Here is a 72089-nt window from a genome sequence, read left to right as displayed (position 1 = left end):
TATTTTCACCTTCAGGTTTCTCTATGCAGTCTAATTCTTAATATTTGACCACTCCTAGAAGCCATGTGGCTCTAGGTTATCAAAATCATTCCAACCACCTATAATTGAAACAATGGAGAATTTACTAATATTTTTGATGTATTAACCAAAAACACTACTGTAAATAAAGATACCAAGCAGCTATCAGTTAAGACATGTTCCAATTTACCATGGTTTCAGCACACCACCAGTGCCTTACTTTCCACAGTCTTCTTTTTATCAATTTCATACAAATACAAATGATGAAGCAAATAAAAGAGTTTATTACTATTGCAGACACAACTTTCCTGATTTATTTTCAACCATATCTTACTTCTTTTTGCTTTATGTAAATCATAGAGTATGTTCTCCTGTGTGTGATATGATTTCTTCAGTATAACACCTATGATATTTTGTTGCGTGTGGGGGTTTCTTTGTTTTTTACTTTCTAAGTACTATTCTATGATGGGAATATACTACAATGTTTTTGTTTTTCTTTTTTCAGTTTTCCTGTTGATAGCCATGTTTCCAGTTTGGGGTTATTATTGATAAAATTGCCATGAATATTCTTGTAAAACTCTTTTGGACCTAACTTTGTTGGGTTTTTTTTTCTCTTTTTCTCTTGGTTAACACCCAAAAAATTGAATTGCTAGGTCAAAAAAAAAAAAGATATCTGTTTAACTTTATTTTTTAAAAACTGCCAAACATTTATCTCAAGTGATTATACATTTTTTATGCCTAGAATAGGGAAGGGGATTTCATTGTTCTTCCAACAACATTTGTGTTTCAAGTCTTTTTAACTTTAACCATTTTTTTTAAATTTTTTTTTAACGTTTATTTATTTTTGAGACAGAGAGAGACAGAGCATGAACGGGGGAAGGGCAGAGAGAGAGGGAGACACAGAATCGGAAGCAGGCTCCAGGCTCTGAGCCATCAGCCCAGAGCCCTACGTGGGGCTCCAACTCACGGACCGAGATCATGACCTGAGCTGAAGTTGGACACTCAACCAACTGAGCCACCCAGGCACCCCTTAACTTTAACCATTTTAATGAGTATATCAAGATATTATTTGTGGTTTTACTTTGTGTTTCCTGGATGACTAAAGATATTGCGCATTTATTTTTTTTAATTTTTTTTAATGTTCGTTTATTTTTGAGAGAGAGAGAGAGAGTGCGAGTGGGGGAGGGTCAGAGAAAGAGGGAGACACAGAATCTGAAGCAGGCTCTGGGCTTTGAGTTGTCAGCAGAGTTCCATGCAGGGCTCGAACCCATGAACCATGAGATCATGACCTGAAGTCCAGCGCTTAAACTAATGAGCCACCCAGGCACCCCAGAGCACTTATGAAAAGAGATTATTGGTATCTGTAGATCATCCTTTGTGAAATGTGAAGTCCTTAGCCCCATTTTTTAAAAGTGATTTTATTGTATTTTTAGAATTGAATTATGGGAGTTTGTTATATACTCCCAATCAAGTATTTGTGAGATATATATTTTGCAATTGTCCTATCCATCTGTGGCTTTTCTATTCATTTTCTTAATAGTATATTAAATAAGCAGAAGCATTTATATTTGATAAAATCTAATTCATCATTTTAATGATTATTTCTTTAATTCTAGGTCTCAAAGATACGCACATATGTTTTCTGAAAATTTTATAGTTTTAGCTTCTATGTTTTGGTCTTGAATAAATTTTAATTTTACATGAGGTAGGGTTCCCATATGGCTATTGAGTTGTTTCTACATCAATTGTTGATATTTTTTCCTAAATGAATTGATTTGAACCCTTCATTTAAAATCAATTAACAACATAAATGTCAGTCTGTATTTTTTTATTTTTAACGCTATGTTAAATGGGTTTTTAAAATTTTATTTTCCAAATTGTTGTTACAAGTACATAGAAAGAAATAGGTTTTTTCTATTAACCTTGCATTTTGAAAACTTACCTAAATTTTAGTACTGGTAGGTTTTTGGATATTTGGATTCCCTTGAGATTTTCTACATGAAAATTATGTCGTTTGGAAACAGAGAGTTTTCCTTTTTCCTTTTCTATGACTTTTTATCTTGCTTTATTGTATTAGTTAGGACCTCTAGTCCAATACACTATTGAATAGGAATGGTGAAAGCAGGCCTCCTTGCCTTGAGAAGATCTCTGAATGAAAGTATTTGATATTTCACTAAGTAAAATAACTAGTTTTTGTTTTGTTTTGCTTTACTCCTTACCAGATTGAGAAAGTTTTCTGACATTCCTCGATTATGTAGAGTGGTCATCATAATGGGCACTGAATTGTATTAAATGTCCTTACTGTATCTATTGAGATAATCATACTTTTTCCTCCCTTTTTTAGTTAATATAGTATGTTATACTGATTGGTTTCCAAATTATAAATCAGACTTGCATTTCCAAGATAAGTTTCCATTGGCCATTACAGGTTATTTAATCTAAGTTGCTAATATTCTACTACGGGCTTTTCCATCTACACTCAAAAGAGATATTTTTCTATAAAATATCTTTTTTTCCATGCATTTTCCAGTTTCGGTATCAGTGTTATTTTAGCTTTGTAAAACAAGTTAAGAAGTTTTCTTTTCTAATATATTTCTTTAAAAATATGTGTAATACTGCTGTTTTTTCTTCATGTGTTGGATAGAATTGTCCAGCAAAGACATATGTCATAGGTTTTTGACAAATAATTTCTTCAGTTCTTATTTTTTATCTTATATAAATTCTAATAAACTGTATTTTCCAAGAAATGGAAATATTTCATTGAGGTTGACCAAGTTTCTGTCTCTTAAGGTTGGTAGAATCTCTCATGTAACTCCTTCTTTCCATCACTGATATTGGCAATTTATCATGTTTCTCTTTCATTACTGGTCACTTTGTGAGGAGTTTTATTGATTTTTAATTTTTTCAAGGAACTAAATTTATTACTTTTCTTTATGTTTGCCTTCTTATGTTATTGATTTCTGCTCTTATTTTTATTGTATTTCCTTCTCCTTATTTAATTCAGGCTAATGTTTTCCTATTATCTTAGGTGAAAATTATATCATTGCTTGTTTAAGTGCTTCTTATTTCTAATAAAGCATTTAAAGCTATAAATTTTCCTCTTAGCACAAATTAGGCTATGCTCCATAATTTTTTTACATTTTCCCTATCAATCAATCAAATTATCTTTTATTTTCCTGTGATTTTTTAAAATTTAACCCATGCTATTAATGTGTATTGTTAATCTTAAGCATTTAGATGTTTTATATGCATCACTGTTTTAATGTATCCTATTGTTATTGGTTTCTAACTTAATTTGTCTTCAGAAAACATTCTATATACTGTCAATACTTTTACATTTACTAACACTTATTTTGTGGTCCTTTATATGGTCTATTTTTGTGAAGGTTTTGTGTGAACTTGAAAAGAACATATGTTCTGTTTTCTTTAAATGTAGTCATCTATAAACGGCAATCAGGTGAAGTTTTTGATAGGGCTATTTAGATTTTCTGTATCATTAATGTATATTTGATAGTTGCTCTGTTAATTATGTATGCTCTATCAGTTACTTATAGAATAACTGTTACTGTAGATTTGTCTGTTTCTCCCTTTTACTTCTGTAAATTTTGCTTCAGGTATTTTAAAATTATTAGGTACTTATATATTTATTATGATAGGCCTTTCTGATTGAATATCCCATTTATTATAGAATATCACTTTTATTTTTTTAATATTTTTATTAAAATTTTTTTTTAATGTTTATTTATTTTTGAGAGAGGGGGAGAGAATAAGTGGGGGAGGGGCAGAGAGAGAAGGAGACACAGAATCTAAAGAAGGCTCCAGGCTCTGAGCTGTCAGCACAAAGCAGGATGCAGGGCTCAAACCCACAAACCATGAGACCATGACTTAAGCCAAAGTCAGATGCTTAACTGACTGAGCCACCCAGGCTCCCCTGGAATATCACTTCTTAAAAGTACTCCTTATCTTTTTGGTATCTTCATTAAAAATAATAATTATTATTATCGCTACTTAAGTACTCCTTAAGTTTATTGTGTTTGATTTCAGCTATTCCAGCTTACTCATGGTTAGGTTACTTTTTGTATATTTCTTTTTCTATCCTTTTAATTTCAACCTTTATTATTATTATTATTATTATTATTGTTATTATTATTATTATTATTATTATTAAATGTGTGCCTTTTGCAGACAGCACATTGTTGAGTTTTCCTTTTAATCCAGTTTGTTAATCTCTCCTCTTTAATTTGATTTGCCAGCTTTTCTATCCAAGGGCTCAGCAACAATAAAACTCTGTGTAACATCACATCATAGTAAGGGATAAATCTAAAGAGGTATGGCAGTAGTCTCTATTGAGTGCCAATGGATCCACTGATTCTGTCATATGCCATATACCATGAAGCTTCCAGCTGGACAAAGAAAGATAATAGCCTTTGGAAGTCACATCTGAGGTTGCAGCTTTGAAATAATGGGACTCCATCCTTCAGGATGCAGGTTATTCCCCAGATCAATACTTACGATATAGTACTATATTCCCAGTAGGTAGAATACACAGGTCTTGGAACTAACAGGTGGGATCAGAATTGGTCCCACTTAGTACCATTCCCAATAATTTACTGATGAATATATTCTGACTGTCCCTGCAATTCTAGTTTCTTTGCATCTAAACATCTTGGTTTCAAGAGGGGAATACATCTCAATAAACTTTATGTACAACTATGACCCACTCACTTTGGACTTTTTGTACTAAAAGACGAAAGGTCAAGAAGAGAAGTTACCATCCTGCCCAGCACAGTTAACACTGAAGTCATAAGGAGGTAAGACTACTGTTAAACAATGTGGGAGAAAATAATACATTTGATGCCCATGTGATCAAGTACAGTTTATCTTGGTACTCTTCTGCCCAATTTTGATAGTAAATCAACAAATGAAGCAGCCATGATCTGAATAAGACATGATACACAGGAACTCGAAATCCCTCAGACATGAAGATCTGAGAGATATTACTATCAGAAATGCTAATTGAGGGATAGGGAAATCTAGAATGATAGTAATGAAGGAAGATTATGAATATCAGTTGTAGCCTGGAGTGTATCTACAGCAACAGGGGCTAGATTTCATCCCTCCAATTTTCCTCTAGGAAGGACTCTAAACACCCACAGGAAGTTACCAAACAGAATCGTTAAAAAGCTGTTTATAGATGGTGTGAACAACAACATAATAATTATTATCATTATTATTAATACTATTATCATTATTGGAAACAAGCAAGTCCAAGTGGTAGACTATTCAGATCTAAGACATTCACCCCCAGCTGCCAGGCATGTTGTCTGTTTATAGCTCCTTGGAACTGAGTCCCTCCCTGGAACTTGCACTTGTCCCCACACAGCTGCCTTGCCCAAAATTGCATCCTCAAAGGTAGTCTACATCCAGTGACCTGTTGGTGAAAGTGACCAAAGACCCAGATTCCCTGCTTCAATGTGAGACACCCCATCATTCCATGAGATCAGCTGAGTCTCTCTTGTAACTACACTGCAGATCAACCTTTTGCTCTGACCAGTGCTGCTTCCCTTACTCTTTTATAGGTGGCGTACCTGAGACCACTCCGCAATAACCCACTTGCACTCAAAATTCCTTCTTGGATTCTATTTCAGGAAATCAAGGCTATGAATATGCTTAATAACCTTTTCTCGGATGAAGAAAAGTATTTAACTATAAATGTGAAAAGGCTATCACTGCAAGTGGTTGAAGGAAGGGAAGAAGAATATCTAACTTCTCTCTCAGCCAATCATACTTCCCTTACTCCACTGAAGCTACTTTACCCAAGGTTACTCCTTGATAAATTACCTAAATATAAATCTCCACCCCAAGTTTGTTTCCTGGGAAGCCTTATCTAAGGCAAGTCTGAAATATACAATATTGCCATTTTACTCATTAGTGAACAGAGACTCAGAGATGTGAAGTAATTTGTTCAAGGATTACACAGCAATAAGTAACAGGGCCACTAATTCAAACTCAAGTCTGTTTGATTCCAAAGCCATATGCCTATGACAGTATCACACTGCCTTCCCTCTTTTCTCCAACCGAGCATTACCTTATTAATAAAAGAATATGCAGCCTTTTCTGTTTGTGTTAAAGTAAACCTTCTCAAGCTGACAGCTCTATCAGAACTTGTCACTTACAATTTAATGCCATGCAGTCTGGTTGGGGCTTGTCAGATTTACAGTAAAGCCCAAATGGACACTATGCCATTATGCATTTAATGTACTGCCCTCATGGAGCCAACCACCACATTAAATACTTAATGCCAGTCAAATTTATTTACAGGATCAACTCTTTCCCTTTCAGATATTGCCTCTTATCCTTTAGGCTGAAGCCTCTGGAGCTCTTTGGCAGTCACTTGGTACTTTGTCCACCTAGGGTAATCCACTGCCAATAGTGACATTTTCCAGTCCAGAGTGAGAACTATTTATGAAGAGAAACAGGTCCCAAGTAACTTCAGGTTGAGAGAAAAGAGATGAAATACAAAAAAGATATTGTTATAATGTGGAGCTTGTAGAAATAGATAAAAGAGCTCTTTCGTGCAGTCTCTTTTGTCCTACATCAAAATGCTAGTTATGTTGGCCAAAGTCTTTTGAAGACTGATTCCAAATCCATCAGCTTTGCTTCTTTTTCACATTTCAAAATACTATTGATATTAGAAGGGGAGGTATAGAAGTTTAGAGGATAATATCTGCCTTGCCAGCCCAGCAAAGTTCCTGGGGTCCCTCCAATAAAAAATGGCCAACATGTTTTCAGTAGGACTTCAATTATAACTTCCTCCCTCCACAGTCTGAGACTCAGAGGCATAGGTTTTCTTCTTGATACCCCACATGACTAATGCTACTGTGTTGTTAGGAACACATGTAAAGGAGACAAAGACAAGTGGGAACGTAGCCAAAGAGGAGCAGAAAGAGAGGTGAGAGTTCTGGAGCTCATGTCATGTCAGGAATGGCTGATGGTTATAAAGATGTATAGACTAAGAAGATGAGGAGAGAGTAACAGTGTACTGTCATGGGGAAGGGTGATTATCTGAGTCCTAGTCCTTGTCTTATGCAGTTCAAGCTCTTTTCACAGATCAGTCCCTGTCTAGAAGGTCTCTTCATGACTCCTGCTTCCAACTCTTGCTTAGTTAACAACGATTCATTCTTCAGATTTCATGTTAAATATCACTTCCTCAGAAAATACCTTGTCTACACCATCACCTCTATGGCTACTTAGCATCAGAACCGGTCGGTGTGCCCCTCTTATATGATTTCATAAAACCCCTCTTCACAGCACTTACTACAGGTTGAAAATTTACACCTGTTATGTTATTTTCCAATTACTGCTGATTTCACACTGTCTATTCAAAGTCCTATCACCATATAAACCAGTACTATTTTGTTTACTATTATATCCTTAGGGCTTAGGATGGGGCTTTGCATAACACAGGTACTCACCAAATACTTTTTTCAAAGAAAAAGCCCACATACATACATATGAATGAATGAATGAATTAATGACTTACAAAGAGATCTAAAAAAAAGTAAGTAGAGACAGTCATATGACATTTCAACAAAAGAAAAACTGAAATTTAATCAGTTATTCATCAGCAAATCTAGCTACATATGTGAGAAAAAGCTCTCTACCAATGGAAATATTCAAGACCAGAGACCAAGATATGTTTTTAAAGTTTATGTATGTATTAATTACATTTAGACCCAAATAATTGCCACTTAATATAATATTCTAGAGTTTTAAGATTCTATTAATGGTATCCTCTTTCCTTGTGCTTCTCCATAAGGGCATCCATTTGTATTCGATTTTGATCTACAACTTCAATGACCCCCTAACAAATCGCTCAGCTCTCATAGTTGTGGCAAAACAAACTTGCCAGATCCTATCAGGAATCAGTAGAAAAGGTGATTTGTTCATTGGAAGTCTACTCTTTCGGGATTCATTTATGAAACAGTAATTCCCAATGTCCGGTCAATCCTTGGTCTTCTGTGTATAGCAGATGGCTTTGTATATTGAATGTTTAAAACATAGTTTTTGGTGACTTTTCCCACACCCCTGAGAACGGTTCACATTGTTATTAAAGTAATAAATACCAATAGCAAATTCAACAGACAATGAACACTGATTTCTGGGGGGAACTCTGTTTCCAATCTAGTTTGCATAATACACACATAATGAACAAAAAGAAGTGGAAAACCAGGTGGAAAGACATTTTTAAGATAAACTAATCAATACAATATAAATGAAAATAAGGAAAATTTATAAGCATGGGGCAGATTTCAACTCGATATGAAAAAACGTTCCAAATTTTAAGTAATGAGCTTCCTGATGATGAAAGTGTTTACATGGTGGTTAATGGATACGATGAAATCATTTTTAAATATTTTTATATTTATGAGAGAGACAGAGAGAGACAGAGCGTGCACACAAGTCGGGGAGGGGTAGAAAGAGAAGGGGAGAGAGAGAAAATCCTAAGTAGGCTCCACTCCATCAGCTCAGAGATCAATACAGGGCTCGATCCCACAAACAATGAGATCATGACCTGAGCCAAAATCAAGAGTCTGACACTTCAGTGACTAAGCCACTCAGGCACCCCCATTGAAATGGTTTTGAGTTACAATGTCATTTAAAGTTCTTTCAATTCTGAAGTTTTCCAGGATTGTTTTAGTTTGAAGAAGAGATACATAAACAACTGGGAATTAAGATTGGACCAATATGGTACCAAAAAATCTATAAACTCATTCTATTCAGCAGATGACATAGGCATTCAGGGAAAGTGATGTGCTTGCTGATCTATTCTAGAAATACTATTTTTCCACTGAACAGATAAGAAAGTTGCTACTCAGACAAGACAAAAAAATTCCAAGTAGTTATGTAATAAAATATGTAATAGAATTCTAGGACTTTAATCCCGGTATTTCTGATTCCAAAATTGATGCACTTTATATAACATCTCATTAAATGATTATAGAAAAAGAAAAGGGAGAGAGTAGGAAAATGGGGGCAGAGTAGGAGAATCCTAGGCTTGCCCTGTCCCACAAATACAACTAGATAATTACCAAATCATCCTAAATACCCCAGAAATTAACCTGAAGTCAGGCAGAACACATTCTACAACTAAAGGTAGAGAAGAGACCATACTGAAGAGGACAGGAAATGGAGAGGTGGAGTTTGGGAGAGAAATGGATTGTGGCCACTGTGGTGGGTAGGGAACCATGGTTGTGAAGAAGGGTGAGAGAGAGACCAGCATACAGAGAAGGGTAAGAGGAAAAAGAATCCCCATAGCAATTGGCTTAGAAAGCTAGAGGGCCAAATTTTGTGAGTTCTTACAAACAGCAGAGCTTTAAGCCTGGAGTTTTAAAGGTCAACATGCTTGGCTATGGGAAAGTGCAAAGGGCATTTCATTGCTCTTAAAGAAAAAGCAGGGCCAATAGCCCAGGAACATACAGCATAAAAACAACAATCTGAAGAACTCCTGGAGCATATAGTGGGGAAGTTATTTTCTCATCTCAGAGTGCATCCCAGAGAGACATCAGTGAGTTGCTCCTACAGGAACAAAAAAACTGGCAGGCATCATTGCCCTCCCCTGCCCCTCAGCCTAAGCACAAGGCTACCTGCAAGAACCAGCACAGCACCAACACTCATTATCTAACTTTCTTATACCAAGCCCCACCTCCCATGGTCAAGTGGAACCACGCTTGCCACTCACACTTGACTCAGTCCCAGCATGGTGGGACCCCCTCCCCCAGGTGACTGTCCTAAAACCCTGCTCACACCACATCTCCAAATGCAGGAGTTTTGCAGAGCTTCAGTTTCAGCAGTGGTGGCAACAAGTCTCATTACACAAACAGATCAGAGCACACCTAGTTAAAAAGACACCACATTCAGGCCAGAGACCAAACACTGCCCAGAACAGGCAGAGAGCTTCTGCAGATGACTGGGCTAAAGGATAAAGCTTCCAGGACAAAACAGCGGAGCACACACACCATACACTGGTGACACTCCCAGAAGTGCCAGGCCCTAGGGATCAGAGGGCACTGCCCTTCAAGACACTACAGGACCTCTTCTTCAAAGGCCATTACACTCAAGAAGAGGAGACATAGCTGACTTTCCTAACACAGAGAAACAGGCACAGAGACTTAGACAAAGTGAGAAGACAGAGAAAGTTATCCCAAATGAAATAGAAGGACAATGCCATGGCCACAGATCTAAGCAAAACAGACAGAAGTAACATTCCTAATAAAGAATTTAAAGTAGTAACCATAAAGATATTCACTGGATTTGAGAAAGGAATGGAATACATGGGTAAGACCCTTAACACAGAGATAAATACCATAGCAGAGATAAAGGGCATAATAAACAAAATGAGAAACATGCTTGATGGAAAGAGCAAAGGAACAAAAAAATGATCTAGAAGATAGAGTAATGAAAAGTAATCAAGCGTAACAAAAGAGAGAAAGAAGAATTACACAAAATGAGAATATATTTACAGAACTCAGTGACTTCATCAAATGTGGTAACATTTGTATAGGAGGAGTCCTGGAAGAAGAGAGAGGAAAAGGGTCTTTTAAAAAAAGAAATAAATCATAACTGATGATGGAAGCCAAATTGGTAATATGTTCTTGTTAATAGGATATAGGACATTAATAACTCAGATGGGGAAGAGAGAGGAACTGATTCGAAAGCAGAGTCAAAGTCCTGAAAGAGGGAAATCTCAACAGGAAGGTAGGCTTCATATACTATGGGGCTTGTGAGGAGGAATGCTGTATGGATGCTCCTCCTTTTTGAAAATCGGGGAGTGAGGATTAACAGGCCCTGGCAGGCAGTGTCTAGGTCAGGGTACTGTCCTTAACAGCAATGTTGGAGATGACAGTTATCACTTCTAAGGGTGACTACAATTGAGTCATTATCTCAAATAGGGCAGGCAAACAGTAGCAACAACGACTCAAAGCCACATGAGAGGAAGTTGAAAGTAAACGGTATGGAGAAAGCCAGGCATGACCCTGGAGGTGAAGAAGAGTCGAGAAAGCCAGGCATGACCCTGGAGGTGAAGAAGAGTCAGCTTCTGAAGATTAGCTCCAGTTTCCATAGCTATAGATAAGCATATGTGGGGAAAGCAGTGGAGGGCTGCTAGGCAGAGAAGCTAAAGCAGAGGTAATCTGCATGGGGCAGGAAGTGACAGGAGGGGGATTCACGAGTGGTTTAGGAAAACCAACTTTCCTTGCCACTCTGACCTTGTACCTTGACACTCAGGTTATAAAAATTTGGGGGCAATATTATAATTGCATACCTTGCCATAAGAATGGCCTGAAGCTGTTGAGCAACTTAAACGGTAAACTTCACACTGATGAAGACCATTTCAAGACCAATATAAGCTGGATCTTCAAGGAGAGTTACCAATGATTCCAGATGGAGACTACTGGGAAAGGTAGCAGCTTTTTCCTGATGTGGCATAAGGACAGATTTATATGTATTTTATAATTTTATAATTATAATGGCTATTATCAGTATAAGTAAGACATATTGATTAAATTATAATACTAAGAAATATCGTTGTAGAGTTTTGTTGTTTGGTTTGGTTTGAGTTTTTATTATTATTATTATTATTATTATTTTGGTCGTTATTGTTGCTATGATTGTTTTTCAATAGAGTAACAGAAGAGAGAACAATGCTAGTTCATTCCAGCCTAGGAGAAAAGTATTTTCTTCAAATCTCAGTATACATACTGTACTGTTCATATTTGTTTGTCTATTTGGATTTATTTTTGTGAATCTGTATGTAAATTTTCTACTTGATTATGCTTTGATTCTCTTGAAGCTGGAATGGGCGTTGTGATGCCACATAGCATGCCAAAATCAGAAAAGAAACAAACAAACCCTGCTCAGAATCTGCAAGGAGGCATTATTAGTCACTAAAGATTGCTTGCTACATTTGTGCTCATTTGTATGGGCAAAGACTCTGCGTGTCCAGATAGAGATCCCAAACTACTGTCTCCAAATCAGTACTGGCTTGGCTTCACTACCAGAATGCAAATTATGTTATTTGCTGCCATTGTGTGTCAATTAAAGATAAAACGTGAATTCCTATTTCAATATGCTCCTACTGGCACAACATCTGGGCTTACCTAAAATTCGTGGAACAGTTTCCAAAGATGTTGCCTGTTTGGATGCAGGAGGTATGAAGCCTTGGCCTCTCAGCAAAGCTGAGGAACATCTCTGGCAGCAGTAGAATCATGGCTCCGAATGTGTATTTCCAATGTATTTTCTAAATGGCAACTTATCTTTACTTTCTCTCTGTTCTTCCTGTCAAATCTATGCCAGTGCTATTACTATCTCCTCAGTGACCAAGATCCATAGTTTAACACAGAATGCTTTTTCTCCCACTCTCTCCTCTAATCTCACTGATAGAGAGATTAATCTCCTCTAATCTAATAGCAGAACCTATGCTTTGTTGTGTCTGTTACCCAAGCTTATGTCACCATTCCCACAGTCCCTGCCTCAATTCTTACCCTCCATACCCATCAGCCCCAAATGTTTCAATAACCTCCTAACCTCTTCCTCTGCTTTCTCCTCCCTGTCATCATTTTCCCATGACATAGCTATGTTTACTTTTGTAAATCACCCTTTGATCATGGCAATCTCCTTCTCCCAAGTTAAAGAAGTGATGTCATGAGCAGGCGGTCTGTGACCCCACGTCTGTCCTTGCTGTCCACTCTGCTTGGGATGCATTTTTCCCTTGCCAACCTCATTCTTTCTAGTAGTTTGCTCCTCATTTTTCAAGACACAGCTCAATTGTCTCATCCCTTCTGACATATTGCCTAAACATTCAAACAGAATCATGTTACATGTGTGTCATTTATTTCATTTATACTAGATACCTCCATTATTTCATTTATCTCCTATTTTCACACTTTTAATGTATTTGTTTACTTATCGCTTTCAAGGTGACTTTTCTAAAATAGTTGGTGTTATTCAATTATAATCTCTAATCTTAAAATTTAGTACTTAAAAAGGTGTCCAGTAAATGTTTTTGTGATGAATGAATGGTGAATTAATCATTAGGTGTCTATTTAACTAAATATTTGGGAGGTAAAGAAAAACATTATTATAGCCTCTAAAATATTTAGCTGGATATAATAATTCTTACAACTGCTATTTGATATTACACTGATGTGGACATTATCTAGGCATATCTGTGGGGCAAGGTGAGTGTAAGGCCCTCCTACTCTGACACTTTCCCTGGAAGACTTCCTATTCAGTAATAGAAATAGCAAATTCTACCGAGCTGCCTTGTCTTATTCATACAGCTGCATCTGTGTGATAAAGAAAATAATGTGCAATTGGAATAATTCTTAAGCCTTTGTAGGTTTATGCAACCAAATAAATGGTATTACTGTCAATATATCCCTTAATGGAAAAAGAAAAATATAAAGAGACTTATAAAGTTCTCTCCTCCTTAAATGAGGGAATTTTATGGTGTTGTGACTCACCCTCTGACTTCACACAGTGATTTCACTTGGATAAATAGGGTAACTGCTATACAAACAAGCTCTTCACAATTCACAATACTACAGAGGAAGGTTGACCTAATAGCATGAGTTCATCAGCATTTATCAGACATCTGTTATGGAGACAATGGCTAGTCTATGAAGAAAAAAAAGTTTTGGTTTCAACACTTGAGATTACAGTCTATTAGGGTAGGTTAACCTGTAATTCAATACCTACTATATCAGAGAATGAGAATTCTAACAGAGAGATGAGCAACTTATTCAAAGAATACAAGAATGGTCAGATCAAGCCAATCTGATGGTTCTGGAATGAAGGCTTAGGACATAGGTATTAAGGAATAAAAAGAAGCTTGTCAAGCAGAACAGAAGTAATTGACATTTCAGAACAAACTTTTTGAAGTCAAAGACATGAATAAGCCCTAGCTGAGCTCCCATCTAAGAGTCCGTATCAACCACCAGACATGCTTGAGTCATCTAGGACATGCAGTCCAGTTCAGCTGACGGTTACACAACTAGTAAGCAGCAAAACTAGAATTTAAATACAGGTCTTGTGACTCTCTGCCCAGTGCCCTATCCTCCACTGCTACCTACCAAATGGAACTAGATGGTATCTGGCATAGAGTTTGAGACTAGTATAGCAAAGTAGTTAAGAGCTCATATTACGAGTTACCCAAGGTTGGAATAGAATCCCAGCACTGTCACTTACTTGTGTGAACACAGATAAGCTTACTACTATTCTAAACCTCAGTTTCTCCATTTATAAAACAGTTAATAATAGTCTCACAGGGCTATTGTGAAGGAAAAATGAGTTAATGAATACAGTATCTCTAACACATATTAAACAATAAATTATAGCTTTATTGAAAATACTTCTATCTTATGATTTTTAGCCTTTGTAATTCTGTCAACCTTGTCTCTAGTTCATTTTCTACCACTATGGTCTCAAAGAACATAAAAAAGGCCTTCACTTCTAAACAGATCCAGATGTTTACTTTGTTCCTTGGACACACCATCAGCAAATATCTCACAGCCAAATGCACAAACCTGACTAAAGTGAAATCTCTCAATGTTACACAACTGCAGGAGACTGAAAATTCATCCAGATAACCCAAAACCAATGTTCATTATAATCTTAATTAAATTCCATTGGGGTGTTTTATCTATCCACTTATCTGTCTTTGGAGTCTCCGGTAAGGTCAGAAACTTATCTGGCCATAAAAACTAAATAGATTTTGATGACTCTGTATCAGAAAACACTAATGCCATTTCCTTATCTCTGTGAAATAGTCTTTTCTCTATACACACTTCTAATGACTACAGGAAGCAACCTTGGTTTTATTGTCCTCAATTTACTTTTGAGTAATTTCTTTTTTTTTTCTGTCAGATTTTCTGCCAAATATTTAATTTTGTCCTCCAGGTAAGTACACAACTTTTACAAGCAGTCGGGAAAATCTTTTTATTTCTTCATCCTTTTGGATAATACATGAAAAGTTATTTGTTGTATTTGTAATGGCACCTCTACTTGTAATATTTAATATTACAAAGTAACATTAAACCTACTGAGAACTGGAAACCTACTGAGAACTAGGTAAAGGCTACCACAACATATCAAACACACAGATTTCCTAAACCTGAGGAAAAACCACAAAACAATGACCTTTCCATCCATGACTTTCTTTGGTTAGACGAGCTGCAAAGCATCATTATCCCTATCTGGAACCATGGTCATATAAGATCCACCTCATATTTTCCTAAACCAATACTCCCATCAAGAGGTCCTTGCCTCCCCTTTTCATATATCCAGTTCTTGCCCTTTTTCTGAGGCCCAGCTAGAGACCTATTATTGCTGAAATCCTTCTCTTCTTTTGAGCTCCAACAGCATTGCTTACATGCAGACTCACTGCCACCTGCTGCCTTTATTTTGCCAAATATCAAACTCCCCTTTAAGCAGGTTCCATGATATTATATGTGTAGAGGGAGATTGCTGCTTAGAATTGTTAGAATTTATCTACTTAAGAAGTAGGAGGCACTATGTCATGGTGGAAAGAATATGAACTTTGGCAGTGCCTAGAACTTAAGCTCAAAGCTACCGTTAAAAATGTGTCAATTTAAGAAACTTAATTAACCTCTTATACCTTTGATGATTCATCTAGAAAGTGCTATGAATAATGAGACTACTGAAAAGATTAATGCGATAAAGGGTATAATAAGTATGGCACTAAGTAATTGCTCAATAATATTTCTCTTCCTCTTGTCTTAATATTTTGTGAAGAAGGAGCATAACCAAGTGCATATTATTTACTTAAGTTTTTTATTTTCTGTGCAACAGCAAATGACTGTCACACATGTCACTATTAATTGTGTTCTTCAGGGTCCTGATATAGTATGTCATGAAGTAGGCCACTTGTTTACACACAGCACGATTCTAAGCTACTCTTGTAAAGAAACACTTATACATTCTGTCTCTTCCCCTTATATTTAGAAATTAATATTTTCTAAAATATTTCTAAAATATTTCTAAACAAGAAACCATTGAATTACAGACCAAGAATCAGAACGAACAACTCATAGCTCATAGATTTAAAAAAAAATTCAAATTGCCAGTAAACAGAAAAATAGGCCCAATCTCATTGATACCTTAAATATGTGAATTAAAATTTCATTTGAACAATATTTTTGCTTTGCATTTTGGCCAAGTTTTAAATAAAAATGTTGGCAAATAAAAGGAAAACTGGGAATTATTTTACACAATTGAGGAATGAGCATTCATATCACCATCCTGAAATGTGACCAACCAGTCTCTATCAAAATAAATTATATGCATACCCCATGAACAAGTAGCTCTACTTTTATATAGCTACAAGTACCAAAATATTCTACGAAAATACTTTCATAGATGTATAAAGAAATATATGTTTAATACTACACATCGCAACATTGTAATCAGAAACAATGTAAATGTCCATCAGTAGAGGAAGTGTTAAAAATAATGACAGTAAGTTTATACAGTAAAACACATCCAACAATGAAAAAAGAATGGGGCATATGTACACATGAACTTTATCATACATATATTGTTAACTGACAAAAGCAAACTGATGAACAACCTGTTAATATGGTATCATTTTACTAATCCAAGTATCTATTTTATAGATAGATAGATAGTAAATATCTGCAAACTTTTACCCTAAAACATTGACAATTTTAACCCATAGGAAGTAAGACTGGGGAAAATACAACTTTAACTTTTAACTTTTACAATTGGCTTTTTAAAGTATTTCTTGTGAATATGAATTTTTTTAACTTGAAATATTTTAAATAATCAATTATCCAATTGAACATTAAATAAAACAGGTAGGGGGTTAGAAAAGGAAGTAAACAGTATTTCTGAGTATGTGTAGAAATCTATAAGTATCTCAAAATAAAAATTTTAGTTTAACAAAGCCCAAATAATATGGTAGTTCTATTTTTAATTTTTTGAGGAACCTCTTCACTGTTTTCCATCATGACTAGACCATTTTGCTTTCCTAACATTATAAGAGAGTCCCAGTTTCCCCAAACCCTCACCAACACTGTTGTATACTTTGGGATTTTCTGTTTTTGTTTTTGTTTTTTTGATAATAGCCATCCTGACATGTATGAGGTTTTGATTTGCATTTCCCTGATGAACAGTGACATTGAGCATCTTTGCATATATCTGTTCACTATTTGTATGTCTCCTTTGGATAATGTATATTCAAGTCTTAACACATTTTTAAATGAGGTTATTAGTGTTTTTGTTTTCTTGTTTATTTTGTTTTCTTTGCTCATAAGATGTAATAGTTTTTTATTTAGATCTTTTGGAAATTAACCCCTGATCTGGTATGTGGATTCCAAGTATTTTCTCCCATTCCATAGGCTACCTTTTCACTCTGTTCTTTGTTGTGCAGAAGCTTCTTAGTTTGAAGTAATCAACTTGTCTAATTTTTTGCTTTTGTTGCCATATCCAATGAAATTATTGCCAAGACCAATGTCATGGGGATATAGGAGTAATGGGGAGTTGCTAAGCAAAGGACAGGAGGCCTCAGTTATGTAAGATGAGTAAGTTCTAGAGATCCACTGTATAACACTGTACTTATAATTAGCTATATTATGCATGTAAAGATTTGTTAAGAATATAAATCTTATGTTGTGTTCTTACCAATATTTTTTCAAGTCTGAAATCACATGTCACTTTGCTTTCCCTGAATGTCCCCAACTTATACAACATAACATATATTCTATCACAAATGAAACATTTCCTTGACAAAAATGAAAACCTATTACTTCGTGGTAAGTGGCTTTCTGGAAAATGAAAAAGTCAAATGAAATTTGTTACAAATGACTGTTCCATGGATACAGCACCTAAAAAAGGTAGGAAGATTTTACTGTCTCAAACTTACCACAGTCTGTATTTTCCAATTACAAAGTAATATATTTGAATCAAATTATATTCTTTTTTATAATTAGTGACTTGGACATCTTGGGTTCATGTAATTTTGATTACCTATGAAGAGCCTATTTCCCAGAATATCTTTCCACTTAACATTTCTTGGTAATACTAGAAATGTCACATCTTCTGTTAAATTATATAAACCACTATTAAGGCAAAGAACATGAAGAAAGAAGATCCAAGTTTGAAACTCACAATCAGTTAACAATACACACACACACACACACACACACACACACACACACACACACACACACACAATGTTTCCCAGGACCATGACATTTGTCTTGTTCCTCTCACCCAGGATAGTGTATGCAATGGGAGACCTTGAGGGCAACAATCCTACTTATTATCATCTACCCACCCATTCATTAAGTAGTCAGTGGTCTGTATTGCCTAATACTGCACTAAAGGTTGAAGAAATTATAATTTCAAAACAGAGTCAATGTGCTGCTGGAGTTTGTACCAGACTAGAGTTTGTGACTGAAAGGCTGCTCTCTTGATACATGTATCTGCTTGTCCTCAAGACCAGTTATGCCCTCTATACTCTCCCTTGTTCACAGATTCCAGGAGCCTGGAAACCTTCTCTTCCCAGACTCAGGTGCCAACAAGATTGCATTATTAAATTCTAACAAGGGAAGGCTAATGCAGAAGATTCATCTTTGTTAATTTCATCTATTGTTTGTTTTAGGTTTCACGTGTTTCTGTTCTTTATTATTTCCTTCTTGCTACCTATTTTGAGTTTACTTTGCCCTTTTTTTCTAGCTTCTTAAAGTTAAACTTTAAATCATTTATTACAGATATTTTTTACGTCAAAGAAGCATCTAAAACAATGGATTTCTCTCCAAATTTCTAATAAAAGCATTGAAGACCTAAAATGCCATCTAAAGCCTGATTAGCTACATACCATAGAACTTGATACATTGTATTTTCATTACTATTCAGTTCAAACTATTTGATAATTTCTCTTGTGATTTCTTCTTTAATTCACGATTTACAAAAGCATTAATCTGCCAATATTTGGGTGTTTTCTAACCATCTTGTTCTTATTTTTTTAATTTTTAATTTTAATTTTTTAATTGAAGTATAATTAACAAACAGTGTTATATTAGTTTCAGGTGTACAATACAGTGATTTAGAAATTCTATTTTTTAATTAATTTATTTAAATTCAAGTTAGTTAACATACAGTGCAGTATTGGTTTCAGGAGTAAGAACTCAATGATTCATCACTTACATATAACACCCAGTGTTCATCCCAACAAGTGCCCTCCTTAATGCTCATCACCCATTTAGCCAATCCCTCCACCCACCTCCCCTCTAGCAATTGTTTGTTCTCTGTATTTAAGAGTTTCTTACAGTTCACCTCCTTCTTTGTTTTTATCTTATTTTTCCTTCCCTTCCCATTTATCTGTTTTCTTTCTAAAATTCCACATATAAGTGAAATCATACAATATTTGTCCTTCTCTGCCTTTTTTTGCTTAGCATAACACACCCTAGTTCCAACCACATTGTTGCAAATGGCAATATTTCATTCTTTCATTCTTCCAAGTAGTATTCCATTGTATGTGTATATATATGTGTGTATGTATGTCATACATACATCTTCTTTAAAAACTATAGAAAGCTTATGAAAGAAATGGAAGAAGACACAAGGAAATGGAAAAATATTCCATGCTTATGGATTGGAAAAATATTATTACAATGTCTTTACTAAGCAATCTACACATTCAATGCAATCCATATCAAAATAACACCAGCATTCTTCACAGAACTAGAAGAAACAATCCTAAAATTTGTGTGGAACCAGAAAAAACCTGAATGGCCAAAGTAATGTTAGGGAAATAAACCAAAGCTGGAGTCATCACAATTCCAGACTTTAAGCTGTATTACAAACCTATAATAATCAAGACAGTGTGGTACTGGCACAAAAACAGATCTATGGAACAGAATAGAGAACCCAGAAATGGACCCACAGATATATGGCCAACTAATCTTCAACAAAGCAGGAAAGAATATCCAATGGAAAAAAGATAGTCTTTTCAGCAAATGGTTCTGGAAAAACTGGACAGTGACATGCAAAAGAATGAAACTGGACCACTATCTTACACCACACACAAAAATAAATGCAAAACGGGTGAAAGCCCTAAATGTGAGACAGGAAACCATCAAAATCCTACAGGCGAAAACAGGCAACAATCTCTGACCTCAGCTGCAGCAACTTATTAGACATGTCTCTGGAGGCAAGGGAAATAAAAGCAAAAATGAACTATTGGGACTTCATCAAGATAAAAAGCTGCACAGTGAAGGAAACAATCAACAAAATTAAAAGGTCACTGACAGGGGCGCCTGGGTGGCGCAGTCGGTTAAGCGGCCGACTTCAGCCAGGTCACGATCTCGCGTCTGTGAGTTCGAGCCCCGCGTCGGGCTCTGTGCTGACAGCTCGGAGCCTGGAGCCTGTTTCCAATTCTGTGTCTCCCTCTCTCTCTGCCCCTCCCCTGTTCATGCTCTGTGTCTCTCTGTCCCAAAAATAAATAAAAAAACATTGAAAAAATAAAAATAAAAAATAAAAAAAATAAATAAATAAAAGGTCACTGACAGAGTAGGAGAAGATATTTGTAAATTACATAATAGATAAAGGGTTAGTATCCAAAATCTATAAGGAACTTATGAAACTCAACACTCAAAAACCATCTTTTTTTGTTGATGGTAACATATATGTTTTCAATATTCTTAAATGTATCGAGACATTTTTGTGGCCTGTCATGGGTCCATTTTGCTGTATAGACAACTGATTATTTTGATACAATTATTCTATCAATTGCTGAAGATAGGATGTCAAAATCTCCAGCAAGGATTGTGAAACTGTTTATTTTTCCTTTTAGTTCTGTAAATTTTTGCCTCATGAATGCCAAAGTTGTTTTGTAAGGTACATACTTTTACAATTGTTATATCTTCCTGATAAGAATTTTCTCTTTTATCATTATATCTCCCTTGGCCTCTGGTACGATATGTTATTTCAAGAGCCTATTATATGAGATAACATAGCCACTTCAGCCTTCTTAAGCTTATTATTTTCAAAGTATACCTTTTTTCTTTTAATTAACCTATTGCATCTTTGTGTTTAAAATGTATTTCTTGTGGGTAGCATAAAATTAGGTTTGCTTTTTTATCCACTGACTATCTCTATTGGAGTTCTTAGTTCATTACTGCTCAGTGTATTTTGATATGGTTTGATTTATGCATGGTTTTCTATTTTTTAATCTGTTTTCTTTGTTGTGTTGCTGTTGTTCCATTCTACTACCTTCCTACCTTATTTTTTAGTTGTTTTTTTTTTTTTGAGTATAGTTGACATACAATGTTACTTGGTTTCAAGTAACTTGGTTTCATATAACATAGTGATTCAACTTCTCTATGTATTATAATACTTTCACAAGTGCTACTTTACTTTGCATTTAATGATTTTTTTTATTTTAATGTATCTATTGCCTTTGGCTATACTTCTTTGCATTATCTTATAACAGTTGTTGTGGAGATTATATTATACATATTTAACTTTTTACACTCCACATAGAGTTAATTTTGTATCATTTTACATCAAATGTAGAAAACTAACATAAAGTTAAATTTACAAACTCTTTGTCTTTTCTGTTATAAAGTTTGCATGTGTTACATATTTTATAAGTCAACAATACAATGTCAATTTTATGCAATTATATATCAAGAAATTAAAGTCTTTCATATTTATTTGTATATTTACCATTTCCAGTATCCTCAAACTCTTCTTAAAAAGACGTGTTTCCAACTACCATAATTTTCCTTCAGTCTGAAGAAACTCTTCTAACATCACTTTTGGTGCTAGACTAATGGCAATAAATTCTCTTAGTTTTCTTTTATCTGAAATTGTACTTATTTGCTTCATTCTTAAAGAATATTATCAATGATATTTTCTAGAATCACTTTTATTATTTTCTTTCTCTCATTCATTTAAAGATAGTTTCCCACTATCTTAGGGGACCCATTGATTCTGATGAGAAGTCAGTCATCATTTGATTCATTGTTCCCCTGTATACAATATGTAATTTTTTTCCTCTGTAATTTGTTTTCAAAAAGTTCTTTATATTTTATTTTCATTAGTTTTTACAGTTATTTTATTTTTGTATTTACTATGACAGATTCACTGTGTTTCTTGTGTGCCCTTCATCAAAAATACTGAATTATTAGCTGTTCTTTCTTCGGATATTGTTTATCTCATTCTATCCTCTCTTTCTAGAATTCCTCTTTACATCTAAGTTAGAGCTGAGACATGTCCTACCTGGGCCTAATGCTTTATTCATTTGTTTTCAACTGTTTGGTCTGTTCTTCATATTACATACTTTTTATTATTACAGTTTTAAATTCACTGAATTTTTGCCATCTCCATTCTTATTAATCCCATCCAGTGATTGCATTTTGTTTCAGATACTGTATGTTTCAGTTCTCTTTGATTCTTTTATGATAGTTTTTGTTTCTCTGCTGAAACTTCCTATCTTCTCATTCAATATTTTCTTTTACATCTCTGAGCATAGTTATAATAGCAGGTGTATTTGGTTGCAAGGGCTGCTGTAATAAAGAGCCACAAACTAGGTGGCTTAAACAACAAAAATGTCTCACAGTTCAAGGTGTCAAGAGGATTAGTTCCTTCTAAGGGCTACAGGGAAGAATCTGCTCTGTGTCTGTCTCCTGGTTTCTGGTGCTTTGCTGTCATCTTAGGCATTTTTTTTGGCTTATAGATGAATCACCCCAGTCTCTGCCTTCATGTTCACATGGTGTTTTCCCTTTGTATGCCTGTCTGTTCAAATTTCCCCTTTTTGTAAGGCATCAGTTTTATATTAGATTAGGGCCCACACTAATGATATCATTTTAACTTGATTATTTCTAAAAAGACTCTATTTCCAAATAAGTCACATTTTGAGGTTCTGTGTATGACGACTTCAATATATCTTTCTCAAGGGAATGCAATTCAATCTTTAACAGCTGGTTTGAAATCCTTGTCTACTAATCACGATATCTGGGTCATCTTGGAGCATTGATTGGTTATTTTTTTTTCGTCTGCGGAATAAATAATATTTTCTATGTTTTAATATGTCAGGTGATTTCATAATTATGAATAATATGAATTATGAATAATAATAGTATGCTCCAGTTCTATTTTCTGAAGGGTGTTATTGGGTGTGTGTCTATGTGTGTTTGTGTATGTTTTAGAACCAATTAACTTGGCTGAACTCAACTGCAAACTCTGCCTACTTTTTTGTAGGCAATTGTTCTTATTTTAGCCTTAACGAGGATTCTCAGAGTCTGCTGTACACAGATATGATTCAAGGTTCAGCCAGAGATTTGTGTAGTTTAAACACCAAATTGTGGTCACCTCTCTCTGGTTATCTCCTTTCCAGGATCCCCCTCACTTTCTATTAGCCATGGTTGCCTTGAACTCTGCCCTCTGGGTTTTTTTTTTGTTTTTTGTTTTTTGTTTTTCCAAGAAAATAATGAAACACATTTATTTATATTCTGTAACACAGATAATAAAACATAATATAGGAGGCCTGAAGTGAATATGAAATGTCAAAACTAACAGCATAATCTTATAATCAGCCTCCAATCCAATTATTACTCTTTAGGTTTTTTTTTTAACTTTTATTTATTTATTTATTTATTTATTTATTTATTTATTTATTTAATTTTTTTCAATATATGAAATTTATCGTAAAATTGGTTTCCATACAACACCCAGTGCTCATCCCAAAAGGTGCCCTCCTCAATACCCATCACCCACCCTCCCCTCCCTCCCACCCCCATCAACCCTCAGTCTGTTCTCAGTTTTTAAGAGTCTCTTATGCTTTGGCTCTCTCCCACTCTAACCTCTTTTTCTTTTTTTTCTTCCCCTCCCCCATGGGTTTCTGTTACGTTTCTCAGAATCCACCTAAGAGTGAAAACATATGGTATCTGTCTTTCTCTGTATGGCTTATTTCATTAGCATAACACTCTCCAGTTCCATCCACGTTGCTACAAAGGTCTGCCCTCTGGTTTTGACACCAATAAGACTATAGGTTTTCACTGCCCCACATGGAACAGAATGAGGCTAGCTTTCAAGCTAAAAGCCACAAAAATGTGAAATTCACCTAGTGCTGTCCCCTTCTGCCAAGGGTGGGCACTCTTCTCGTATGCCTCTGCTTTTGGTTGCTCTACAACTCTTTCACAAGTTTTTTTTTCCTTTTATAAAATATTTTTTTTCCAGAGTTAATACTTATTATCTATGGAGGGTCGATGTAAAAGTATGTACTGGCTTTACCAGAATCCTGCATAATATGTGAATAGCAGAATCGAAGCAGGATTCTGTATTTGTACTAAAAAAAAAGTATTTCAATGTATTATTGCTTTGATTCAAAATCCTCCGAAACTCAGTGACTAATATCAGAAGGGACCTATACCCATTTATTTGGGTAAAATGTCCAAATAGTTGGCAAGACCCAGAGAAGAAATTCTCATATAGCATATTTAAGCCAGTAGTATCTAGACATCCTCAAGAGTAAAATCCATCATCATCATCATGGTATTTCCACTGTAATCTCTTGTATGACCTGTATTTAGAAGACTAAAAAGAGTGACTTTTCATTTGCCTTTATTGCAGTAGCTCCTTGACGTTATCTTGAGATACATACCTACACCCTAGAATTTTTGTAAATTAGTAAATTTATAAATATGGCTTTTCCCTGCTATCTCAAAGTAGAGTGTTCCAAGTGAAACATTTTGTAAGCCAAAATGGCATAAAGTGAAGAAGCAATTACTAGTAATTCGTATGGAAAATTTTTTTTGAAAATTCCTAGACCCCCAGAATAACCTCTCTTAGGTTTTTCTGATACCTTAGGACACACCTTGCTAAAGGATGCACATAGTAAACAGAGATAAAGCATAGGGGTTCACAGACAGCTCAAAGCTAGGACAGATTGAGGCTGAGATGCTGACTGCAGTTCTCAGGGAAGGAGCTTGGTGGTGCCTTTCTCAATGCTCAGAGTGTGTGCTGACTGTGTAATCTCTAGCTGCAAAACTAACACTAAACGCTCATTTTGCTTTTCGTCTTTTTTCATAAAAGTGAAAATCCTATTTAGATTCCTTTGTTAGCAAAAACTGATACTAATGTAAGTCTTTCATAAAAGCAAAGTGATGTAACATGAAATTTCAAAAAGCAAGGGATACCTGTAGATTATTTTTCAGGCTCTCTCCTTTACCTCAAATTATATTTATGTTGAGTGTAATGAGTTCCTTGGCATAACTTCAAATTTCAACCACAGTTTTCAACATTTACTAAGGTTTTATCTCTCCCTTGTCAGCAATATTTCATAAATAAAACATTTTTACAACCTTAGGAGAATTTATAAGTATATAAGGAAAAGGAGAGAACAACTCAGCTGCATTGAGATGTGATAGACTAACATCATTCACTATCTTAGTAATTCACAGCCCAGCATTCAGGTTTATGCTTCAGCAAGGGAACAAATTGCCATTGTAGCACTTATCAAGTATTGCAATTGCATGATTTCTTTTCTGTATCTTCTACTAGAACATAAACTAAACTGTCATTTCATCTCTGTTACCTAGCACAGTAGGCCTTTATTAATATTTGTTCAATGAATTAATGAAAAGATATAGCTAAGAATACTAAAATATCACTGAATTTACATGTCAAAATAAAGCCTCTGCTTTTAACAGTAGTAGTTGTTATGATACAATATATACATGAAGAGGTGAGTGGGTATGTGTTTGGGAGTATGAGCATAATTATAAACATATACATGTATATGAATAATTTTACAAGCCATAAATGTCTTGGATGACTACACTTTCTAAGGCATGAGTTTCCTGTACCCTAAAAATTACTCATGCTTGTGTGATAACCTTTGATATTTTCCTGATATGCCCACACTTTAGCTTTTCTCTTGATATAACCTAAAAAAGGAAGATACTCCCAAGCTGGGTTTTACAGAGAACTCAATGAACTCTAAATATTCTAAGGTCTAATCTCAGACAGCTGATGAAAACTAAGCCCCTGACCAAAGACATACCATCTACCAATCCACCACCACAAGGATACTTTTCTTCAAGTGCAACTCCCATGATATCACCTCCTTGCTTAGACCATTCATTTGTTCCCCACTGTCTAACATACACAATCCAAACTTCTTAAATACCCTTCTCTTTTGGCCCAGTCTTCTCCTTCCACCCATTCACTAGCTAAGTGACCTCTTAAAGGTACTTACCTTCTCGGAAATTCAATGTCCACTTTCATAAGTGGATATACTAACATTTGTATCAAATATGAAATATGTATCAATATGAAACACACTAGGGGGGCGCCTGGGTGGCGCAGTCGGTTAAGCGTCCGACTTCAGCCAGGTCACCATCTCGCGGTCCGTGAGTTCGAGCCCCGCGTCGGGCTCTGGGCCGATGGCTCAGAGCCTGGAGCCTGCTTCCGATTCTGTGTCTCCCTCTCTCTCTGCCCCTCCCCCGTTCATGCTCTGTCTCTCTCTGTCCCAAAAATAAATAAAAAACGTTGAAAAAAAAAATTAAAAAAAAAAAAAAAAAAAAAGAAACACACTAGGTATTTAATCAATGACAGCTGTTAATTTAATTACTATAATGTATCTTAGCTTCTCTTCTCACAAAGAAATATGAATTATAAGCCACTTCTCCAAAATATGCCCTCTACCCTTGGCACAATTATTAAAATTTAGACCACTGGTAATGACAGAATTTCTTGTGGGGTTAGAACAATTCTATATCTATATTGTCCAAAATGATAGCATTGTGTGGCTATTGAGCATCTGTAATGTGCTTTGTGTAACTGAGAAATCAAATTTTTAATTTTATTTAATATTAACTCATTTAAATTCAAATAGCCACATGTGGTTACTAGCCACCATATTAGACAACACAAATCTCTATTTCCCTTAAAAGACTATATGATCACCTGTAGAGAACTGTGATTCCTTCTTAAGATACCCTATTTCTTCAACCTTAGTGAACTACTATTTGATAATTTCTACTAAGAATCTTTGTTTTTGTTATTGTTTATTTGTATATGAGTTTTTTGGTGGGAGGATGTTGTCCATTTTTCCCCTCAGATGGACTGAATTATTTTTTCTTTCTCAATATTTTGTACAGATCTCCATCAAAATTTCCTGAACTGTGGTGAAATTATTTGTTTACTTTCATAATTCATTAAGTTTTTTGCAGATAGTGTTTGAGTTTTTGAAAAAAGGCTTACATTTGGTAAAAACTCAAAAAAGACAGATATAAGGGAGTAATAAAGTGAGAGAGATAAAAGGGAGAGCTCAAGTAGACTGGCATAAAAAATGTGCCATGGAAGAGGTAGCTCTAAAAATTGTATTCACTCACAACTGTATTAAATCAGCATTGCTACTTAGGTTCTCAATTTTGAAGAACCACTACCTAGTATTTTCCCTAAGGATCTCATCAAAACAACAATAATCAATAGGGAACTGAGTATAATGGCACCTTGTTTGGGTTGATGGAGAGCTTGATTATAAGGAAACAAGTGATCAATAGAAAATAAGAAACCCTTATCACTGTTATTTAAAAGCCTCTACTCATAACACAGGTAACATTTCGTACTTCTCAGGAGGCCCTCATTCAGCCTGTCACACACACACACACACACACACACACACACACACACACACACAATCATTGAAACAGTGGACATAGTCTGTGTGGCATTTTACAACTGTACCTTTTTTACCTAAACTTTCTGGAACTAAATTTCTGTAAGCTGATTTATCCCCTCAGGGAAAGACAACTCTACAAAGCCATTCTTGTGCCATAGAAAATTCTAGGATTAATAAACTTTCTCCCGAAACCCAATCTATAGTAGTAATGTAACATGTAACTATTATGTTCAAATTATTACTCACTGAGCCCTAACCCAAGACAATAGCTATAAAGTCTCTCCAAAAATCTCCATAGCAATTGACTCACGTAATTAAGTTTAGGTATAGATATGAGATGAACACCAGTAGGCAAAATTGGTTGGAAGGATTCACTCTCTGGCAATAATGACTAGATACATGTCCAGAAATGGCACAGTGGTATGTTTATTTTTAAAATATTTTTATTCACTATACATTACGCATAGGCTTAAACTAGGCATTGGGGTCACAGAGGAGAACAAGACACAGTTCTTGACCTTAAAGAGCTCATAGGCTAGTGTGAAAAATGAAGTGAAAATTTAAATACAATATGATAAATACAACAATGTGGGATGAGGGGTGGAGGAAGTCATAAGACATTTCTGAAAATATGAAAAAGGTAAAATTGAAAGGATACTTTGGGGTTACTCAGTGAAGTGTATGTTTGTATCAGTACTGGGATAGGACAGGAGGTGGCAATGCTACAGTGCTTTGAATAGAGTGTTCTTTCCAGAGGGAATAATACGTGCAAAGTCTTAGCAGATGACACTCAACTAGGCATAAGGAATAAAATATAGATAAGAAAGATATTGTTCTGGGAGCTCTCAGTCTGTGTCTTCCTTATAAACAGATGGATTAAACCATGACAAGCTGAGTTCTAGAAGAGGGAATGAATAAAGTTCATTAATGGTCTAACACTTCCTGGAAAGTCAAGAAAAGATTTACAGAAGAAGGTAATATTTGATTTGAATCTTCAACCTTCAAATGCCTTGTTCCCAAACAGATTCTTTTAGAAGCTAGGCAGAGACCTTAATGATTCTAGTACACAAGTATCTTAAAATCATTTTAGAGTAATGTGAAAATGAATATGTGTTTCCAAAGTACATCTGTTGAAAAGGGGGGAAAAAAGCAAAGTTTACTGTTGAACCAAGAGAGTATTGAACGAAGTGAAGGATTCCTGTTGATGTTTGCATTAAAAATGAAAATTGTGCAATCATAGAAATATCAAATATCATAGGATCAGAAGTCAAATAATGACCCTATGCATTCTCTGAGTCATTTGGTTGATATTTAATGCATGCCAACTCCAATACAGGTATTTTGAACACAGGGAAATAGACACATAGGTTATAAAGATAACACCTTCCCTCAAGGCTGACATAGCTAGCAGAGGGGACAGTCATGAAAATATATGAAGTACAATCAGATGAATAAGTGCTGTGAGAGGGTATGCACAGAAGACTGAGAAGAACTCAATCAAACTTTCTTGGAGGCAGAGGAGCAAAGTTGGGCAACTAGGTCAGAGAGAGTTTTCTATAGGAGACAGTGTTACAAAAGAACTTACAGTCCTGCAGGTAGCAGGTCACCAAATTAAGAATTGTAAAATAAATGAAGAAATCCATCATTTACTGTAGTCAACATTCTGGTATCTGGTGTGAATATGGAGTTAGGAAGTCAGTGATAAAGGTCCAGGTATGTAATAATATAATCAAGGCTCTGCCTGAAGCAGGTATCTTTTGACCTTCCTTTTCTTGAAGGTGATGGACAAGTTAACTCTGACAGTCAATGACAGATGGTGAAAGCAAAGCCTGAGGCAATGAAAGTCAACTCATATTTATTTGCCTGAATAATCCCACTGTTTCTCTGGAACCCTGCAGAAATGACAATTCAAAGACATTTCAATTTCTGGTGTTCAATGTTTTCCGAGGACTAACTATAGAACAAGATATTGCTTAATTGGGGGGAGTCTAAGATATCTGTGTAAGTGTAATTGGAAATCTGTAGAGACCCTGCACAAAATGAGAAAATGACCTTAAGTTGCTATTTACCCAAGACAAATAGTTCAGTTCAGGGACTGCTTTGGGCTAATGTAAGAATATGCTAAGACACTGACTTCTTCTTGAACCATGGACTGAACATCACCTTTTAACCTAGAGAAAATTAATCTGTCCAAAAGTCATTTCATTTGAACTACAAATAATTAAATATAAGCTTATGTTGCAACAAAGAAACCAATATCTTCGGTTGTACACTCATTTTAACATACATCTTTAGAGCCATTCAATGACACAGATATTAGGCCCATTTTCTAGATGTACAAATAAGAAAAATAAGCCTCTGATAGATAAAATGACTTGTCCAAGAACCTATAGATATGAAATGACAGAACCAAGGTTTAAATAAAAAACTTTCTCCATCCAAAATCCAAATTGCTCGTCTAGTTCAAAAGTCATCCTCCCAAAGAACAAAATCACCACTGATAACATTTTTATGGAACAGGGATTGGAAGGAGAATCATAAATCACCAGCTTGTCTCCTTAAGAAGTGGTTGGTAGTAAATTGAGAAAAATTAAATTAGCAAAACTATGTTAAAGATTTAAAAATATAATGTTACTTAAAAAGAAAATGCTATCTGTGGTGCCTAGGTGGCTCAGTTGGTTAAGCATCTGACTTCAGCTCAGGTGAGTTTGAGCTCCATCTTGGGCTCTCTGCTGTCAGCACAGAGTCCACTTTGGATCCTCTGTCCCCCTCTCTCTGCCCCTCACTCACTTGTGTACACATGCTCTCGCTCTCTCTCTTTCTTTTTTTTTTTTTAATTTTTTTTTAACATTTATTTATTTTTGAGACAGAGAGAGACAGAGCATGAACGGGGGAGGGGCAGAGAGAGAGGGAGACACAGAATCGGAAGCAGGCTCCAGGCTCTGAGCCATCAGCCCAGAGCCTGACGCGGGGCTGGAATTCACCGACCGCGAGATGGTGACCTGAGCCGAAGTCGGACGCTCAACCGACTGAGCCACCCAGGCGCCCCTCTCTCTCTCTTTCAAAAATAAAAAATAAACATTAAAAAAAAGTAACGTTATCTGGGCAACTGCATACCAAAAATATTGTTGTTTGGACCTCGGAAAATGTAGGCTATTTCAATAAAAATTAAAATAATGAAAATCAAAGGAAAGTCATGTATCTCTTGGAAAGATAATCTAAAATAATATTCCATAGGGGTGCCTGGTGGCTCAGTCAGTTAAGCATCCGACTTTGGCTCAGGTCATGATCTCACAGCTTGTGAGTTAGAGGCTCATGTCAGGGTCTGTGCTGAAAGCTCAGAGCCTGGAGCCTGATTCGGATTCTGGATTCTGTTTCTCCCTTTCTCTGCCTCTCCCCTGCTCGCACTTGGTCTCTCAAAAATGAATAAACCTTAAAAAAATTAAAAATAAAATTAAAAAAAACAAAATAATAGTCTATAAATGGAATGGATATGCTAATATTTAACTCAAAGAACTTTTTTTTTGGGTGGCAAGTTCTGTGTTTTAATTCAAGCTAGTTAACATACAGTGTAGCATTGTTTTCAGAAGTAGAACCCAGTGGTTCATCACTTAACTATAACACCCAGTGCTCATCCCAACAAGTGTTCCCCTTAATGCCCATTAACCACTCAGCCCATTCCCCCACCCACCTCTCCTCTAGCAATACCCAGTCTGTTCTTCTGCAAGGGACTTTTTAAAAACCCAAACTTGGGGCGCCTGGGTGGCTCAGTCGGTTAAGCGTCCGACTTCGGCTCAGGTCACGATCTCGCGGTCCATGAGTTCAAGCCCCGCGTCAGGCTCTGGGCTGATGGCTCAGAGCCTGGAGCCTGTTTCCGATTCTGTGTCTCCCTCTCTCTCTGCCCCTCCCCCGTTCGTGCTCTGTCTCTCTCTGTCTCAAAAATAAATAAATGTTAAAAATAAAAAATTAAAAAATTAAAAAAATTAAAAATTAAAAAAATAAATAAAAAATAAAAACCAAACTTGCTTAATCTTTGCAGTATTTGATTCACTAACCACTTTCTTTTACTTGGAAGACTCTCCTTTCTTTGTGACATTCCTTTTTCTCTTCTTATCTTCTAGACTATTCTTTGTTAGTGTCTTTTTATGGATCTCCTCTGCCTTTTTCTCTTCCTTAAGTATAGGTATTCTCCTTAATTCTTTCTCAACCTATGGCTCATTTTACCACATATGATTTTGTTAACTAAGTACTTCTGTCAAAATTTTAATTTAAAAAGACATGCTACTGTAATCAAAATTCTTATCTCCAATACAAGGCCAGAATTCCAGTCCCTCCCTCTGACTCATCAATCTGTACTCTTTCCAGTGCCACATTTTTGTCCAGGTAAAATAATAGTAGGTTGAGAATTCCAAGTGGGGTTCCTAAAACTGCACTGGATTATTGGTATGTGACTGCAAACTTAGAAACCAAACAAGACCAAGTATGAGATGAGGGCCTCCAACATGAATTCATGAGCCTAGACAGAGTTGGTAGAATTTGAACCGCCTTTCTCTTCTTACTCATGTACCCATCCTCAGCTTTGGCTTGTCTACTTTAAAACAGAGCTATGGTTTCTCTTCCAAGCAATTCCTTATCTCCCCTTAGATTTGCAAAGACTAAAGCAAAATGCAGCTGTTGAACACATTTCCCTTTGCTTAGCCTATGTCTCTAATTCCCCATTCTCATTTTTCAGCAAACCAATTTTCTCTTTACCGTCTGTCTCCCACAAATACATTTGAGAAATCCTTTCTTGCTGATTGAATTAGGCCCTGAAAATTAATACTGCTTTTTTTTTCTTTCACTTCCACTTATCTCTTAAAATTTTTTTCAGCTTACTTGCTTTTGAATCTCCCCAATTATTCTCATTACTGAAGAGTGGTGGTTTTCTTTTAAGGCATTCTGTTTTCTAGGGCTTCTTTGTGGGGAGTGGCAGAGAGAAAGTTATCTTTTTAATGGTTTTATCATCCAGTATTAATGTTTTTAACAAAAATTCATTAGTTTTGCACTTTAATTTCAGTGCCCTCAGCCCTGCCATAATTTAATACATATCCTACTAATACACTTTTATTCATTCAAAATCCACTTACTGAAACTATAATGTGTTACAAACTGTATTATATCTTAGAGATGTTAAGATAAACTACACAAGAAAACTTTTTCATGAGGCTTAGAATGTTGAGAAAAAATATGTGGTGAATAGATAACTGTAGGATGAATAGGTGTATTTATTATTAATAAAATAATATAGGTGATCAGATGAGATAACTAAGAGAAGCACTTGGGCAGAGATGATATCCTCAAAATCCTGCTTCATGTGGAGCTTTCTGCACAGACCAAAGGGAAAGGTGTATTTAAGGTAGAAGAAACAGCATTCTAAAGCCCACGTGTGGTTACAGTGGATGCTTTAGTAGTGTCCGGCAATCTCAAAACAACCCATTCTCCTCTGGCAAATATCTTCCCCACCTATGATATTGACACAAGTGTGAACTCCTAGAGCCAACTTTGTACTCCATGACCCAGATCATAGTCTTGGCCATAATTCCTAAACCGGTTAAACTAAATTAGGCAAATATAAGTTCTTTTCCAAATAAATTTGATGGGGAATCTTAAGAAAGTCCTAACACTCTCCCTATATGGCTGTAAGTTTAACACAAGAAATAAGTAACTCTGAAATAGCATCTGTGTCCCACTATGTGGCCTGAGGTTATAGAAGGAGAAAAAAATGAACTAGACACAGACAGGAAAGCAGAAGATGGAAGTACACATCCTGACCACCTTCCAAATATGCATTTCAGTCCTTTTGAAGCCCAGTTGTAATCAAGCTCAAAGGTTCTGGGAGATGCACCTATGTCCTTCTAATAAACTTCCCCTTTTTGGCTTAATAAGGCCTAAGCTGAGTTCAATGCTGTAGCTAAAGAGTCCTTACTAATCCAGGTATTAAAAATTTGAGCCAACCATTTGAAGCTCACAGTGGCCAAAGCTGGAACACAGGGAGCAACAAAATAAATAATGTAGTACTGGATTGTAACTCAAAATATAAAATAAATATCCCTCAGACCATACTGATATAAACACATGAATAAATAACTATACAAGTAGATAAGAAAGATAAATGTGCTAAAAGAGATGAATTACCCTTACAGAGGAATACCTAATAATATATGTTGATACTGTTACCTCCAGGAGGCAGAGCTCAATCTTCCTGTCACCCCTAAATGTAGGCTGACTTAGCGACTCAATTCCAAAGAATATAGAAAGGAAAAACTTGTAACATTATAGTGCAGAAACCTGGCAAACAAAAAGATCAAGCTTAATATCACTGTGATAGTCATATTGATAGCATGTTCCCCTTGATATAATGTGATGAGAAGAGCATTTCACCTCCATGGCATTCTTCTTAAAAATCCATAACTCTAGTAGAATTATACAGTAGAAACATCAAAAAACCCAAATGATGGACATTCTACAAATGCCTGACTCTTAACTCCTCAAAATTCTCAAGATCATAAAAAAAAAAACAAGGAAAATCCGAGAGACTGTTACATACCAGAGGAGAATAAGGAGACATGATGATTACATGCATTGTGGTATCCTAGACAGGAACCTGGAACAGAATAAAAAAGAACATTAGGGTAGAAAATGGTGAAATCCGCATTAGGCATAGGGTTTAATTATTAGTAATGTACCAATATTTGTTTCTTAATTTTGACATCTACCATGGTAATGCAAGATGCTAAGTATAGGAAAAAACAGGTGGAGGTATACGTAAACCCTATTCTCTCTTTGCAGATTTTCTATAAATCTAAGATCATTCTAAAGTAAAAAGTTTTTTATAAAAGATTATTCCAAAATAAAATGGATTTAAGAATGGCTAGAGTGCAGGATTCATATAAGGGCAAGGCAGCAAACAATGAGATCAAAGTAAGTGAACACCAAATTTAAGACAATTGTTTTCCCCATACAAGACAATGAGAGTTCAACAAAGGATTAAACTATCAAATCCGTCTTTTAGAAACAGCTAGTGTCTTTACAGAAGATGTATGTGAAGGGAGGCAAGGCATGGAAAAGAGAGCACAGTTGTGGGGACATCTCAAAGTCCAGGTAAAAGATTTTGAGAACATAAATTAGGGCATCTTTGTTGATATCACACTACCCACTAAAACCAAGGTCCACATAAAAGCCCATTCACTCAACCAGACATGTGTAAAGTCACAAAAGCAATTTCCAAAGGCCAGCGAGACACCTGATATATGGGGCCAGATCCTGGCTCTGAAACTGTATTATTGGTCTGAGATCATTAAGGAGGTTTAATTTTCTTTATTGATTTTGAAGAAGCACTTCAATTCACCTTTAAATATTCTTCTCTTCTTCCCCTTTACATTATAAAATTTCCATCAAAGGTCCTTAGGGCTTTCCACACGTTCCTTCAAAATCAACTTCCTTTAATGTTTCTTCCACTTAGCATTTAAAGTCTAATAATATTGCGGTCACTGCCATTCCCCAAAGTCTAACCCATTATCATAGTTGGCTTTTTTCCTAGGATGTGTTTAGAATAGCAACTGGCCACAGCTAGGAGGAGCAGTCAAGACCCCCAGTGTGAATCTAAGAAATCCAGCCCTGTTCTCAAACTTTCGCTTCTGTAGTTGGTTCCTAGGTGTTCTGATCAATATCTGAGTAATTAAAATTTCTCATGATCAAAGTTCTGACCTTTGCATTGGCCCTGCTTATCAGTAAAAACATGTCTTGATCTCACTGTCGGTAGCTGCCTGGAGGTTTGTACAGCAATTTCTCTAAGCCCCTGCCTCCCTCCCCTGTCCTTGACTTTGGTTCAAGCTGTGTTTGCTGCATCAGCCAAAACCACGTTGTAAATGCCCTTGGCTGCTTCAGCTAATCCTCAACCAGCACCACCTCCTTTCCTTCTGCTGTAATGCTCCCCAAACACTTTCTCAACTACCATTTAAAATCGCCTGATATTTTGCTGGTTCAGCCCTGTGTCTGGTTGGTTTTCCTTTTATGAATCCTTAAAAATGTGGAATTGAAATCCAGTAATCCAATTTTATATGCTCTGGGTATTTGTAAAGAAAATGTGTTCTTTTCTTTGGCAACACAGACAGGGACACATCTTTCTTCATGGTGAGCATCATCACTCTGAGTCTCCACCTCCCCATCCATAAAAAAATCAACATTCCCTTCAATGCTGAAATCTCTTTGATAACTTAGCTAAGGTTACTGTATAGTCTTGGTTTATACTGACCCAATAATTGCCTACTAAAAGGCTCCTATCACCAGGTACTGAAGAAGATGACAGGAATAAAGCAGCACATCAGAGAGATATGATCACTGCCATCATGGGTCTTAAATTTCAATGGTGGATAAAAACAAGTAAATGGGAAATTGAAATAAAAGTTACAGTTAAACAAAGGCTTGTCCACAGCTAACATATAAGAACTATACTGATATATAAGAACTGTCAACCCAGGACAGATATTTAGAGACCAGAGTAATTTATAAACTAAACCAAATTCCCATCTTTATTGAAATCCAAGAAAACCACTGTTATCCTATCAAAAAGTAAATAAAAAAAGAGGGCCAATCACTCATCGGGTTCTGAGGATCTAGATCTCAGGGACATTGAGAACATCCCTACAGTCCAGTCCACTTTCTACATTGGATTTTTATGTTCAAAGTCCAAAACTACTTCTCTAGCTACTTTCTCAATCCAAGGCATAAAAGAAAAATATAAAACCTTCAGCAGTTCAGAACTTTGAGAACTAAAATCACCACCAATAATTTTTCCTTCCAAGTGCCAAGTACTGTGCTGGTACATCTATCAGATTTCAAGCCAAGTTATCCCATATAGATGGCAAGAGCTGCTTCAGACAAGTGGGGCTGCTCCAATCTTCAACTAATTTAGTCTTCAAAAATACCTACTGATAGTAAGAAAATTGAGGATAGTTAAATTTCAGAATCTATCCATGTAATATGGTCAACTTGCAAATTCAGGACAAACCAAAATGTTCAAAAAAAAAAAAAAATGAATGGATGTTGTTTGAAGTAAGTGTGGTCCACAACATAGAATGTTATAGCCAGAGAAGACCTAGTAGTTTATTGGTCATTCATCTAACCTAGAGGAGAGAGCTAAGACTAAAAAATTTAACCAACTTGCTCAATGTTGCATAAATGAAAAAATCCCAGACTAAAATCATTGTATCTTTGAATCTCAGGTTTTAAAGAACAATAAAAATAAGACTAGCTCATAGATTTATTGAATTTGTTGATGTGTATTAGGTTCAAGATACTCCCCTAAGGCTGTCCCTACCTACCTCATTGCATTGTGATAGATATTAAACGTATAGTAAGTGTGAAAAGTAGTATAAAGTGTTTGACACTTAACAACTTAAATCATTATAATAGTAACTGGAATATGTAAATCATTACATGCTCTCCCACTTCTATCAAGGTGCCATAACACAAAATTTCCTGAAAATATTTACTAAATGAGCTAGTAACACAATAAAAAGAATACAAAAATTGACCACAGAAATAACTTTTTGAGCTGTCTATTCATATCTTCTTATTTTGTTTGCCCCTTATTTCAGTGTAATTGAGCAGACATTTTATTTGCCTCTACTTTTCATTCAGCATGAAATAGCATACAGAAGCATAATAAATAATATATAGCTACATAATCATATCAAAGTAGAGTATGCATCAAAGCCTAAAGAAGAGACTGTTCAAGATTTTGCATAATCATATGCATCAGAGATAAAGAATATGAGATAGCTGTGTTGGGAAAGAAAGGCAGAAATTTGTTCATATAATGTTGTATTCTATTTTACTAACCATGTATTTTTACATGGAATAAAATCATAGGATGTTAGATTTAGAAACAAGATGAGACATCAGATAAACCAGTTCCATCAGTTTTTGAGATGAGTTTTGGAGCAGTATATTTTTCATCTTCAAAAGGATACCAAATCATCCAAGAGTTAACAAAAGTCAGACTGCCTCCAAATACAGTGTTTGAGAATACTACCAGGACATGATTGAGTTTACATCTTCACAATTTTTTACAAATCAAGACTGTAACTGCTATGACTTCCAAAACTGTAAAGGCTAGATTGGGAAATATATCCCCCCCCCAAAAGCAAAAAATATGCACTTAAAATTATAATAACCTAATAACAATGGCAAACATTTATTGTGCTTCCTCTATGCAGACACTGAGCCAAGTCTTCTATAAGGTAATTGCTCAGTTAATCTTCACATTAAAACTCAATGAAATGAGTAACATTAATATCAGCATGTTATAGATGTGAAAACTAAATCAACCAGAGGTTAAATAAGTTGCTTAAAATCAAATGGCTAGTAACTGGCTAGAGAGTCCACATTTATTACATTGACTGCAAGAATTTTAATCCCAGTCATTCTTACACTAACAAGGTCTACTGCTTATTGATAATTAGTCCATGCCATCATTTTCTTCTTTCCTCCTTCTACAATTAAGGAAGAGAGCCTCTTCATGAACAAGACTAGCATCTCCTCCTGTACTCAATTCCAACCAATTCTTCCTCTGTAAGAGTGTCATTCTACTTATACTCTTCTCCCTTTCTTGCCTTTATATCCTCTCTCATATTAATCCTTTAAATCAATATTCAAACATATTCAGTATATTCCTAAAACCCTCCTTCAACCCACAGGCTTTTCCAAACCCTTTTCTAAATACTGTATATCTATTTTCTCCTTTGTAAGCAATTATTTAAAGTGGTTCTGTTTATGCAGGCTGTTTATCCTTACCAATTGCCCATTGATGCCACAATGAACTGAAATCCACCTTAGTTGTGTTTATATATTAATCACTTCTCAAACTATAAGTCTATGCCTAGAATCTCTTTCATGAGCTCTAAATGTAAATCATGATATCTAAATCTATAGATCTAACCAGTCAACTGCATACTGCACTAAAAAAACCTCAAGTACCTCAAACTCAACCTATGTAACACTCATTTCTCCCTCTTAAGGGAGGAAGTATGATCGATCACAGGGAATGACACTACCATTAAGACAATCAAGGCTTTTTCTTACATACACCTCAAAACTCTCCTAGCCTTTACCCATTTCCCAGTTCCAAAGCCATTTCCACATTGTTTGGTAACTCCAGCAGAACCCCACTTTTCAGTACCAAAATGTTACTCAAGACAAAATTATGAGAGAAATTATTGAATCCTCCTTACTGCCTTCTCTCTGCCTCTCACACAGTTTCCAACAATCATCAAGTCCTGATTCTACTTCCTAAATATGTTTCAAATCAGTTTACTTTCTCCCATTTGTGTGCTAGTAGCCTTGTTTAGGTCACCATCAATTTATGCCTGCATATTGGTACCTTATTGGTGCTGTGACAAATTACCACAAACTCAGTAGCTTAAAATAAGACACATTTTGTTACAACTCTGTCTAGGTCAGAAGTCTAATCTAGGTCTCATGGGGCTAAAATCAAAGGATCAGCAGACCTGTGTTCCTTTCTATATGATCTAGGAAATAATCTATTTTTTTTCCTTTTCAACCTTCTAAAGGTCATCCACATTCCAAAGCTTGTGGTCTCCTTCTTCCATCTTCAAAGACAATAATCTAGCATCATTCTGACCCAGCTTCTAAGCTCCAATATCTTTCTCTGACAAGAAGACAAAAAAGGCTCTCTACTTTTAAGGACACATGTGATTAGATGGAGCTATCTGAGTAATTATTAGAAGTTAGAGTAAGGATAGCAAAATACCACCAGACTGAGAAGTCACTTTGAAACCAAAAAATGAAGCAAGCCATTCTATACCATTTACACAGCATTTTACTCAGGGTAACTTACTGACATGGAGGGATCAGCAGACAAGATGCAGGCACTACACTGTCATTCTCCACCCCATTTGGACCTTAATCCACAGCTTTTAGAGAAAGAGGCATTATGGTGATGTCAAAGTGCAGTTATCTAAAATGGAGCCATATGTATGCCACAGGAACTCTACTAGTTAGCTAAAGTAGAGCCTTCTATGTACCACTTTAGGAAAGATCAGAACAAGCCTTCCCACATTCCATTCAGGACATACATTAACCTCCATGAGGCCTGGAACATGTAGTCTTCAGGTAGGTCACTGAACAAACATAGACAAGATGGGGGGCAAAATATGGAGTTAGCGTTGTCAGCACTCCCAGAGTAATCCTGCTTACGTTACCTCTTTTGCCATGTAAGGTAACATATGTACGGCCTCTAGGTGTCAGGACCTGGATAAATTGGTCGCCATTTTTCTGCCTACCACTGCCTAGATTACTCAAAGATCCATCTAACTAATGTTTCCACACCTACCCTTTTTCCTCTCCATTGCACCCCGATGTGTCACCAAAATACTCTGCCATGGTACAAATTCCTTGCTTGAAATCTTTCACAAGTTTCTCACTCATCTCCAGATAAAGTACCCAGTTGTGCTAGGTAAGCCATGCACAGCAAGGGAACCCAGGTAAGAGCCATTTGGCCTGTTTTGAACATTCATATAAAGTCTCATTTGTATTACTCAGCACATGAGATTATACCTAATTGTATTTTTATCATAGGATCATTACTTTGCCAGTGTAAAATTTTATATAGAATATAAATTTTGTAAAGTTTTCTTGCATTTTTAAAAATGTATATTTGGAGACTGAAAACCCAAAAGCCACATCTAAGCTGTCCTATGTTCCATGGCTTATGTCTCCTCTGCTTAGATTACTTTGTTGCCTTCCAGTCTCACCTCTGGACTCTGCACTCTTGCTCTCCCTACCCTTTATATTATAAAACCCAACGATCTTAAACTCCTGCCAATAGCACATGTCAAAAGGGCACAGGAGGCTGGCTGGATCTATGTAAGATGGAATAATCACATGTACCAGTTTTTCTTTTTTTCTCTCCAGAATTCCCTGGCCTTGAGTGCAACAAGCTCCAAATCCTGAAGTGAGCACTGCAGGAAAATCCTCCTAGGTCTAGGAGGAGGAACTAAAAGGGAGAATCCTAACACAGACAGAAAGAGGGCAGAAATCCCCCATTTTACTCTCTTTTATTCTCCACTTTCTCGTACCCCACATCTCAAGCAATCCCAGGGGTGGGGAGTGGGTGTACAAGGCCAAGCAACCTGTAATGGAAACTCACAGAAGCCAAAAGTCTAAAGGTTACAGTTCCAACAGGATAGGACTCACCTGTAAAGAGGACTCCAGGGAACCAAAAAGTACTGTGGAGGTTACAGAGGAAGAGGATCCTGGGAAAGTGACCCCATAAAGTCATTTATAAACTGTAGGCTCCAATCCATGCCATGAATGCAAGGACTTAATACTAGTTAGCATACACAAGACTGAGAACTGAGCTAATGGACAGAACACTGCCCAGATTCCAGACTGTCCACTGGGTGGTGCACATTGGAAAGATATGTGAAGCACTCTGCAAAGGCTTTGAAATCTAAACTGACCAGAATCCCAGCCCACAGAAGGAGGTTTAGAACTTGCAGCAAGAACCTAAATGAATAGACTGCCTGCTAAAACAAAAACATCAACATTTTCCTTAGGATTTAAACAAGATCCAGAGTCTTAACAATATTTAAAATGTCCAAAATTCAATTCAAAATTACCCAGCATTGGAAGAACTTTAAAGGGTTGAACTCTCATGGGAAATGGCAATAAACTTGTGCCAGTGTCAAGATATCACAAATACAGCAAAAATCATTAAAGTATTTTAAAGTGTCTATTACAAAAATAATCAAATGAACAATTTTAAACATTTGTAAAACAAATGTTAAAATTAAACATAAAGAAAATATGTAAAGAAAGCCAAAATGGAAATGTGAAAACTGAAAAAGTCAAATAACTGAAACTATAGAAAAATATCTCACTGGATGGACTCAACAGCAGAATGAAAATGGTAGTACAAGGAGTGAACTTATAAATAAATTAATAGAAATTACTAATCAACTGGAAAAAATATTTTAAAAACATGAACAGAGCCTCAAGAATGTGAAAAAATAACAAAAGATCTAATATTAGTGTCACTTTAGTTCCAGAAAAGAAGAGAAAGACTGTGGTGCTGAAAGTGTTTATAAAGAAATAATGACTTCCCAAGAAGTTGAATGAGGAAGAAATCCATGTCTATACTGATAAAAGAAAGAAAGAGAGAGAGAGAGTGGGAGGGAGGGAGATCATGCTCTTCTTCACTGGAGAAGACAAAATACTATATGTAGAAGGAATGATAGTTTTCAAAAATCAATAGAGTACCCAAACTACTAGGAGATAGTTGAATACGCAAAGGCTCTTTAAATAATCTCAAAGTATCTTCTTACAAAATACTTTTTAATTACAAAGAAAATAATGCTAACTTTACAGTGAAGAACTCTGATAAATATCACTTTAACCAAGTTATGTCTAACATTATCATAATTGGGATAATTATGAAAAAGAGCAAGAAAAAAAACACTATTATTCATAGTGACCATGTGCCAGATACTTGCAAAACAACAACCCAAAAGAAAACAACTAGATTTTCTTTTCTTGCACTGCTCTTCACTTGGCTAAAGCAAAACAAATCAAAACAAAACACTCTTATAGAGAAGCAGAAAACATCTTCTTTTACAGAAGAGCAGAAGCACCTCTCTTGTCAATAGCTTCTAGGTAAAATGCATAAAGAAACTGAATGGAAAGAATAGGATTCAAGAAAACCAAGTTTGCATCTTAGCTCAACCACTTACCACTTTTGTGTTTTGGGAAAAGTAACTAAACCTCTCAGAGCTTCAGTGTTTAGACTACAAAATGATGTATAGGGTTATTTTTGAGAAACAAATGAAATAAAATATGTAAACCTGCGAAGCACATTACCTGTCATAAAGCTGATAGGCAACATTTTAATTGAATGAATTGCATAGGGATACTCTGAAATATTTCCTCTATAGGGATGAGCAGAAACTATCCTTTCGTAGGACATAGAAAACTTTCTATCAGTCATGCAGGAGGTCTTCTCTTGCTTTGGGCAGGCTAATTTGTTAACTAATTAAAGAGCAAAAGTACAGGGAAGATGAAGATTTCTGGTACTTCAGGAATGGAGTCATTTCTAGATAAAGACTTCAAATTTAAAACTCATGTTAACTTCTGCTCCCTCCTAAAACTACTAAAATGGAGGTAAAGAACATTTTTGGAGGCACCAATTCATAAGAATAAAGAAGATGTGAGAGGACATAAAAGCAATAAAACTTTGGAATCTGAAAAACAAATGAACAAGGCAGTATTGACAGCATACCTGAAACATCTAGATTCTGTGTTAAAAGTAGGATCAATTTAGAAGGACCCTAATTTTCCTTTTTAGGACTACCAGAAGACTCAAAAAATGGCGGCCCTATTATCTCTAGAAACAAAGATAAAATGGGGCTAAAATCAGCAGAATTGTCTGAAAATATGTTTACTAAGTTCAACTATACATCCATCTTTGTTGACCACAGATGGATAATTATTTCCATCCCAACAGAACTGAGGGTTTTCTAAAAATGTAATTCAGAAGGTCTTAAAACTGAGAAAACCAAGCACAACTGAGGCTTGATTTCAGTAAACAGAGATACCAAGTGAAAATTTTCACACCAGGTTTTGAAACCCATAGCTTTCTCCCTCATTCAGCTCCCAGAATCCTAGCACCCAAGATTATGTTCTATAGGTGAGAATGAGTCTGACCAGTCCATGGAACATCACCTGGAGAAATTAATATCAGAGTTTCCCCCAGAGTACACAGGTTTCTTTACCATCAGCTCAGAGTTACTAAGTCTCTCCCTCTCAAATGGAGATTTTTAATCACTTCTTTTGATGTTCAAATCTTAAATGAGTAAACACCGTGGAGAAGAAAGATAACTAATGTTGGCTATGGTTGGTATTTTACCAGGTAGTTTGGAAATAGGATGGAATCAAGAAAATTTGTAAGGGAACATTTATCATGTTGGATCATGAAAAACAAATTGCTCAAAATGGAAGTTAGAAAGTGAAAGGGTAGTACATAAAGGAAATGGGATATATTCAACAAGGGGGAAATCTCTGGGCAAGAAAAGCATATTAGAGAGAGGGTATTGGAAGAATTGGGATTGAAATACAGGATATGGTAGAGAATGGGATCCTTAAATATTTGGTCTGAGAAGTATTATGACCGTGCATGATATGACCATGTGTGAAGTTAAATTAAAAGGGAAGGAGGACACTATGATTGATGTTAATGAAGTCATTTTGCAAGTGACAGACATCTAAACATCTTAACCCAAACTATCTCAAGCAAAATAAAGGCTGCATTGCCTCATAACTGAGAATCCCATGAGTGCAGTTAATATTCAGGAATTGTTCAACAATGTCATTAAACTCAGATATTCTCCCTGTTCTTCTTTCGTCTGTGTTGGATTCGTTCCCAGGCAGCTGACTCCCAATAATATGTGTTAAACCTTTCAATGGATCATGTAAATTATATCCACCCTCTTCACTTTCACCTCAAAATGTTTTCTCCTTACTTTTCATTGCTTTCTCTATTTATCAAAGAAAAGGCATGAATCCATTTTTCTTTATAAGCTTAAGTTCTACGTCCATAATATAAATTCCCATTTCTTGCCAGGACTTCTAGAACTACTTTCTACATATTACCCTTTTAAAATTTAAACATAACTCTACATGATCCTTCCTTGATTGGAGGATACACAGAAACTTGTATTTCCCTATGCTGAAAACAAAACATAAAAAAAGCTTTTCTCAAGAGAACTATCCATCCATACTTCTATCCTCTCTTTCCTTGCCAAATTTCTATTAAATACATTTTTTAATTTACTGTTTTATCTACATTTAAATAAACTTTTCCCACATAACCTCTTGCAATACAACTGCAGCTCTCCCCACAGTCAAGAAATTGCTTTCTCAAAAGTCCGTTATGTTTTGCCACACGTATTCCATGGCCCAGGTCAGAACTTTGTTTCCATCTCATGATCCCAATGAGCCTTATTTAGCTCACTTCAATTTCTTGTCCTTAATATCGTATCAAATCTGTTTCCTTTTTGACTCATCTATTTCTGCCAATGGCACTTCTGATGCCACTAATATACATCCTTAAGGAGAACCAACATCATACATTTCTACTCTTTAAAAATGTTTTTTAGCCTCTCATTTCCCACAAACAAAATTTTTAAACTTCAAACAATTGTATTTATTTTGCAATGAATTTTCTTCTGCTGCTATAGTGAAATGCAGTGATTATAAACTGTGGAGTCAGAAGACCCAGTTTCAAATCCAACCCCAACACATTCTTTTAAATAATCTTTTTATATTAACATATAGATAGAATAAAATGTCTGTAAAGTAAGTACAAGGTTTCAATAAAAACAATTAAGAGGTAAGGGTTAACTTCTCCAAGACTGATCACTTGAAGGCTTGCTTCCCTGCAAACGAGTTTGTCTCCTGAAAAGTCCCATGGAAAGTGGCATGACTAAGTGCTTAAAACAACCAATTTTGGTCAACAAGAAGACTTAATTGCAAGTGTATCATTGTCATGTGACAAGGTGCTAGTGCTTTCCTAAACATGAACACTTAGATGAGAGGACAGGCTCAAGCCAAGGTTCCACAGCACCATATCCCTATTCTATCTCAGCTTCTAATCACACAAGGAAAGGACAAGGACTTTCCCAATAATGTAGCTTCAGAGCACTGTAGTGAAGGGTCAGGGTCCCTGTACTGCAATCTAATGTCTGGTCCTGACCGATGGCTCTGCACTGCCTACAATATAATGGGAAACATGGGACTGGAACATTTTCTACTGCTTTGTCTGCATGAGTGTTTCTAAAACAAAGAAAAGAAAAGAAAAGAAAAGAAAAGAAAAGAAAAGAAAAGAAAAGAAAAGAAAAGAAAAGAAAAGAAAAGAAAAGAAAAGAAAAGAAAAGAAAAGAAAAGAAAAGAAAAGAAAAAGAGAAAGGAAGGAAGGAAGGAAGGAAGGAAGGAAGGAAGGAAGGAAGGAAGGAAGGAAGGAAGGAAGGTGCTCCAGTAAGTCTGGTATACATTGCTTAGGCATCTTATCATCCCTTGTTGCTTGGTAGCCATGCCATAAAATACTATGTACTCCCTATGCTGTTCTAATGCTTTCCAGTTGGGATCCTTTTCAAAGTCACATAATACCTTTTTATTTCTATTTTCTTACCAAATAAAATAAAAATAGAATGTTTCTGTAATGAAAAAATATAACAGGTATAAAAGTGCCAAGTCCAAAATTTACTACAAAATTGAGTTTACAAAGGTTGTTGAATCTGAATTCAATAAAATCTAATTATACCAAATATTCCAGGTCATCAAAAAATAAAACAGAACTTAATCAAAAAAATTAATGGACTCTTTAAATATAGGAGATCAGAGCATACTGAACTAATCAAAGTCGAAGAACATAATCTGTCAAGGTACTCATTTTCACTGCCATTAATAGAATACAAAACAAAAAATATTTGCATTAATGCACTAGACACATAATAATGAGCATGCTTGAAAGTAGCCTAAAGGATCATAAGTACACACGTATTCTTAAGTTTATTCCTCCATGTTCAGAGTTCTCATCTCCTCTAAGTACTACCCAACCAAAATGTCAAAATCACACACTACTTAAAGAGCTATTTTTCTAACCAAGTAAACAACTTCTTCATTAAAAGCATACTGTCTTCTTTGGCTGAGCAAGGAGTTATGAGCAATAGAGGTATATATGAAATAGAAAATGAGTCACACTCATGAAAAAAAGTTGGCTTTCCAACATGAGCTATAGATCAATAGAATGTCAATCAAGTCCTAGCAAGTTATTTTGTGGATAGTGACAAACGATTCTAAAGTTTATATGGAAAGGCAAGAGGCCCAGAGTAGCCAGCACAATATTGAAGGAGAAAACTGTTGAAAGACTATTCAGCATTAAGGCTTACTATAAAGCTATAGTAATCAAGACAGTATAATTTCAGCCAGAGTAGACAAATAGATCAGTGGAATGGAACAAAGAGACCAGAAATAGATTTCTATAAACATATCCCACTGATATTTGAGAAGGGAGCAAAGGCAATAGAATAAAAATAGTCTAACAAATGGGGCTGGAACACCTAGACATCCACATGCAAAAAAAAAAAAAAAAAAGAAAGAAAGAACCAAAGTACAGACTTTACACTCTCTACAAACATGAACTCAAAATGGATCACAGACTTAAACATAAAACACAAATCTATACAACTCAAAGAGAACATAAGAGAAAATCTAGATGCTGTTGGGAATGGTGATGTCTTTTAAGATACAACACCAAAGGCATAATCTAGGATGAAAAAAGTTAGTAATAAGCTGTATTTAATTAAAATTTAAAACATCTGCTCTGTGAAAAACATTGTCAACAGAATGAGAAAATAGGCCACACACTGGGACAAAATATTTGCAAAAGTCCTGTCTGATAAAGAATTGTTATCCAGGAGCACCTGGGTGGCTCAGTCGGTTGAGCGTCCAACTTAGGCTCAAGTCATGACCTCACAGTTCATGAGTTTGAGCCCCACATCTGGCTTGCTGCTGCTGTCAGAGCACAGCCCACTTCAGATCCTCTGTCCTTCTTTCTCTGTACCTCTGCCACTCATGCTTTGTCTCTGTCTTAAAAATAAACGTTTAGAAAAAATGTTGATACCATGAGTCATTCTGCATTAAAAAAAAAAAGAATTGTTATCCAAAATACACAAAGAACTCTTGAAATTTAACCAAGACAAACAATTCAATTCAGTGTTGAGCCAACGCCTTTAACAAACACCTCACCAAGAAGATATGCAGATGCTAAATAACATATGAAAGATGCTCCATGTTATATGTCATCTGGGAAATGCAAATTAAAACAATGATGTGATAATGCTATATATGTGTTACAATTGTCAAAATCCAGAATATTCAAAACACCAAAGTTGGTGAGGATGTGGAACAACAGGAACTCATTCACTGCTGGTGTAGATGCAAAATAGTACAGCCACTTTGGAAGACAGTTTAGAATTTGTTTGTTTACAAAACTAAGCATACTCTTTCCTTACAATCTAGCAAGTGTGTTACTTGGTATTTACTCAAAGAAGTTTTAAACTTATGTACACACACACACATGCACAAATAAATGTTTGCACATAGATGTTTACAATAGCTTTATACATAATTATCAAAACATGGAAGCAATCAAATGTCTTTCAGTAGTTGAATGGATAAAACAAAAAACAAAACTATGGCACGCCTTGAGACTGGAATATTATTCAGCATTAAAAAGAAATAAGCAATCAAGCCATAAGAAGACATGGAGGAAACTTAAATACATATTACTAAGTGTAAGAAGCTACATACTGTGTTTTGAACTGTGACATTGTGGAAAAGGCAAAACTGTGGAGACAATAAAAATATCAGTAGTTGTCCAGGATTGGTGGGGTAAAGGGGATAAATAGTGGAACTGGGGTGGTTTTTAGGGAACTGAAAATGCTTTGTGTAATACCAGAATGATGGATACATCATACATACTCAAATTGAATGTACAATGCTAGGAGTAAACTGTAATGTCAACTATGGGCTTTGAGTGATTATGATGTATCAATGTAGGTTCATCAATTATAACAAACATACACTCTGGTGGAGGATGTTAACAAAGGGAGAGGCTATGTATGTGTGGGGTTGGAGTATATATAGGAAATCTCTTTATCTTACCTTCAATTTTGCTGTGAACCTTAAATTTCTCTACTCTTAATTTAAAAACAATAGTGTAGTATAGGCCCTATTGTGACATATTGGTTGTGAGGTAGGGGTCTCAGCTGGCCTATCTGCTTTTACTACCAGAAATCTGACTGCTGTCATCATTTTTGTGTATCCAGTCAAGAAATATGTCATTTTTTCTGTATAACCAATTTGCTGAACAGTGTGAACTCAATGGGTTATGAAAAAGGAAATTTTTCTTCTAACACTACCTTAAAACCTTATTGAATCAGGGCACCTGAGTGGCTCAGTCAGTTAAGCAGCTGACATCAGGTCAGGTCATGATCTCACTGCTTGAGGGTTCAAGCCCCACGTTCAGCTCTGTGCTGACAGCTTAGAGCCTGGAGTCTGCTTCCGATTCTGTGATTCTGTCTCTCTCTGCCTCCTCCCCTGTTCTCTCTCTCTCTCTCTCCCCAAAATAAATAAACATCAAAAAATTATAAAAAACAAAGTTTTTTTCCCTGACCCAAGGTTTAGGGAAAAGGGTGTGGTCTATTCTTTGATTCTTCTTTCCTTCCTTCTCATAGCTCATAGTGTCATGACTAAAAAGAGGGAAAGAGTTTTTGTTTTTGTGTATTTTGTGTGTTTGTTTTCCTTCTTGCTTAGTTAACCCCACTAGTCAATACTACTTAAAAATCAATGCCTGTGCATGAAAGGTATTGAAGTTCTGATTGTCTCATAGTCATTACACAGGGTCTTCACAGGCTCTTTGAGAACCTCTGACATAGGTGCCCATTTTCCAAGAGACTACTTTGCCTCTCATCTGGATTCTCTGAAAGAATACTTTCAAGATGTCTCTAGCCTGGTTTCTTTCCATGGTGTTTACCTGTTCTCAAAAAATGTCCATTCCAAACAGTAGTGGCAAAGACTGACTAACTACTGCTATATAATTACAGGCTACTTTCAATAGTGTCTACCTACATAATTCTCTATATTGAATTTTCTAAATATTTATATGTGTCCCCTAATCCAGAGAGCACATATCAACTATCCCAAGATATTTTTCCAGTTCCCCAGAGAAGACTGCAGGGTCCTACACATTAGCATAAAGTTATGTACTAAGAGGCTAGCCATTCCCAATTTCTTTGGTACTCTTGAAGGCCTCCTTACTTAGCTTTGGAGGAGAATAAATATACAGGAAATTCTCTATTCCATGAATTTTCTCAAATTTCTTTTTTTTTTAACGTTTATTTATTTTTGAGACAGAGAGAGACAGAGCATGAACGGGGGAGGGGCAGAGAGAGAGGGAGACACAGAATCGGAAGCAGGCTCCAGGCTCTGAGCCATCAGCCCAGAGCCTGACGCGGGGCTCGAACTCCCAGACCGCGAGATCGTGACCTGAGCCGAAGTCGGACGCTTAACCGACTGAGCCACCCAGGCGCCCCATCAAATTTCTAATTCTCTCTCTCAAAGATAATTTGGGAAGTGGTAGGCAAAAGTTATAAAACTCTTAAGCTATATACTGGTAAATTATGAAGGGGGTATCTGAAAATTGTATTATCTTATACTAATATTAACTTGTGTTTTAAATTTGGAACTTCATCTAAAATTTTGAAATCTCAAAAAAATTTGTATTCTACAGTTTACATTTTGTTTCAGGAATAAAACCATAAAGTATTAGGTAAAAGGTTTGAAAGCCACAATATGGAATGAGAAATGTGTACTTTATGATAAAACTAAGTAAGATTTCAAAAAATATGTAGTGCACTCCTGGTATTAACTTTCAATTCTTTTACACTAAGAACTAGTACAAATATATCCAAATATAGCTAAGGAAAACACCTCGATCCATGTCTTTATCTTACTTAGCAGCAGCTATTCTCTACTCTAAATTGCCAAACAATGCATTATGTTTCATCATAAACATTTCTGTTTAGTAATCAGAGAGTGATAATAGTTATGAAAAAAATTCTCATGTCTTGGTTTCCAATTACTCTTGATTCAAGTTGTCTCCATATAAAATGTAGTTTAAATTACATTGTTTCCTCTAGAACATCCTAACATAGTCCAGGTTCAATTTTTTAAAAAGGAAAAAATGTTGGGGTACGTGAGTGGCTCAGTTGGTTACGCATTTGACTCTTGATTTCAGCTCAGAGTCATGGGATGAAACCTTGTGTAGGGCTCTGTGCTGACAATGCAGAACCTGCTTGGGATTCTCTCCCTTCCATTCTCTCCCTTTTTTTCTCCGTCTCTCAAAATAAATAAATAACATTTTTTTTTTTAAAAAGTGCTGCCAATATATCTGACTTAACTTCTTTCCCTGAACTGAGAGTGGTGTATTCTTTCTTGTATGATTCTGTTTCTTTTTACCAAATACTTGCTACAGATCTTCTTAACGCTACATTTTTAAAAACTATCTGAAACTGAGGCACTATCTTAGTTTATTGAAGATGCTCTAACAAAAATATCATTGACTGGGTAGCTTATAAGAAACATATATTTATTTCTCACAAATCTGGAGGCTGGGATCCTAAGATCAGGGCACCAGCAAATTCAGTGTCTGGTGAGAACCTGCATCCTGCTTCTCATTTTGTCTTTTACACGGCAGAAGGGGCAGAAAGCTGTTTGGAATCTCCCCTATAGGGGCACCAATCCCATTCATGAGAACTCCACCTTAAAGACATAATTACCTGCCAAAAGTCTTACCTCCAAATACCATCACATTGGGGGTTAGGATTTTAACATACAGATTTTGAAGGAACACAAACATTTATTTTCTGGAAGGGATATCTCACTCTGAGTTTTAAAAGGATAACAATTTCCATTTAGATCTTACATTAAAAAGTTTTCTCCTCTCTGGAAGAAATTATTTACTTTCTGAAACTATCTAAAGGGTTGCTTTTCAATACATCCTCCTCATTCATCCATTTGGGTTTTCTTAATCAGTAAGGCCATGCTGTTGTTCTTTAAGCTACTCAAATATTTTGTAAAATAATTCAGCTTATAAAATATAAAATATAAAAATATGGGGAGTCTGTGGCAGATTGCATAAATTGTCATATTTTGCCAATTCTTCCTGCATGCACATTCTTTTGCAACATGATTTTAAAGTTCCTTCCATGAAAAGATGGTATCCATTTCTCCAATCCTCCAAGCCTAACGCTTGTAATTTGTTCTGGCCATTAGAAGTTTCGAAAAAAAATATTGTACCAGTTCTAAGCTTAGAAATCATGAGAGTGTGTATGCTTCCACTCTTAAAAACCTACTGTCCATATAGCAGTTAGCCTCTCATATGATGATATTTGGTAGTTCAGTTACCCCCATAGCCTTAGGTGACAGCAAGCCAACCATCACACATGTGAATAAAGCAATCTCAGATCAACAAGCCCACCAGCAGTCTGGCAGCCTAGCTGAAACGAGAAGAGACCAATCAGCAAAATATAGCTCAAACTGCCAAATAATGCAACCTTGAGCTAAATAAATCATTGCTGTTTTAAGATACTAATTTGTGGTACAACAATGTTCAAAAAATACACAGGAAGGCAGAAAAATTAACAGAGAAATCAAAATGGAGACAATCAACAAAAATTTAAAATAAATTGTAAGCATAAGCCCTAACACAGAAATAATTATGTTAACTGTAAGTGATCTATATCACTTAAGAAAGAGAAGTTGGCAAAACAGATTAAAAATGATGACCCAAGTTTTTGCTGTCCATAAGAAAATCACTTCAAATAATGATGTAGACTTCACATAGTCCACACCTTTGTTTACTGGTATATATGCATTTAGGATTGCTATGCCTTCTGGATGGATTGACTGTTTTATTATTACATAATGTCTCTCCCTACATTTAGTAATTTTCTTTATTCTGAAATCCACTTTGACTGATATTGACATAACCACTACTGTTCTCCTTTCATTAATATTTACATGATATATTATTTTCCATCCATTTACTTTCATCTGAAAAAATGTGTGAAGCAAAATCTGGTAGAATTGAAATGAGAAATAGACAAATCTACTATGATAGTTGGAGACTAAAACCTCTCTCTCAACAACTGAAAAAACTAGACAGAAAGTCAGCAAGAATATAGAACTCAGAACATCACCAATCAACAAAATCTAAACAATATTTATAGAACATTCCATCTGAAAACACTGTAATACCTTCTTTATAAGTGCTGACAGATCATATACCAAAATATACCACCATTTCCTAGAGAATAAAACAGTTACTGAAAAATGTAAAAGAACTTTAATCATGAAGATTATGCTGTGTTACCAAAACAGAATCAAGCTATAAATCAAACAGACAGAAAACAGGAAAATCTCCAAACAGTTAGAAACAGAGTAACATATTTCTAATTACTCATGGGTCAAGGAGATCTCCAAGGAAATAAAAAAATTACACTCAACTAAATAAAAATGAAAATAGAATATATCTGAATATTTGAGACACAATTAAAAGTAGCAGTAAGAAGAAATTTTCTAGCATTAAATCTATACATTAAAAAAGAGAAAAAAATCAATAATCTAAGTTTTCATATCAAAAATCTTAGAAACAGAGAGTAAAATAAACCCAAAACAAGCAGAAGGAAGAAAATAAAGGTAAAAATAGAAATCAATAAAACTGAAAATTTAGAAATAATAGAGATCAATGAAACAAAGGGCTGGGCTCTTGGTGGGGTGGCTGTGTAGCTCAGTTGGTTAAGAATCTGACTTGATTTCTGCTCAGGTCATGATCTAATGATTAAGAGGTTCAAGTCCCATGCTTAGGATTCTCTCTCCCCTCTCTTTCAGTGCCTCCCCAGCATGAATATGCACACTCTCTCAGAATGAATGAATGAATAAATGAATAAATGAATAAAGAAATAAAGAAATAAACTTAAAAAAACAGCTGGGCTCTTTGAAAAGATCAGTAAAATTGACAAACCTCTGAGAGGCCAAGATGGCAGAACAGCATGGAAGATTTTTTTGCATCTCTCGTCCATGAAATACAGTCAGATCAACATTAAACCATCCTACACACCTAGAAAATTGATTTGAGGATTAACACAACAATCTGCACAACGTGAACCACAGAACTCAGCAGGTATGTGGCACAGAGAGGTGAACTGAGGGAGAGAGAAGCCACGGAGGCCAGGGAGCTGTGTTTGCTTGCAGAGAGAGGACAGAAATGGGGGGAGAGTACAGGAAAAGCACCCCCCTCAAAAGTAGCTGTAGATAAAGTAGAAAAGGGGAAACAGCTGCAGGGACTGAACAAAAAAGGGAGAAAGGAGAAAGGAGAGGGTTTAAATGCCATTAAGACTCTATAAACAGGGGGAACACAGAGTTTGAAACCACATAGTTTGATACCTGGCAGTGCTCTGGTGGCAAGGTTGAATTGCCATGAACAAAGCGAAGTCTGGTGGGCCCTCAGGCCACACAGGAAAAAGCAGTTCCACTGCTGGAAGCACATTTGGTACAGACCGTGTGGCCACCCCACAGGCAAAGGTCCCAGCAGACCCAGGAGAACAACCATATTCACTGATGGTAGAACAGGGATGTTAAGGGTGAAGCCTGGTGACAGGTATGTGTTGTGATTTACCATAATCCCTGAAACACTGTTACAGGATCATGTGAACTTTTTCTGGGATGGGCTGGCACCCAGACGCAGTCTCTGGGCAATGCAGCAGCACAGTCTGGCAAATGGTCCTGAGTGCAGCCTGCCCCTGGTCATTACTGGGGCAACCCTCTCCCAGAAGGTCTGAGCAGGTCAAAGCTGCAGTCCATCAGAGGTGAGGGGTTGGGAAACACAATTACATCTGAGATAAAACTCAGGAGGGAGATACCCCCTGGCAAGCTGACAGCTCAGTCACAGACAGTGTAAAAGTGGGGAGTAGATGGAAGCTGGAAACAAGGACAGGTGCATGATTACTGAATGGGGAGAAGAGAGTTCCCGATACTAGAGACTGGGTAGCTGGGTGATGACATTTTCACCCTTTCCACGGATGCACATACACACCTACAAGGGCCACAACAATCCACCCCAGTAAGCTAAGCAGTGCTATCTAGTGGAGAACGGAGCCATTACACTAAGCCCTGCCCAAGTGGGCCACCTCACTCTTCAGGAACTCCCTGCCTGCTTAGTTTATGGACTATAAGGTGCTTCATTGTTTGACTTCTAGGAGAGAACCATGTAATTTCAATCATATGTCAGTCTGCTCATTGGTCCATCTATTTGATTTTTTCTTTTTCTTCAATTTTCTTTCTCTTGAATATAGAAAGAGAAAAACTCTATTTTTATTTTCAGTTCTTATTAAAAATAATTTTCTTTATTTTTTTCTACTATATTTTTTACTTTATGTAAATTTTTCAGATTCTATTTTACTTCCATCAATTCATTTTACTCTATTTCATGGTATTCATTTTTTCAAATTTTCATAAGTTTTCCTTTTTTTTACTCATCTTTCCCTTTTTTCTCCAATCTATCAAGCTTCTTTCAATAATCAGACCAAAACAAAACTAGGATCTAGCATCATTTATTTTATTTTGTGTGTGTGTACTTTTTAATTTTTTAGTTTTAATTTCTTTTTGGCATTATTAACTCCTTTTCTTCCTTCAAAATGACAAAATGAAGGAATTCACTCCAAAAGAAGGAGCAGGAAGAAATGACAGCCAGGGACTTAATCAATGCAGATACAAGCAAGAAGTCTGAACCAGAATTTAGAATCGCAATAATAAGAATACTAGCTGCTGTTGAAAATAGATTAGAATGCCTTTATGCGGAGATCAAAGAAGTAAAACTACTTAGGAAAAATAAAAAATGCAATAACTGAGAGGCAATCTCCAGTGGATGCCAAGATGGCAAGGATAGATAACGCAGAGCAGCAAAGCAGTGATATAGAGGACAAACTTATGAAGACAAACGAAGCAGAAAACAAGAGGGAGACTAAGGCAAAAGGGCACAATTTAAGAATTAGAGAAATCAGTGACTCATTAAAAAGGAACAACATCAGAATCACAGGGGTCCCAGAAGATAAAGAGAGGAAATAAGGGGTAGAAGGGTAATCTGATCAAATCATAGCACAAAACTTTCATAACCTGGGGAAAGACACAGACAACAAAATCCAGGAAGCACAGAGAACTCCCATTAGATTCAACAAAAACTGACCATTAACAAGGCATATCATAGTCATATTCACAAAATACTCAGGAAAGGAAAGAATCAGGAAAGTAGCAAGAGAAAAACAGTCCTTAACCTACAAGGGAAGACAGATCAGGTTTGCAGCAGACCTGTCCACAGAAACTTGGCAGGCCAGAATTCTAGGAGGGGCAGGATATATTCAATGTGCTGAATCGGGAAAATATGCAGCCAAGAATTCTTTATCCAGCAAGGCTGTCATTCAAAATAGAAGGTAAGATAAAAAGTCTGCCAGACAAACAAAAATTAATGGAATTTGTGACTACCAAAATAGCCCTGCAAGAAATTTTAAGGGTGACTCTCTGAGAGGAGAAAAGACTAAAAAGAAATAAAAATTAAAAAAAGACCAAAAGCAACAAAGACAAGTAAGAACCAGAGAATACCACCCCAAACTCGAACTCTACAGGCAACATAGTGGCAATAAATTCGTATCTTTCAGTACTCATTCTAAGCATTAATGGACGAAATGCTCCAATCAAATGACATAGGGTAACAGAATGGATAAAACAAGATCTACCTATAAGCTACTTACAAGAGACACACTTTAGACCTAAAGGCACCTTCAGATTGAAAGTAAGGGGATGGAGAACATCTATCATGCTAATCATTGCCAAAAGAAAGCCAGAATAGCCATACTTATATCAGACAATCTAGACTTTAAAATAAAGACTATAACAAGAGATGTTTAAGGGCATTATATCATAATTAAGGGGTCTATCTATCAAGAAAGACCTAACAAATGTAAACATTTATGCTCCAAATATGGAAACACCCAAATATATATATAAATCAATTAATCACAAACAAATATAAACTCATTGATAATAATACCATAATAGTAGGGGACTTCAACACCCCACTTACAACAATGGACAGATCATCTAAACAGAAAACCAACAAGGAAACAATGGCTTTGAATGACACACTGGACCAGATAGACTTAACAGCTATATTCAGAACATTTGATCCTACAGCTGTGGAATACACATTCTTCTCCAGTGCACATGGAACATTCTCTAGAATACATCATCGGGGACACAAATCAGCCCTCAACAAGTACAAAATGATCGAGACCATACCATGCATATTTTCAGACCACAATGCTATGGAAATTGAAATCAACCACAAGAAAAAATTTGGAAAGGTACCAAACACTGGGAGACTAAAGACCATGCTACTAAAGAATGAATGGGCTAACCAAGAAGTAAAAGACTAAATTAAAAAGTACATGGAAGCCAATTAAAATGATAATACTACAGGGGCGCCTGGGTGGCACAGTCGGTTAAACTGGTTAAGTCGTCCGACTTCAGCCAGGTCACGATCTCGCGGTCTGTGAGTTCGAGCCCTGCGTCAGGCTCTGGGCTGATGGCTCGGAGCCTGGAGCCTGTTTCCGATTCTGTGTCTCCCTCTCTCTCTGCCCCTCCCCCGTTCATGCTCTGTCTCTCTCTGTCCCAAAAATAAATAAATAAATAAATAAATAAATAAATAAATAAATAAATAATAAAATAAAATAAAATGATAATACTACAGCCCTAAACCTCTGGGACACAGCAAAAGCAGTCATAAGAGGTAAGTATATAGCAATCCAGGACTTCCAAAAGAAGGAAGAAAGGGCTCAGATATACAACTTAACATCACACATTAAAGATCTGGAGGAAAAAAAATCCTCCAAACCAGCAGAAGACAGTAAATAAGAAAGATTAGAGCCGAAATCTGGAACTTGGAAAGAATTAACAAAATTGATAAACCCTTAGCCAGTTTGATCAAAAAGAAAAAGGAAAGGATCCAAATAAATAAAATCAAGAATGAAAGAGGAGAGATTACAACCAACATTGCAGAAATACAAACAATAATAAGACAATACTATGAGCAATTATACACCAATAAAATGGGCAATCTGGAAGAAATGGACAAATTCCTAGAAATATATAAACTACCACAAATGAAATAGGAAGAAATAGAAAATTTGAACAGACTCATAACCAGTAAGGAAATCAAATTAGTAATAAAAAATCTCCCAAAAAACAAGAGTCCAGGGCCAGATGGCTTTCCAGGGGAATTCTATGAAACATTTGAAGAAGAGTTAACACCTATTCTCTTGAAGCTGTTCCAAAAAATAGAACTAGAAGGAAAACTTCCAAACTCTTTCTATGAAGCCAGAATTACCTTGTTTCCAAAACCAGACAAAGACCTCACTAAAAAAGAGAACTATAGACCAATTTCCCTGATGAACATGGATGCAAAAATCCTCAACAAGATATTAGCCAACCAGCTCCAACAATACATTTAAAAAATTATTCACGGCAACCAAGTGGGACTTACACCTGGGATGCAGGGCTGGTTCAATATCAGCAAAAAAATCAGTGTAATTCATCACATCAATAAAAGAAAGGACAAGAACCACAATACTGTGCATCGATGCAGAGAAAGCATTTGACAAAATACAGCATCCTTCCTGGATAAAAACCTTCAAGAAAGTAGGGACAAAGGATCAAAACCAAGATCATAAAAGCCATATATGAAAGACCCAATGCTAATATCATCCTCAATGGGGAAAAACTGAGAGCTTTCCCCCTAAGGTCAGGAACACGACAGGGACGTCCACTCTTACCACTGTTATTCAATATAGTATTGGAAGTCTTAGCTTCAGCAGTGAGACAAAACAAAGAAATAAAAGGCATCCAAATTGGCCAGGACGAGGTCAAACTTCCACTCTTCGCAGATGACATGATACTCTATATGGAAAACCCAAAAGATTCCACCAAAAAACTGCTAGAACTAGAAATCTTTCTTGCTCCTGGATAAAAACAACAAACATTGTTAAAATGTCAATATTACCCAAAGCAATCTACATAGTCAATGTAGTACCTTTCAAAATAACACCAGTATTCTTCACAGAGCTAGAACAAATAATCCTAAAATTTTTGTGGAACCAGAAAAGACCCTGAATAGCCAAAGCAATCTTGAAAAAGAAAACAAAAGCAGGTGGCATCACAATCCCAGACTTCAAGATGTATTACAAAGCTGTAATCATCAAGACTGTATAGTACTAACACAAAAGAAAACACTCAGATCGATGGAACAGAATAGAGAACCCAGAAATGGACCCAGAAACATATGGCCAACTAATCTTTGACAAAACAGGAAAGAATATCCAATGGAATAAAGACAGTCTCTTCAGCAAGTGGTGCTGAGAAAATTGGACAGCGACATGGAGAAGAATGAACCTGGACCACTTTCTTACACCATACACAAAAATAAACTCAAAATGGATGAAAGACCTAAATGTAAGACAGGAAGCTGTCAAAATCCTCAAGGAGAAAGCAGGCAAAAACCTCTTTGATCTTGGCCCCAGCAACTTCTTATTCCACATGTCTCCAGAGGCAAGGGAAACAAAACTAAAAATGAACTATTGGGATCTCATCAAAATAAAAACTTCTGAATAGCAAAAGAAAGAATCAGCAAAACTAAAAGGTAACGGACAGAATGAGAGAAGATATTTGCAAACGACATATCAGAAAAAAGGGTCAGTATCCAAAATCTATAGAGAACTTAACAAACTAACATCCAAAAAACAAATCATCTAGTGAAGAAATGGGCAAAAGACATGAATAGACACTTCTCCAAAGAAGACATCCAGATGGCCAGCCGACACGTGAAAAAATGCTCAATATCACTCATCACAAGGGAAATACAAATCATAACCGCAATGCGATACCACCTCACACCTGTCAGAATGGCTAACATTAACAACTTGGGCAACAACAGATGTTGGCGAGGATGCGGAGAAAGAGGATCTCTTTTGGATTGTTGGTGGGAGTGCAAACTGGTGCAGCCACTCTGGAAAACCATATTGAGGTCCCTTAAAATATTAAAAGTAGAGCTAACCTACAACCCAGCAATTGCACTACTAGGTATTTATCCAAGGGATGCAGGTATGCTGTTTCGAAGGGACACATGCACCCAATGTTTATATTGCAGAACTATCAACAACAACCAAAGTATGGAAAGAGCCCAAATGTCCACTGATGAATGAATGGATAAAGAAGATGTGGTATATATACACAATGGAGTATTACTCGGCTATTCAAAAGAATGAAATCTTGCAATTTGGAACCATGTGGCTAGAACTAGAGGGTATTATGCTAAGCAAAATTAGTCAGAGAAAGACAAATATCCTATGCCTTCGCTCATATAGGGACTTCAAGATACAAAACAGCTGAACATAATGGAAGGGAAGCAAAAATAATATAAAAACAGGGAGGGGGACAAAATATAAGAGGCTCTTAAATACGGAGAGCAAACAGAAGTTTACTGAGGGGGGGAGTTGTGGGAGGGGGAAAAGGCTAAATAGGCAAGGGGCTTTAAGGAATCTACTCCTGAAATCATTGTTGCACTATATGCTAACTAAGTTGGATGTAAATTTAAATAAATAAACAAACAAATAAGTAAATAAATAAGAAATTAAAAAAATGACAAATCTCTAGTAAGAATGACAAAGACCAGAAAAGATTCCAATTATCATACCAAAATAAAATGGGCTATCTCTATAAATCCTACAGACATCAAAAGAACAATAAAGGAATACTATGAACAATTCTTCACACGGAAATTTGACAAGTTAGAAGAAATGGACCAATTCCTCAAAAACACATAAACTTCTGTATTCATTGAGAACACTGAATTCATACTTTTAAAACTTCCCAAAACAAAATCTCCAGACTCAGATAGTTTCACTGGAGAATTGTATCAAATATCTAAAAAAGAATTAGCAACAGTTCTCCCCAATCTCTTCCAGAAATAAAAAGTGAGTGAATAATTCCCAATTGATTTCATGAAGCTAATATTACTCTGATACCAAAACTAGACAAAAGAGTACAAAAGGAGAATACTACAGATGAATCAGCATCCTCATTAATATCAATAATGTTAATAATCAGCAGTAAATAAAAAGTTATATACCATGACCAAGCCATGCCATTCCAGCCAGTGAAATAAGGCAAGAAGGTGAAATTAAAGGCATACCATTTGCAAGGAAAGAAAGAAATAAAACTGCTCTTATTTGAAGATGACCTAATTGTCTACATAGAAGATACGTAAGAATCTACAAGAAAAATCCTAGAACTTATAAATGAGTTCAGAAAATTCACAAGATGTAATATATAAACTAAAATAACCAATTATATTTCCATGTAGTAGCAATGAGCACATAGATGCTAAAATTAAAAAATGCAGTACGATTATAATCGCTCAAAAAGTGAAATTCTAGGGGCGTCTGGGTGGCTCAGTCAGTTGAGCATCCGACTTCGGCCCAGGTCATGATCTCACGGTCCTGAGTTCCAGCCCCGTGTTGGGTTCTGTGCTGACAGCTTAGAGCCTGTAGTCTGCTTCAGATTCTGTGTCTCCCTCTCTCTCTTCCCCCCGCCCCAGCTCATGCTCGCACTCTGTCTCTGTCAAAAATAAATAAACTTAAAAAAATTTTTTAAAAAGTGATATTCTAAGGTGTTAATCTAACAAAACATGTAGAGGACTTGTGTGCTCAAAACGACGTAACATGGACGAAAGAAATCAATGTTCTAAATAAATGCAAAGAAAAGGTATGTTCATCAATTGAAAGACTCAACAAAATCATAATGTCATTTTTTCCCCAAATTGATATACAGGCTTAATGCAATTGCTATCAAAAATCTAGCAATTTTTTGTAAGTATAGAAAAGATTATTCTAAAAGTTATATGAAAATATGTATAAACTAGAATGTGTAAAACAATTCTGAAAAAGAAGGATAAAATAAGAGGAATAAATCTACTCGATTTCAAGACTTACCGTAGAGCTATAATATCAAGGGTGTGTGTATTAACAGAAGCACAGAAACATATCAATGGACTAGAACAAAGAAACACAAATAGACCCAAAGAAATATGCACAAATGATTTTTTATAATTCAATAAAGAAAAGGTAGCTTTTTCAACAAATGAGGCCAGAGCAATTAGACATCTATGGGAAAAGTTGGGGGTGGGGGACATGACTATTATATATTATATAATAATAGTTTTAAGTGGATCATGGGCTTAAGTATAAAATATATAACTATATAATTTTTTTTTAAATCACAGGAGAAAATCTTTGAGATATAAAGACAAAGAATCCTTATAGTTGACATCAAAAGTAGAAAGCATAATAGGCAAAAAATGATTAACTGGAATTCATCAAAATTAAAATATTTTGCCCTGTGAAAGACTACGTTTGGAGGAGGAAGACAAACTAGTACTGGGGGAAAATATTTACAACCCACTTATCTAACAAAGGACTAGTAACCAGAATATATTTAAAAAAACTCTCAAAACAAAACCAAACAAAAACGAAAGCTCAAAACAAAACAGGAAAAAGAAAGAAAGCAATCTAATCCAATGAAAATCTAAGCACAAGAAATGGGCAGACATTTTACCAAGGAATATAGATATAGTAAGTGCAAGATTTTCAACATCACTAGCCATTTAGAAAATGTAAATTAAAACCACAATGAAATAGCACTACCCATCTATCAGAATAGTAAAATATAAAATAGTGATAATGCCAAAGGCTAGCAAGAAATGGAGAAATGGTGGGAATATAAAATGATACAAACACTTTGGAAAACAGTTTGGCAATTTAAAAACTGAACATGCAACTGCTATATAGTCCAGTGATTCCACCCCTAGACTTTTATTCCAGAACATGAAGTCTTATCACAAATATCTGCACATAGATCTTTATTGTAGCCTTATTTGTAACAGTCAAAAGCTATGAATAAACCAGATGCCTTTCTATAGGTAAAAAGTTACACTGTGGCATATCTATACAGTTAAATACTACTTAGTAATAAAAAATAATGAACTATTGATACATACAAAAACCTGAATGAATCCCCAGAGAATTATGTGGAGTGAAACAACTTAATCCAAAGAGTTATAAACACTGTATGACTATATAATTCTTGAAAAGACAAAATTATGCAAAGAGAGAACAGATTACACATTGTCAGAGGTTGGAGGAAATGGAAATGGCAGGGACGTGGGGATGATTATAAAAGTACAACTTAAGAAATCTTTGTGGTGATAGAAATTTTGTGTATCTTGACTGTATTAATACCAATATCCTGGTCTGATATTACACCATAGTTTTTCAAGATGTTTTCCTACAGGAAAATGGGTAAACAGCACATGAGATCTCTCTTATTATATACAACTGCATATGAATCTACAGTTATTTCAAAATAAAAATTTAATTTTAAAAAGTTTATATAAGTCTTGTATTTATAATGTCAATATGTAATAAGAAATGTTCCAAGAAATTGCATTGCTGTGTTAACCAACTGAATTTCTGGCTTGAAGTGAAGTCTCTCTGTTTTATTTGAACGTGCTTCTTCCATGGGAACTTCTCAGTCAAGTTAAACCCCCTTTTCAAACTCCTGGTGACCATATGTTCTGCCAACTCTTTCTCCTTGTTGACATGATTTTGCTGAGAATAACTTGGGACTTCAGTTGTCTCTGTGAAAAACCTAATATCTCCCTAAACTGTCTCTTTGAAGACATCTTCTATCCACTCCTCCTACAGAAGTCCAGAGAAGGGAAAAGACATACAGTTAGGGTAGCCTTCAGAGAGAAGGGAGATTTGACCTGCCCAGTGAAGAAAGGGAATAACCTGGAAACATGTGAAAAGAACTTTATCAGCCAACATGGGACGTCAACGTCATTGAATTTGTATGGGAACGTAAATAACTAGCATGGGAATTTTTTAAGGTAACAAAATTTTACTTAATTTTCTTTTCCTTGTATTTTATCTACATATTTTTAAAGTTTTTATTTAAATTAGATTTTATTTAAATTTAGTTAACATACAGTGTTATATTTCTTTCAAGTGTATAATATAGTGATTCAACACTTCCATACATCACCCAGTGCTCCTCATAGCAAATGCACTCCTTAAACCCCATCATGTATTTTACCCATCCCCATCCACCTACCTCCCCTCTGGTAACTATCAGTTTGTTGTCTAGAGTTAAGAGTCTGTTTCTTGATTTGCTTCCCTCTTTCTTTTCTTCCCTTCATTCATGTTTTGTTTCTTAAATTTCACATAGGACTGCAATCACATAGTATTTGCCTTTGACTGACTTATGTCCCTTAGCATAATATACTCTGGCTCCATCCGTGTCATTGCAAATGGCAAAATTTCATTCTTTTTAATGCTTGAGTACTATTTTATTGTATATATAGAATAAATACATACATATTCTGTTTTCAATTCATCAGTTATCCATTCATCAGTCATTGGACATTTGGGCCCTTTCCATAATTTGGCTACTGTTGATAATGCTACTACAAATACTGGGGTACATGCAGTACTTTGTATCTTTTGGGTGAATACTTAGTAGTGCAATTGCTAGATGATAGAGTAGGTCTACTTTTAACTTTTTGAGGTAACTTCAGACTATTTTCCAGAGTGGCTGCACCAGTTTGCATTTCTATGAACAGTGCAAAAGTGTTTCCCTTTCTCCATATCCTCACCAACACCTGTTGTTTCTTGTTTTGTCGATTTTTGCCATTCTGACAGGTGTGAGATAATATCTCATTGTAGTTTTGATTTGTATTTCATATTCTGATTTCATATTCTCCTCACCATCTATATGTCTTCTTTGGAAAGATGTCTATTCATGTCTTCTGTCCATTTATTACTTGGATTATTCTTTTGGGGGCATTGAGTTTTATAAGTTCTTTATGTATTTTGGATTCTAACCTTTTATCAGATATGTAATTTGTAAATATTCTCTCCCGTTCCATAGCTTGTGTTTTAGTTTTGTCGATTGCTTCCTTTGCCACGCAGAAGCTTTTTATCTTGATGAAGTCCCAATAGTTTATTTTTGCTTTTGTTTCCTTCACCTCAGGGGACATATCTAGAAAAAAGTTGCCATGGTGGATGTCAAAGAGGTGTGTTCTCCTCTAGGATTTTGATGGCTCTCACCACTGTTATTTAACATAATACTGGAAGTCCTAGACACATCAATCAGACAACAACAACAAAGTAAAAGGCATCCAAATCAGCAAGGAAGAGGTAAAACTTCCATTATTTGCAGATGACATCACACTCTATATAGAAAACCTAAAAGACTACACACAACACACACACACACACACACACACACACACACACACACTGTTAGAACTGATAAATGAATTCAGTAAAGTCACAGGATACAAAATCAATATACAGAAATTGGTTACATTTCTATACACCAGTAATGGAGTAGCAGCTAGAGAAATTAAGGAATCAATCCCATTTACAACTGCCCCCCAAACAGTAAGATACCTAGGAATAAGCCTAACCAAAGATATGAAAGACCTGTACTCTGAAAACTATAAAAAAGTGATGAAAGAAATTGAAGAGGACACCAAGAAATGGAAAAATATTCCATGCTCATGGCTTGGAACAACAAATATCATGAAAATGTCTATACTACCCAAAGCAATTTATACACTTATCAAAATACCACCGGCATTTTTCAGAGTTAGAACAAACAACCCAAAAATTCATAGAGAACCACAAAAGATATTGAATAGCCCACGCAACCTTGAAAAAGAAAAGAAAAGCAGGAGGCATCACAATTCTGCACTTCAAGTTATATGACAAGCCTGTAGTGATCAAAACAGTATGGTGCGGCCACAAAAATAGGCATATAGATCAATAGAACAGAATAGAAAACCCAGAAATGAACCCACAGTTGTGAGTTCATATCAGCAACTAATCTTCAACAAAGCAGAAAAGAATATCCAATGGGAAAAAGACAGTCTCTTCAATAAGTGGTATTGGGAAGACTGGTCAGCAACATGCAAAATAATTAAACTGTACCACTTTCTTATACCAAACACAGAAATAAATTCAAAATTGATTAAAGACCTAAATGTAAGACTTGAAATCTTATCTATATTTAAAGCTTCATCTTTAGTCATATCTTTTAAATCTCTTATAAAACTCTTTTTTCTTTCTTTTCATTCATTTATTCACATTACTTTTCAAAAAAACTTCATTTCTTGCAGGAGTTACAAGGACTTAGGTCTGCAATGTGTTGCATTCTTGAATTTCTCTACTGATGACATAGTCAACCTTTAACTCTTTTAGGTAAGGTCACTTGTATAATGATCCTCCTTTTTAAAAAAAACAGTTAATATTTCAAGGGCTCTGAAAGCGCATACTTTTTGCAAAATATTCAGCAAATGCACTGTGAATAAAGTTATCATGACCAGAATAGAATCTCTGTAAATAGTGAAGTAAATAATGGTTATTTGTGAGGCATTAGCAAGTAATTCACATCACTTCCCTTTACATTTCCAAATCCAAACTCTTAGGAAGGATTTCATTCGAATAGTTTTACCAATTCTTCCAGGAGGCTTCAGACAGTGAAGTATATTTTTGTTCTGTTTCTCCCTTGAGAGTGTCATTTTTAGGAACAGATTTTCTTTCAGAAATCCAGGAATAAAAAGGTAAAATAAGACTCCTCACAGCTCACTTCCATTATATATGCACTTGCAACCTACTAATCAGAATGTTCTAAGACCAAGCAAGTTCAACAAGAGACAAAATGAAAGAAATAAGTACATACAGAGATAAATATGTAAATATGTAGGGGAAAATTTGTCTTGTAGCCCAACTAGTTGAAATGAAAAAGCATGTGTTTTTAGAGCAAAGAATTAAATTAGTTTTCCCACTTAGTAGTTGTGAGTTCTTATCCAAATTACTTACCTACTGACCTCCTATCTACAACATGGGGATAACTTCTTCATATAGTTTTAGGGGAGAATAAATATAATTAGTACGTAAAGTTGCTAGCACATACTAATTGCTCAATAAATAAGTTTAATCTCCTCTAAAGTCCCCTAAAGTTTGTTGCACATAAACCTAATTTAACAAATATTTATTTCACCATTATTAAATGCAAGGCAATGTATTCAGTGCTTTTCATGTTATAAGGATTAAACTGCTATGCCTTCAAGATTTTTGTACTGACACAAAGATGACATGTTTCTATTTCTAGAATTATATATAAAAAGTTGCAGTTGAGTTCTGAAAGTTGGCTATGTCTGCACTCATTTCAACCGACTTCTAGCTTGCACTCTTGCATCATGGAGATGAGAAAGTTCCATTCCTAAGACTTTGTTGTAGGTACAGGACAGCACATGACTTGGTTTCTACCAACCAGACACACACTGCCAAGATTTGGATGAAAAATGACCAAGAGGAGGTCCGCCTGGGTGGCTCAGTGGGTTAATCCTCCAATTCGGCTCAGGTCAGGATCTCATGGTTTGTGGGTCTGGGCTGTCAGCACAGTGCCTGGAGCCTGCTTCCGATTCTGCGTCTCCCTCTCTCTCTACCCCTCTCCCACTTGCATTCTCTCTCTCTCTCTCTCTCTCTCTCTCTCTCTCTCTCTCTCTCTCTCTCAAAAATAAATAATAGACATTAAAATTTTATTTTAAATGACCAAAAGGAGTAAATTGGTATTTGCTGGTAGTCATGGTAAGGCCCTTTAGACAAGCAAATAGTGAAAGACATTTGGTATATCTGGGGAGTCTGATGTTTTCTGAGCCCTAAAATCTAATTCTCTCATCACAGGTGTACAGGGGCTGTAAGTGTCTGCAATGGTGTTTCTGGAAAAATAGTGCCATTGTGTACTTGCATGCTTTCCTGCCTGTGTTGTGCTTGACTTAATTGGCCCTAGCTGCTTATTTCCCTGGCCCATTTTAATATTCCATAAGCTATTTAATGTCCTTTAATATTAGATCTAATTTTCTCTGTCATCCACACTTAAGAGCTCTGACAGATACAAAAATTATGTGGTTTTGCTTATTTCTCATTTTTATTTAAAACTGTTAGGGAGTTACATGTGTGCTAAAGCTATTCAGAAGAAGCCAATATGAATTACCATGTAATTCTACTTTCCCTTTTTTCCTAAATTCAATGCAATGTCAATGATATGGAACATAAAAAGATTAAATAATGCACCAACGTACAGTGGCCAAACAATATTCAATGGTGAAAAACAGGAAATGGTCCTAGAGGATATTCAGGACACAAGCAGGAAGTAAATATGATCACCGGAAGAGGTTTAAAATTCACTCCTCTGAAAGCTCTAAGTCCCAGAACCAGAGTTACAACTGAGATAGTTATAGCTACACAGAATCAGATGCAGAAGAAGTAGAAAAGCATAGTTAGACAGACCTGATTTCAAACATGAGCTCCACCATACTTACTAGCTGGTAATCTGTGGGAAAGATAATTTACCCTCTGAAATTCAGTTTCATAATATTTTAAACTCAGGTAACAGTGATAGTAATTAGACCTCTCTCTGATTAAATGTAATAACCTATAGAAATTTCTTTTTACAAAGCCTGGCAAATCCTATCATCATCATCATCATCATCATCATCATCATCATGAATATTTTTATTCTTATATGACCAAAAATTTATCTTTTTAACTGTTGTTCAATGTACAGAGATATGTAAAGTAAAATTATTTTTCTATCATAGCTTCAATCATTCTTAAAAAAATCCTTCATTAAAATTTTAGCATTCCTCTCAGTATATCTATGAAGTATTTTAATACACAGACATATAAACATGAATTTTGATTGGGGTTCTGATGTTCAAAGCAGGGAAAACCAAAAAACATTCTCAAAAGCACTCTCTTAATAATGCTAATTTCACATTTGGGGGTTATATATTATTTTTTCCTATTAAACAATATACAGCAGAGCAATGGTTCTTAACAAGGGATGATTTCACCTTCTGGACACATTTGATAAAGTCTGAGACATTTTTGGTCGTCATATTTGGGGGTGGGGATCCTATACGTATCGAGTGGGTAGAGGGCAGAGATATCACTAAATTTTACACAATGCACAAGGACAGCCCTTCATGACAATTATTCAGCTCAAAATGCCAATAGTGCTACTGCTGAGAAACTCCGTGGTAGAGCAATGATTACAAGCAAATGCTGTAGCCAGAATGCCTGAGCCATAACCCAACTTTTCTACTTATTAGCTGCGTACCTTTGGGCAAGTTATTTAACCTCTGTGGTTCAACTATCTGTCAGATGGGGATAATGATGATACCTACCTAAAAGGGTAGAGTGAGAAATGAGACCACTTAGAAAAGTACCAACACATAGGGACCATTCAGCAGTATTAGTTATTAATATTATTTCATAGATGTGACCCCTTTCATTGTCTTAATCACTGAAGATATGATTGCCCTGTTTTGTTAATTAGAAATAGAGTCTCAGCAAGTTTAAATTATTTGTAGGTTGCCTAGTCAGTAAGGAGTCCAGGAGATAAATTCAAGCCTCTAAATCCTCTTTGCAAGCCACCACAACACATATAATTATAATATTTTTGGATATTTAAATCCAGACCTGATTTTCTTCTTAGAAATCAAAGTTAATAGGATCAACTTAAATTCTTTAAAAATTCTCATTTATGGACTGTCCAAGCCCAAGAAGACCATCACACTGTCCCTTCCCACATTTCCCCTAGAACAGCTTGAGAAAATAATCAACAATTATTAATCAAATATCCAAATAATTAATAATTATTAAGTATGTTCAAGAAGTAGAACAATAAGCAAAAAGAAAATGGTCAAATCAATTCAGATCAATGTAATTACCTATTTTATCAATTGAGTAGAAAACAGAAAAACTTAAATATAGATACTAGTGATAACTATGCAAAGCTAGAAATAAATATGCATGTCAGAAATGTAAATGCTTAACCATAATTGAATGGCCTTTGTAAACAGAGTATGTTCAATTGTGAAAGAAAAAAATTTAAAGCATATACTAAATGCTGTAAATCAATTTCTGGAGAATTTTCCTAAAAGGAGCAATGCAAGCAAGGGGAAATATACTGTGTGATTTGCTCCACATACTTATAGAAATATGGCAAACATGGTCCAAGAGGACAGGGGTCTTTGGCTATTGTGTTCACTTATATACCCCAAGTGTCCATAATAGTGCCTTCAACATAATGGGAGTTCAATAAGTGATTGTTGAATAAGTGAATTAATAAATATAATCCTAACTCTTATTTTCCAAATTAATTACTAATTTCTCCCTGGCATAAGTTGGAAAGTCTAATAATTCACTCCTAAGGGCATGTTCCTCCAAACTGCCCAGGAACTCAGGAAGGCAGACCTGATTCCAAAGGTCACGTGGAGAAAGAGTAATGTGATGCGTTCTTTCTAGCCATTGCCTCTTCTGTCATGCATGCAAGTACTCAGGGACTGATGTCAATCCTCTAGCAATTCATGCTAATACAACTTCTTGTCCACAAATGGGCTCCCAAATCACACTCTCCCTTCATATCAAATTTTAGCTCATTTCCTAACACAGCCACTTGCCACTTTCTAACTACAACAGTGGCCAGGAAGGGAGCCTCTGCTAAAAGCAGCAGCAGGAAGAGCAGAAACCAGGCCTAACTCACATATCTTTAGACTCTTGAAGTAAGCCTAATTCACTTCTCAAACTTCCTTTGAATTCATTAGAATTTATAACATCAGCCTTGTTCACCTTCCTTCTCACTGAATCTTAAATGCAAACTCCTTGATTCACACTAAACAATCTCCCTTTCAGAAAATTTGGGTAGTAATAGCTAGGTCTTCATCTTTTCTGTTTCAAGAAAGCCGTACACAGAAAATCTACCCTCTACCCAGTGACCAGCTCTTAGAGATACTTAAACATTTTTTTAATATGAAATTTATTGTCAAATTTGTTTCCATACAATACCCAGTGCTCCTCTCAACAGGTGCCCTCCTTAAGGCCCATCACCCACCCTTCCCTCCCTCCCACCCCCGATCAACCCTCAGTTTATTCTCAGTTTTTAAGAGTCTCTTATGTTTTGGCTACCTCCCTAACTTTTTTTTTCCCTTCCCCTCCCCCATGGTCTTCTGTTAAGTTTCTCAGGATCCACATAAGAGTGAAAACATATGGTATCTGTCTTTCTCTGTATGACATTTCACTTAGCATAACACTCTCCAGTTCCATCCACGTTGCTACAAAATGCCATAATTCATTCTTTCTCATTGCCAAGTAGTATTCCATTGTGTATATAAACCACAATTTCTTTATCCATTCATCAGGTGATGGACATTTAGGCTCTTTCCATAATCTGGCTATTGTTGAAAGTGCTGCCATAAACATTGGGATACAAGTGCCCCTATGCATCAGCACTCCTGTATCCCTTGGGTAAATTCCTAGCAGTGCTATTGCTGGGTCATGGGGTAGATCTATTTTTAATTTTTTGAGGAACCTCCACACTGTTTTCCAGAGCAGCTGCACCAGTTTGCATGCCCTCCAACAGTGCAAACGGGTTCCCGTTTCTCCACATCCTCTCCAGCATCTATAGTCTCCTGATTTGTTCTCACCAGTCAGAATGGCTAAGAGATACTTAAACTTAACAGATGCTTACTTTTGTTCAGCAACTCAAAGAAAGTAAAGACCTCATTTCCTTCTTTTCTCCAGATTAATGGGTGTTTTCTAAACTTAACCAAGGTGAGCACTCCAGAGATTCTTTATAGAATAAATAATAGCAGATATAACCTAATGACTCTGAGTTTCTACCCTAATGTGTAAGTATAAAGAATGGGGATTAGGGTGGTAAGGTGTTGATAAAACTTTAACAACCAGCTCTCAAAGAAAGAGAGAGAGAAAGAGGAGCATTCCTGATGTGTGGCATTTACTAATTTTCATTATGCAAATATTCCCATCATGGATGGTCTGACAATCATGGAAATGGATTGGGAAGAGATGTAGATAATCACCTTCCTGTCCTGTGCAAGCCAAATTCACAAAGCTGTTTGGAGGAATAAATAATGTAGAGGGAAGGAATGCTGGCAGCTTCATTAAGAAAAATTACCAATGATATTGGAACTAATAACTTAATCGTGGGCATAATAAAAGCATCCCAATAATTTATAGGTATAAGAAATTTCTATCTTTCTAGAGTAGAAAGATTTCTTCATAAAAAGAAGGTTGATGGTCCATGTTACCTTTAAAAAATTTTTCCAAAGTTGCAAAATACCTTGCAAAGTGAGCAGCATGTCCTTGCTTCCAACATTAAAATCAGTATTTTCACTGACTTTTCAAATAGGCTGAGCAAGACAATTTGAAAAAGGAAAAATTAAAGACAATATTTGTTTATATCTTATATTTTAACCTGAATTTTAAATGAATATCAATATACCTTATATTATACTTAGCAGTAAAATAGAATATTTAAATAATAACTTAGAAAATACTATAAGTATTAGGAAATACTATAAGTGTCTTAGAATGGAACTCTCATAATATCTAAATCTATTATT

The sequence above is a fragment of the Neofelis nebulosa genome, chromosome 10 (assembly GCF_028018385.1).
Source record: "Neofelis nebulosa isolate mNeoNeb1 chromosome 10, mNeoNeb1.pri, whole genome shotgun sequence".
In the NCBI taxonomy this organism is placed as follows: domain Eukaryota; kingdom Metazoa; phylum Chordata; class Mammalia; order Carnivora; family Felidae; genus Neofelis; species Neofelis nebulosa.
This window is presented reverse-complemented; position numbering follows the sequence as displayed.